This window comes from Pyrus communis, chromosome 5 (assembly GCF_963583255.1).
Source record: "Pyrus communis chromosome 5, drPyrComm1.1, whole genome shotgun sequence".
Taxonomy (NCBI): domain Eukaryota; kingdom Viridiplantae; phylum Streptophyta; class Magnoliopsida; order Rosales; family Rosaceae; genus Pyrus; species Pyrus communis.
In genome coordinates, this window is record NC_084807.1 from 12134304 (window position 1) to 12206392 (window position 72089).

The following is a 72089-nucleotide window of genomic DNA, read 5'->3' on the forward strand; positions in this document are numbered from 1 at the left end:
TATTCGACGGGCATGAAGAGGAAGCTTGATGAGCTGCAAGAGTCTGAAGGTCGGATTCACAGTGACCGTCAAAGGTTTTCGTCTTTCCTCCAGAGGCACCTTTTTCCTGGCTCATCCAGCGCTTGGCCAAGTATTGAGGCCTGGAATGCTCTTTCTTCGATGCCTCCCGCTCCGATGCCTTCCGCTCCTATGCCTTCTGTTCCTACGCCTTCTGCTCCGATGCCTTCTGTTCCTACGCCTTCCGCTCCTACGCCTTCCGCTTCAAGAGTAAAGCCACGTAGTGGGGCCTCATGCAAACACCCTTTGTGAAGCACCATCTTTCTTTGTTTAGCAGTGCCTATCAATAAATCAAACATTTTCTCAATGTTACAATCATAGACTCACACAATTAATAAACAAACAAACAATAACAACTAGACAACCTAACAAGGCAGAAACGAAATAGCAACAAAGAAAAGAAATTTTTTTTATTTTTTTATTTTTTTTTTATTTTTTTTTATTTTTATCAAATTTTCGGAGTTTTATACCAAGACACTATAAAACACACTAAAACACTCTAAAAACGCTTAAAACAGCAAGAAACAATATTCTAAGTGAAAGGTGAATAAATCCCACGAAATTCATGCAAATACAAATTGTTTACCCCCCCACACTTAAATCAAACTTTGTCCTCAATGTTTTAAGCAGAAAGTCACAACAGAGCAAGCAAATAAACAAATTCGAGAAAGAAAGCAAAGTAAAGGCAGTAAAGAAAAAGAAAGGAATAAAAATAAGTCTCGTAAAGGGGTTTCCTAGTTCTTCTCTATTCGGATGCATGGGTTGCCTCCCACGAAGCGCTTTCTTTTACGTCTTGCAGCCGGACGGTACCTCCGTTTAAGCTTGACTAGGTTCCACGGCATGGAGGGGTACCTCCTCCACGACATGCTCCTCAAACATCTCGTAATAGGGCTTCAATCGATGCCCATTCACTTTGAATTCTTGCTGCGTCCTTGAACTTTTGATTTGCACTGCACCATGAGGGAAAACATTAGTAACAACAAACGGGCCAATCCATTTAGAACGCAACTTACCAGGAAACAAACGTAGGCGAGAGTTAAAAAGTAACACTTTCTGCCCAACTGTGAAGGTCTTGGTTCGAATCATTTTATCATGGAATGCTTTGGTCTTGGCTTTGTACATCCGGGCATTCTCATAGGCTTCATTCCGAATCTCCTCAAGTTCATTCAATTGGAGCTTCCTATGAACTCCCGCTGCATCTATGTCCATGTTGAAAATCTTCACGGCCCAATGTGCCTTGTGCTCTAACTCTACGGGCAAATGACATGGCTTACCATAGACGAGCCGAAAAGGTGACATCCCAATGGGTGTTTTGTATGCCGTACGATATGCCCACAGTGCATCATCTAAACGTAAGCTCCAATCCCTCCTTGTTGGTCCAACGGTCTTCTCCAAAATTTGTTTTATTTCTCGGTTAGACACCTCGGCTTGGCCATTTGTTTGAGGATGGTAAGGTGTGGAGACCTTATGGTTGACATGGTACTTTCTTAGCAACGCCTCAATGGTCCGATTGCAAAAGTGAGACCCTCCATCACTTATGATTACTCTCGGCATTCCAAACCTAGCAAAAATGTTAGTTTTCACGAAATCTGCAACTACCTTAGAATCGTTAGTACGGGTGGCTTTTGCTTCCACCCATTTAGAAACATAATCAACGGCTAGCAAGATATAAGTGAAACCATAAGATGGAGGGAAAGGGCCCATGAAATCAATGCCCCAAACATCAAAAATTTCAACATTAAAGACAGGGGTTTGCGGCATTTGGTCCTTGGTACCTATGTTACCCATTCGTTGGCAACAATCACAAGACATACAAAAGGTTCTAGCATCCCTAAATATAGTCGGCCAATAAAAACCACACTCTAGAACCTTGAGGGCAGTGCGTTGTGTGCCAAAATGACCACCACATGCATATGTGTGACAAAAGCTTAGAATTGAGTGAAATTCAGAATCATGCACACATCTACGTACAATTTGATCTGAGCAATACTTCCACAAATAAGGGTCATCCCAAACATAGAAACGTGCATCATTTTTAAGCTTATCACATTGGTGCTTGTTTAGTTCATTTGGAATTTGTTTAGTCACCAAGTAATTCACTAAATCTGCATACCATGGTTCACTTACCTCAATGGATAGCAGCTGCTCATCGGGAAAAGTTTCAGGGATAGGCACGGCATGTTCATGCTCCTCGTGGATCATTCGGCTTAAATGGTCAGCCACTACATTCTCGCTTCCTTTCTTATCCCGGATTTCAATATCAAATTCTTGAAGAAGAAGAATCCAACGGATAAGCCTCGGCTTTGCTTCCTTTTTTGTGAGCAAGTACCTCAAAGCTGCATGATCAGAATAAACGATTACTTTAGTACCAATTAAATATGAACGGAATTTATCTAAAGCAAAAACCACAGCTAGAAGTTCTTTTTCCGTCGTGGAGTAGTTCAATTGGGCATCATTGAGAGTCCGAGAGGCATAGTATATGACATGCGGCCGCTTGTCTCTTCTTTGTCCTAGAACAGCTCCTAATGCATAGTCGGATGCATCGCACATAAGCTCGAACGGAAGGCTCCAATCTGGAGGTACAATAATGGGGGCCGAGACTAGCTTCTCCTTGAGTTGGTTAAATGCCGAATTACACTCTTCATCAAACTTGAATGGCACATCTTTTTGAAGCAATCGGCAAAGAGGGTTGGACATCTTGGAGAAGTCTTTGATAAAACGCCTATAGAACCCTGCATGGCCAAGAAACGAACGTACCTCTCTAACCGAAGTAGGAGAGGGTAAGTGACGTACAAGGTCTATTTTCGATTTATCTACTTCAATTCCTTTTTCTGAAACAATATGTCCTAAAACTATACCTTGTTTCACCATAAAGTGACATTTCTCCCAATTCAAGACAAGGTTAGTTTCAACACATCGTTTCAAAATTAAGGTCAGATTATCCAAGCAATTATCAAATGAACTCCCAAATACACTGAAATCATCCATGAAAACCTCAATGATCTTTTCAACAAAATCGGAAAATATACTTACCATACACCTTTGGAAAGTGGCCGGTGCGTTGCATAAGCCAAATGGCATGCGACGATAAGCAAATGTTCCAAAGGGACATGTGAATGTGGTCTTCTCTTGATCATCCGGGGCTATCACAATTTGGTTATATCCAGAGTATCCATCAAGAAAACAGTAAAAAGCATGACCGGCTAACCTTTCGAGCATCTGGTCGATGAATGGCAAAGGAAAGTGATCTTTCCTAGTCATGGCATTTAGCTTCCGGTAATCGATACATACACGCCATCCAGTCTGAATGCGTGTAGGCACGAGCTCATTCTCATCATTCTTGATAACAGTTACTCCGGACTTCTTGGGAACGACTTGAACTGGAGAGACCCAACGGCTATCGGAGATAGGGTAGATCACTCCGCAATCCAAAAGCTTGATTATTTCCTTCTTCACCACTTCCATCATCGGAGGGTTGAGACGGCGTTGAGCCTCTCGAGTTGGTTTAGCCCCCTCCTCAAGAAGTATACGGTGCATGCATGTGGTAGGGCTTATTCCTTTAATGTCGGCCAAAGTCCACCCTATGGCCGTTTTGTGTTCTCGCAGCACCCTCACAAGCTTCTCCTCCTCCATTGCCGTGAGACTTGATGAAATGATGACGGGCAATGTTTCGCCTTTTCCCAAAAACACATACTTTAAATGGTCTGGCAACGGCTTAAATTCAAGCGATGGTGCCTGAACAACAGAAGGTAGCATCTTAGCGGAAACTGAATTTGAAAGTGAGAGTGGAACCTTACCATATTGTTGTGGCAATGACTCAAGGGCTGCCACAACCTCAATTATTTCTTCACTAGAACCCATTGCAAAGAATTCCTCCTCCTTGTCGTGGCCTTGCATTGGCCCAAATCCTTCATTTTTGCGCTCTATGGCCTTAGTGATGGTTGTTTCCAGGGCGTCCTCGTTCAATTCTTCAAGGTATACCTGCGCCAAAGAATCGATAACATCAATGGAAAAACAAGAATGGTCATCAACGGGATATCTCATAGTTTCAGAAATATTAAAATCAATCACTTCCCCATCGAATTCCATTGTCAAGGTGCCTTTGTATACATCAATCTTCGTTCGGGCCGTCTTCATGAATGGCCTACCAAGGAGAATCGGCAAAGATGTAGAATGGGCTGAATCCTCCATGTCTAGGACGTAGAAATCAGCCGGAAAAATTAAATGGTTCACCTGCACAAGCACATCTTCCAAAACTCCTTTTGGATACGCGTTAGAACGATCGGCCAATTGTATAATTACACCATCTTGTTTTAATTCACCCAAATTCATAGATGCATAAATAGAATAAGGCATGACATTTATGGATGCACCTAAATCAAGCATGGCATGTTCAAAACGATTATGTCCAATCACACAAGGAATCGTGAAACTACCGGGGTCTTTGCACTTGGTAGGCAGTTTACGTTGCAAAACAGCGGACACATTCTCGCTTACCTTCACTACCTCTTTGTTTGCCCTTCTTCTCTTTGTATTGCATAGGTCCTTGAGGAATTTAGCATACTTTGGAACCTGTTTGATTGCATCGAGAAGCGGTATGTTCACTTGCACCTTCCGGAACGTTTCAAGAATGTCCTTCTCGCTTTCTTCCTTTTTTTCTTGCATGAACCTGCGAGGAAAAGGTACATTGGGCAGATTAGGACGTGAAGTACATGAATTTGAACTTAAATTACCTGATTTGGCCGAGTTAGGGTGATCTGCCTCAGGTTGTGTCGTCTCTTCATCTACTTTCTGGGCTGATTTGGGATTGTTTGGCTCGGTCCCAACTTCTTTTCCACCCCTTAGGGTGATGGCCTTGGCGGATTCGAATCCTCCCTTTGGATTGACTGTGGTTGAGCTAGGAAGCTTTCCTTGCTCTCTAATCTGTCCAAGGAACTCAGAAATCTGCCCTATTTGTTTCTTCATATCCATCATCTCCTTCTCGTTATTTTCTATTCGGTTGTTTTGATTTTGCAACCCCTGCGAAATAGAGGTTAGTAATTGCATAGCTTGATTACTTTCCAAAGACGTACCTGAATGAGATGATGCCGAAGGTTGTTGGGATTGTTGGGGTGCATACGGCTTGGAATAAAAACCAGGGGGGTTTGGCCTAAATCCTCCTTGTTGGGCAGCTTGTTGTGGCTCCCTCCATTTGAAGTTTGGATGGTCCCTCCATCCGGCATTGTAAGTGTTCGAGTATGGGTTGTTTTGATTTTGTCCTTGGAAACCAATTGCATTGGCAGATTCCCACCCACCATTCTCGATTAGTTGAGGGCACTTGTCGGATGGATGCCCTTGAATTGAGCACACGCCACAAACTTGGTGTTCTTGTGCTTTTGGACCAATCACAACCTGAGAAACAAGAGAAGTAAGATTAGCAAGTTGTGATTGAATTTCAGAAATAGCACTCACCTCATTTACACTTTGTTGCCGTGGGGCTTCCCTTTGGCCCACTCCTTCATATTGTTGAGCGTTGAGCGCTCGGTTGGCTATGAGAATCTTGGCATCCCTTGGTGTTTTGTCCACCAATGCTCCTCCCGCAGATGCATCAACCATTTGACGTTCGATAGGAAGGAGGCCCTCATAGAAATATTGAAGGAGAAGTTCCTCCTTCATTTGATGTTGGGGACATGAAGCTACAAGGCCCTTGAAGCGCTCATAATAAGCCGGGAACGTCTCACCATGATTCTGTTGAATACCACTAATTTTCTTCCGTAGGAAAATCACTCTCGAAGTAGGGAAGAATTTCTCCAAGAAAGCACGCTTCATACTCTCCCACGAAGTCACAGTTCCCGGGGCTAGTTCGTAGAGCCAATCTTTGGCCTTGTCCATAAGTGAAAATGGAAAGGCCTTCATCTTCAATATACTCCCATCCACATTGACGGGGGTCATGCTCGAACAAACCACCTCGAACTCCTTCAAGTGTTTGTTGGGGTCTTCCATAGACAAGCCATGGAACTTCGGAATATGGTGTAACAAACTGGATTTGAGTTCAAATTCCTCAGTCTTCCCCTCTGCAGCCGTGGGGTATTGGATACAAAGAGGCAATGCATTATCCAAACCTGAGGCCGAAAGCTCCTTGATGGTTCTATTATCTGCTGCCATGGCTTGTTCTTCTTCAAAAATCTGATCCGTGGGCTTTTCTTCTACACCTACTTCGTCTTCTTCAAGCCCAGGTTGTGGTGGAGGTTGTGGTGGCTCTTGTTGACTCCTCGTTCTCCTCAAAGTGCGTTCAAAATCACCGTCAAAGTCGGAGATGTTCTCTATAATAGGCCGAGAGCGACGAGTCATACACAGTACCTAAAAAACAAGGAAACAAACAAACTAAGAATCTAAAATAAGAATGCACGAAAAACAAAAAAAAAAATATAAAAATAAAGACAAAGGATTAGCAAAGTTGCTAATCCCCGGCAACGGCGCCAAAATTTGGTGCGAGATTTACTTGACACTCAAATTAAACCCTCGTTTGACAATTGTAGTAGAATGGATAAGTGAGGGATCGTTCTAGACCGGGGATTAGGAGGGCTTGCTAAAACCTTCTAAATTGACTTAAAAACATAAAAACAAAATTAAAATACTCTTAACAAGACTACTATGACTCAGAAAGGCTTTGAAAAACTCAAATTGTCTAAAACAATCAAATTGACTCAAATAGAAGCTAGAACTTGATTTAGACGAATTTGCAATTGTTTATGACTCCAAAAGCTTAAAGATACAAAAATAAAACAAATACGAATGATTAAGACTTAACAAAATAGGGGGGGGGGGAATTGTGGTTGGACGATATTAAATTAAAAAGACAGAATATAATTAAAGGCAAAATGTAAATATGAATGTGATAAAAATATGGATGATGGAATAGCCAAGGGGTTCTTCTCCACACATGTTACACTTGCAAACAAAATTGATTCTCAGTTGGTCTTTCGATAAGTTGTGAAACTCAATGCTCCAAGTTAATTAGATCCGCTTAGATTAACTTTCAGATTTCCCTAAATTCGTTGGATTGAATGGAATACGCATTACAACCAAATTATTCTTAATCAAAGTCCCTAACTATGGAATACGCATGATAGAGACATTCAACAAAGATCATTAAGTTCAACGGAAATCATAAACATCGACGAGGCATTCGTTACTAAGGAATACGCATGAAACTTATGCCAAGAATTCGTTTAACGCGATTGTTTATAAGCAACCTCCACTACTTGTGAATATAAGTTTATAGCGATTAGGTGAAATTCACTTATATTCTAGCGTCATATTTATGCATGAAAATTAAGCTTGCAATCTCAATGAACATACATAAATAAGTTATCAATCAAACAGTTAAACGAATTGAATCCACAACTTATGAAATTCCAACCAAACGTAATCAATTCAAATTGCAAATATAAACATAGTTTCGAATCACCCCCTAGCTAAAGGGGGTTTAGTTCCTCATAACTTTGAAATCAAAGAAACACCTAAACATTCCAACAACTCAAACGTGAATTGTATGAACGTTTAGGCACTCTTCTCTTCCCTTCTCATACGTACAAAACAAAGAGAATTAAATTTAAACTTTGAAATCAAAGAAACACCTAAACATTCCAACAACTCAAACTTGAATTGTATGAACGTTTAAGCACTCTTTTCTTCCTCGTTGTTGTAGCACAAGGTCTAAGGTGAGCTTAAGGGCTTTAGGTGTATGTGGAATGGAGTAGGGAGTGGTTGGAGATGGAAGAATGAAGAGAAAATATGCAGAAAATGAAGAGACTCACGGCTAGGGAGAAGATGGAAGTGTTTGTAACTGAAAATGTGTATGGAAGAGTGAGTGAATTTTGAGGAGTGTTGGATGCTTATTTATAGGTGAAATGGGGGAACAAAAGAGGGAATATTGCAGCTAGGAGGGGATGAATGATTATGGGTGCATGTGTTTGGAATAATGAAGGGGGAATGTATGTAATAAAACAACTAGGAAAAGTTATGGAAAGCTAGAAATGGGAGTGGGAACTCACGGCAAAGTGTTTTGGGGATGGTTCTTTGTGGTTGTGATGCATGTGATTGCATGTGTTGATTGCTAAGGTGTGTGATGATGAGTGTAAGTGGAATAAAGAATGAATGAAGGCATGTGAATTAGGTGGGAAAGAGGTGGAAATGGAATGTTATGCAATGATAATGTCTTGTAAAGATACTAATAAATAATGCATGTAGGGTTAGGAAATAAAATCATAACTTAAAGGGGGATGATTAAAGGGTGTTGAAAGGTTTTGCATGGCTTTGAAGTGATTGTGGATTGGGCTAGAGTTTAAGTACATGAAATGGACCCAAATTGCTCCCCCTTGCATGGCAAGGAATGGTGTTTGTGTTAAGCCCAAGGCAAGGTGAATGTAATTGGGTTAGGGCCATTGTTTTGTGTCTTCAAGTGCATACAAGGCCTTCAAATTCGTCCATCCTCTTGGCTCCATGGATAAGCTATCCAATCCATGCCCAAAAATGCTCCAAATGGCCTCAAAATGCACTTTCTTGCTCCCTAGGCCCTTAGAACCTAAAAACACACAAAAGAAGCATAAAGGACTAAAATAACGAGAGAAACATAACGTAAATGCACGAGAACAAGCCATTTAAGTCGCATGAATATGCTCCTATCAATAACACATATTCAAGAAGAAGTTGTGTAGTGACCACCACCATAGCCAAATAGCCTTACTTCCCATACTTCGTATATGTTGTAAGTTTTAACCCCGTTGAGCCTTGTTTAGCCTTTATTCTTTGTTTACCCACATTTTCCTCACCTAGCCTAATTTAGGACAATCCCCACCCTTGTTCTTAAAAGATAGTGAGCATGACTTAATTGAATTCCTTTTGAGTTACATTATGAAAGAAAATAAGTGTGGGGGAGAGAATGTTTAAGTGTTGATGTTTTGAGATTCAAAAGAAAAGAAAAAGAAAAGAAAAAAAAAAAAAAAAGAGAAAAGAAAGAGAGAAAGAAAAAAGAGCTTGAAAAAAAAAATAAAATGAAAGAATAAGTGATTGAAGAAAGGTTCCAAAACACCAATTCTGAGCGTAAATTGTCTAAATTCTCCCTTTTTGTTCAAAAGTTGAGTTTTCATTCAAAAGTGAATTCTAAGTTGATTCAAATGCTTTGCTCACTATTTCTTTAAGAACCTTTGTTTTCCATATCCCTTCTTTGTTATCCACATACCCCAAGCCCCGTTACAACCCTTGACTTCTATCTTGAGTGTTGTGTATATCAATTTGTGGAGTTTGAACTTGGTATGAGCATATGGTGTCACTGGTTCTCGCGTCTAAGTAGTAGCATTCCATTCATGAGATCATATCTAAACATGCTTATTAACTCCAGAAATTGCGTTCTTTGTGATACATATATGTGAGTGTTCGTTTTCATGTTACATCAATCTTCTCACATATGACTAGATTAGGGTGTGTAGTTAGAAATTCTGAGTGAAAATCGAGTGCATATCTTGTAAGGAATTGAGCAAATTCTCTAAGGCATGTTACTACATTCAAAACATGGTTTTAAATGCTTAATTGTGAAATAGTATGTGGTGACTATGATTAAGAATGTACTCAAGTGTGAAGATGACTAAAATCTATGGGACTAATGATTTTTAACTTGTCATGTGCATTGGAAATCCGTGAGACGATTGTTGGAAGGTGTAGGTTGTGTTTTGTTCGTTTTGTCTAGTTTCGTGTTCTCTTGTTGTTTTATTTTGCTCGAGGACTAGCAAAAGCTAAGTGTGGGGGTATTTGATAGGAGCATATTCATGCGACTTAAATGGCTTGTTCTCGTGCATTTACGTTATGTTTCTTTAGTTATTTTAGTACTTTAAGCTATTTTCGTGTGTTTATAGGTCCAAAGGGCTAAAGGAGCAAAAAGATGCATTTTGGAGACTTTTGGAGCACTTTTGGGCTAAGGATGGATAGCTTATGCTTGGCGCCAAAGTGTTGGACGAAATTGAAGACCTAATTGAAGACCAAAGTGTTGGAACCTTGTTCTCTTTAGTTTTAGGACATTTAAAACCTTTCCTAATCCCAATCATGCCATGCATAACACACATCCATTCTAACACATTGTCATTGCACATGCATTTCCTTCATTAGTTAATTCACATGCTCCATACTTATCATCACCACTCATTACTTATCACATATCATCACCACTTATCACTTATCATAACCACATATCATTCACCACTTATCATATCATACATTCATTTATCACTTATCATAATCATTCACTTATCACTTAACATATCATACACTTATCACTTATCACTCATAATCATCTACACATTTCAACCATTTAAACACATGTACTTCACCTACAACATCCACCTACTTCACCTACAACATCCACCTACTTCACCTACAACATCCACCTACTTCACCAACCTCACACACTTACTTCACCTACAAATGACATAGCCATATGTTCCCTCCACTACTCCTATAAATACCCTTGCATTCATTCATTCAAGGGACATCTCATTTTCATTCACATCTCACACACAACACTTCCATTCCATTGTACATACCACAACACATCCAATCTTCCCTTTGCCGTGAGTCTCCCCTATAATCCAAACACCATTTTTCCATTTCCCTATTAATCCAAACACCACTCCCCAAACCATTCACACCATCAAACTATCCTTAGACCTTGTGCTACAACAACGAGGAAGAGAAGAGTGCCTAAACGTTCATACAATTCAAGTTTGAGTTGTTGGAATGTTTAGGTGTTTCTTTGATTTCAATGTTTAAATTCAATTCTCTTTGTTTGTACGTATGAGGAATGGAAGAGAAGAGTGCCTAAACGTTCATACAATTCAAGTTTGAGTTGTTGGAATGTTTAGGTATTTCTTTGATTTCAAAGTTATAATAAACTAAACCCCCTTTAGCTAGGGGGTGATTCGAAATATATGTTTATGCTTGCATTTTGATTTGATTAATTCTAATTGCGTTTCATAAGTTGTGGTTCAATTTGTTTAACCGTTTGATTGATAACTTATTTATGAATGTTTATTAAGAATGCGCGCTTAATTTTCATGCATCAATATGACGCTAGAATATAAGTGAGTTTCACCTAATAGTTACGAACTTATATTCACAAGTAGTGGAGGTTGCTTATAAACAATCGCGTTAAATAAATTCTTGGCATAAGTTTCATGCGTATTCCATAGTAACGAATGCCTCGTCAACACTTAAAGTTTTCATGATGCTTAATGATCTTTGATTGTATCTTTATTGTGCTTTTCACGTAAAGGACTTTTGGAGAATGTTGTGAATTGCGTTGCGCTAACCCATCCAATTCATTAACTTAAGGAAAACTTGACGGTTAATTTAAGCGGACCTAATTGACCCGGGGCGTTGAGAATTAATGATTTGTTGAAATGCAATTGGAAATCGTTTTATTATGCAAGTATAACATATGTGGAGATGAACCCCGTAGCTAACTTTCCATCCATTTGTTCTTTCTTTTCTTGTTTCTGTTTTCATGTTTAATTTAACTTGTTATTCAATTATGTTAAACATGTGAAACTAATTTCTTTTTAGTTAGAGGCGAATTTGAAGCCATGGACATATGTTGGTTATGATTTGATTTACTCCAGTTATGAATTCATGAACTTTAGATGTGGGTTACTTTTCTGTTTTGATTAAGAACTTGTTTATGTATGTGGGTTGAGGGTCGACACTTAATTTGCATGCCTAAGACTTGATGCTAGGATATAAGGGAATTTCACCTAATCGTTATGAACTTATATTCATGAGTAGTAAAAATCGCTAGTCACGATTGTGTTTAGTAAACCCTAGGCTGGATTAACATGCGTATTCCATAGTTATGAATGCCTAGTCAATGTTTATGATTTCCGTTGAACTTAATGATCTTTGTTGAATGTCTCTATCATGCGTATTCCATGTGAGAGACTTTGATTAGGAATAATTTGGTTGTAATGCGCATCCCATTCAATCCAATGAATCTAGGGAAATCTGACGGTTAATTTAAGCGGACCTAATTAACTTGGAGCATTGTCATTCATCGTTTGTTGAAGTCATAACTGGGAGTCAAATTATATGCTTATGTTCATGTGTGGATAAGGAACCCTCTAACTAGTTTTTTTTCTTCATTCTATTCCATCAATTTCGTTTGTACAATCTGTTTTGTTTCCAAGTTTCTATTTTAGTTTAATTTCGTCCAAAACCAATCCCCCATTTATTTTAAAGTGTTAGATTAGTTAGAAATACATTTATTTTGTGTTTTTACGTTTTTTTTGAGTCAAATCCAAGTGATTAACAATCCCTCCTAATCCCCGGTCCAGAACGATCCCTACTTATACATATACTACAATTTGACGAAAAGAGGGTTTAATTTGTGTGCGTATAAATCACGCATCAATAACCGTAACCGTTTAATTTAAATGGGCGGGTAACCGCGATTACTCATAACCAATGAGTATTTGCCAATCCCTAATGCCGCCCATTTAGAATTTCTCGAAATGTTTTTTTTTTTTTTTTTTTTTTGGGTCAAGAATTTCTCGAAATGTTTACCGACAAGTTTGGGGGTACGTTACCTCAATGCTTAGGAAACCTGTCTTCTTCTCTTCAAATATTCCATATTGCACAAAAAAAAAAATATTAGGAAGTATCCCGAATGAGATTGTAAATTTGGCTAGCTTGGAGGTTTTGGGGATGCTGAGAACCAATTATCAGGTCACATTCCCCCTGGTGTAGGAAAGCTTCACAAGTTATATCTATTAAATTTGAGTAGGAACTCTCTCTCTTTGGCAATCTTACATCCTCTTTCGGAAATTTAAGTCAATTAAATGAGTTAAGCTTAAAAGGCAACAACTTCCAGGCAATATCCTGCCAAGTTTAATAGTGTGTCAGAATTTGAGGCTCTTATATCTTGGTGAGAACAGTTTTAGCGGTATCATATCGCAAGAAATTATTGGTCTGTTGAACTTGTATATATTTAGTTTACCTCAAGATCATTTTCTTGGCTCCCTACCAAAGGATGTAGGAATTTTAATAAATCTTGAGCATATGGATATCTTTGAAAACATGTTATTCAGTGAAATTCCAGCAAAGTGTAGTTAGTTGTATAAAATTAGAGTACCTAGACATGCATGGAAATTTCTTCCATGGGACGATTCCATCAACTTTAAGTAGCACAATAATCCTAATTCTTGTCGTGTGGCTTGTTCTTGGCAATTGACACTGAAAATCTTAAACCTAACTACCTAAGCCTACTGCAACCATGGGAGAAAGACAATATTGTCTTTTTTTTATCAAGTATCTCTCTCTGTTGATCGGGATAATTCAGGAAATTCGGGAAGAGTTTAAATTGCTTCTAGAGATCGTGACTACATGACGCATGACGAGTCTCTCTTTCATCCATGATTTATCCTCCAAAAGAGAGTGTCGTCACTGCCAATGGAACTATAATCTCAGTAACAGAGCCTGGTCCAATTGCACTCACCCCATCTTTATCCTTACACAATACCTTGCTTCCTTCAGAATTATCAAATCATCTTTTATCAGTCAGTCAAATTACCGATCGATTAGGTTATATCGTACTAATGTTTCTAGTACATTTTTTAAAAGGTACCAACCTTTGGGCTAAAACCTAAAATTTTTAGTCCAGAAACAGTTTTTCTGCTCCACTACTTCTGGCCTAAATTTTTAGTCTCAGATTATTAAATAATGAATTTAGGCTAATTTTTTTTTCTTAAAGTAACTTTTTTAAAAGAAAAAAAATTATTGATGCGAGATTTACTTGACACTCAAATTAAACCCTCGTTTGACAATTGTAGTAGAATGGATAAGTGAGGGATCGTTCTAGACCGGGGATTAGGAGGGCTTGCTAAAACCTTCTAAATTGACTTAAAAACATAAAAACTAAATTAAAATACTCTTAACAAGACTACTATGACTCAGAATGGCTTTGAAAAACTCAAATTGTCTAAAACAATCAAATTGACTCAAATAGAAGCTAGAACTTGATTTAAACGAATTTGCAATTGTTTATGACTCCAAAAGCTTAAAGATACAAAAATAAAACAAATACGAATGATTAAGACTTAACAAAATAGGGGGGGGGGAATTGTGGTTGGACGATATTAAATTAAAAAGACAGAATATAATTAAAGGCAAAATGTAAATATGAATGTGATAAAAATATGGATGATGGAATAGCCAAGGGGTTCTTCTCCACACATGTTACACTTGCAAACAAAATTGATTCTCAGTTGGTCTTTCGATAAGTTGTGAAACTCAATGCTCCAAGTTAATTAGATCCGCTTAGATTAACTTTCAGATTTCCCTAAATTCGTTGGATTGAATGGAATACGCATTACAACCAAATTATTCTTAATCAAAGTCCCTAACTATGGAATACGCATGATAGAGACATTTAACCAAGATCATTAAGTTCAACGGAAATCATAAACATCGACGAGGCATTCGTTACTATGGAATACGCATGAAACTTATGCCAAGAATTCGTTTAACGAGATTGTTTATAAGCAACCTCTACTACTTGTGAATATAAGTTCATAACGATTAGGTGAAATTCACTTATATTCTAGCGTCATATTTATGCATGAAAATTAAGCTTGCAATCTCAATGAACATACATAAATAAGTTATCAATCAAACAGTTAAACGAATTGAATCCACAACTTATGAAATTCCAACCAAACGTAATCAATTCAAAATGCAAATATAAACATAGTTTCGAATCACCCCCTAGCTAAAGGGGGGTTTAGTTCCTCATAACTTTGAAATCAAAGAAACACCTAAACATTCCAACAACTCAAACGTGAATTGTATGAACGTTTAGGCACTCTTCTCTTCCCTTCTCATACGTACAAAACAAAGAGAATTAAATTTAAACTTTGAAATCAAAGAAACACTTAAACATTCCAACAACTCAAACTTGAATTGTATGAACGTTTAAGCACTCTTTTCTTCCTCGTTGTTGTAGCACAAGGTCTAAGGTGAGCTTTGGGGATTATGTGAAGTGTTTTGGAGGGATGGGAAGTGGTTGGATAGTGGCTGCAATGAAGGAGAAAAACTGCACAGAAAATGGAAGGGGAATTGCGGCAATGGATGTGTATTTGTGTTGTGTGAAGTGTTGTGAATGGAAATATGAGATATGAATTGAATGGGTGAATGCAAGGGTATTTATAGGAGTAGTGGAGGGAACATATGGCTGTTTGTTTAAGATGCAAGTGGCTAATTAATGATGGAAAAGTATGTGATTGATTTAAAGGATGCAAAGTGAATGAATCATGAATCATTGTGGATGAAAGGTGGAAGTGCATGTGTTGATGACTAGGTTAGTGGGTGGAAATCTGAAAATGGCATATAGGAATGGGAGCTCACGGTTTGAATGTGTAAAGTGTGTGTGAATGCATGTGAAGATGCAATAAATAATGCATGTAGGGTTAGGAAATAATGAAGAAATGCATGTGAGATGTTTGGAAAGGAAATGGGAACCCACGGCAATGAAGTTGTTTTGTGTTGTGAATTATGATGAATGCATGTGAGTTAAAGAGGGAGAATGTGGTGAAATGATGAAGTAGGAAGGTGGAAATGCATGTGAGATGTTTGGAAAGGAATAAAGAATGAATGGTGGAAATGTGAGTGAATGATGTGCATGTGTGAGAATGCATGTGGAATTAAGAGGAGTATGGAAGTGAAATAAATGAATGATATGTTAAGTGATAAGTGAATGATATGTGGTGAGTGATAAGTGAATGGTTTGATAAGTGATAAATGAACTAGTTTAAAGGGCTAGGGTTTAAGTACATAGAATGGGCCTAAAATAGGTTGGTTTGTATGGCATAATGTGTTATGTGATTGGGTTAGGGCCATTGTTTTGTGTCTTCAAGTGCATACAAGGCCTTCAAATTCGTCCATCCTCTTGGCTCCATGGATAAGCTATCCAATCCATGCCCAAAAATGCTCCAAATGGCCTCAAAATGCACTTACTTGCTCCCTAGGCCCTTAGAACCTGAAAACACACAAAAGAAGCATAAAGGACTAAAATAACGAGAGAAACATAACGTAAATGCACGAGAACAAGCCATTTAAGTCGCATGAATATGCTCCTATCAAATACCCCCACACTTAGCTTTTGCTAGTCCTCGAGCAAAACAGAATAAAAACAAATAAACAAAACGACACTAAACACGTAAAACACAACCTAAACCTTCCAACAACCGTCTTAGGGATTTCCAATGCACATGACAAGTTAAAAATCATCATTCTCACAGATTTTAGTCATCTTCACATTTAAGTACATTCTTAATCATATTCACCATATACTAGTTCACAATTAAGCATTTAAAACCATGTTTTGAATGTAGTAACATGCCTTAGAGAATTTGCTCAATTCCTTTCAAGATATGCACTCAATTTTTACTCAGATTTTCTGACTACACTCCCTACACTAGGTATATGTGAGAAGATTGATGTAAACATGAAAGATTAGTATCTCACATATGTTATAACAAAGAAAGCATTTTCTGGATTTACGATAATGACATGAATATGATCTCATGAATGGAATGCTACTACTTAGAATGAGAACCAGTGATTCCATAAGCTCATATCAATTTCAAACTCCGCAAATTGAAACACATAACACTCAAGATAGAAGTTGAGGGATGTAACGGGGCTAAGGGTAATGGTTTAACAAAGAAAGGTAGAGTACACAAACGTTCTTAAAGCAATAGTGAGCAAAGTATTGAATTAGGCACTTAGAATTCCCTTTAGAACGCAGAAGTTAACTTTGAACACCCAAGGGGAAGTCGCAAAACTTAGGGCCATATTCAAACTTTTTGGGCCCTTTCATCAACAATCACACTTGTGAGTCCATTCTCACTTATTTTCACTCTTTTTCTTTCTTTTTTTTTTTTTTTTTTTTTTTTTTTTTTTCGTGCCTCCTTTAAGACTTAGGCACATACATACACACAAAAATCCCTTCCCCCACACTTATTTTCTGCAACATATTAATAAAAAGGAATTCAATTAAGTCATGCTCACTATCTTTCAAGAACAAAGGGTACGGATGGTCCTACTCTACGCTAGGTAAGGGGTGATGTGGTTAGCAAAGAAAATAGGCTAAACGAGGCTCAACGGGGTTAAAACTTACAACAAATACGAAATATGGGAAGTAAGGCTATTTGGTTATGGTGGCAACTACACAACTTCATCTTGATATATGTTATGCAATTCAATGTTATGCTTTGAATGAAACGGATATAAGTTCTGGCATTTAGTTCTATCATGATACAATTGCATCCTAAGTAGCAACCAAGCAAGGAATAATGAGATCATGCAACAACTTTAGAAAACACAGAATCACAGAAAATAACTCTCCAAAGAAGGTAATGGCTCGAGTCTCACAGGGTTGTAGCGTTTGTTTGAATTCCTTCCTTCAAGCATGTTACAAAAACGAATTTTTCTTTTATGATTGCATGTGAAGTCATACATTATAACCATAACCAAGCATATACCAAGAGTAAATCAAACTTTTCTCTATGTTAATAACTCTTTTTAACCGTCATGCAATTACAAACCAAATCCTTATCATTGTGTTGGAAGGTATCCTAAAACACACACACAAAAACAACTTTAAAACAACTCTTTTTGGGTTTTTCAAAACAATTTTTCAAATTTTTATGGGATTTTCGAATTTTTAAGACAAAATACAATAAAACAGTTTTAAAACAGTGAGAAACAACATGTGAAGTGATAGGTGAATAAATCCCACGAATTTGCATCAAATATACTTAGTTACCCCCCCACACTTAAATCAAACATTGTCCTCAATGTTTTAAGCATAGATTCACACAAAGCATAAGTAAATACACAAAAAGCACCTAAACATACTAAACATGGCATAATGTAATTAACAAAGAGAAAAGTTTAGAGACGCAAATCTGGTTATAGAGTGTAAATTCCATCTTCTCCTTGGTAATTGCATTGAGGCTTTTGATCTTTGTGATTCCACAGGCTTACTCTTGAACTGGTTTCTGCCCATCGTTGATTTTCCTTTGTGCTACTTCTTGAACTCGGCAGCAGGATGGTTCTTTTGGTCTCCCCTGAAGGTCTGAGCTTACCCCTTTGGTCTGTTTCTTTGTTCAATCTTTCCAATTCGTATTGAAAAGGGTTGGAGGATAACTCAGCCTATGTTTGTCTCCACATGCTTCAATGTATCATTTTCACTTGCCTTACTCGCTCCCCTTTGCAGAAGTGGTCCCTTCTCCGGAAGTGTATCAACCGTTGAAGATGACTACTCGAGAGCAACGCTAGGTAAGCAATCAGGAATAGATTCCAGGCAGTTGGCTCCAGATCGGAAGACTGACTCCAAGTGCCGGCTGATTGCTTCTTTTACTTTGCCATGCGAGTAAGAACAAGGACAAAGAAAAAGACAGGGAAAGAGCATGATATGAGATACTTTTGCTTTTGACCTTGATGATATGAGATACCTTTGCTTTTGAAGAAGCGGTGAATGAATCAGCACATGTATTTGTTGTGCTGCTTCCTCCTGGGTCATCTGTACTCCAGGTATCTGGTATCATCTTTGGGGAAGAAGAAAATTTTGAGTATTTCAAAAGACTTTGCTGGGAGTGCGCCCTCAGAGGTGAGAGAGAGTTGGTGGGCATTTTCTTCAAGTCTGCCTTGCCATAAGAGATGAAGGTCGACAAATATAGGGATTTTCTGAATAGCAAGTGGTGATACTATTCTTTTACCCTTTGTCGACAAACGTCTCTTCGATTTCTGAACGAACGGCTCTTCGATTTCTGCATGGCAAAAGTAGTCACGGGTGCGGCTCTTTTGACAAAGCTGCACGCGTTTTCTGAAAAGCAGAGAAAGCGTCGCCGAACTTTGCGCTTGTCGGCTAAAGACGTGTAAATGAGATGATGGCCTCCACGTGTTATTAGCTTTGTCAGATATCTTTTGACAAAGCTGAACGCTTTTCTGAAAAGCCGCGAATGCGTCGTCGAAATTTGCGGAGGAAAATCCGGATCTCTGAATCGGTGGACACGTCGCCATGGCTTTTTATGGAGCTATCGATCACCCCAACAAATACACTCTGAAGAAATCCCATTCTTGAAAAATCGACTCCGGCCCTTTGAGAATTAACTCCATCCACCCCTTCTTTCTGAACACTTTTGAAAAATGGCAAACTCATCGAACCTTAGCTTGGAATTGAGCCTTAGCAGTGATACGGGCGTGCCGCGTCAAGGTAACGTATGGCGCCCTTCTTTCTTTTCTTCTAACGGTCCTCTCACAGGTGAAGACTCCGTGATGCAGGACGCCACAACAGCTACAATAGTAGCTAGGAACCTCCTCACTCCGAAAGATAGTAGGCTGCTGTCAGGACGGTCCGATGAGCTGGCCGTTCAAGAGTCCCTCGCACTTAGTGTTCAGTATGCGAGTTCTGTGTCCAACATGGGCCAACGCCTGCTTGCCCGCTCCCGTCAGGTGGAATCATTGATGGCAGAGGTGGAAAGTCTCAAGCAGGAGATCCAGCAGCTGAAGTATGAGAATAGAAGTTTGCACGTGCTCGCAAACAACTATTCGACGGGCATGAAGAGGAAGCTTGATGAGCTGCAAGAGTCTGAAGGTCGGATTCACAGTGACCGTCAAAGGTTTTCGTCTTTCCTCCAGAGGCACCTTTTTCCTGGCTCATCCAGCGCTTGGCCAAGTATTGAGGCCTGGAGTGCTCTATCTGCTCCGATGCCTTCTGTTCCTACGCCTTCCGTTCCTACGCCTTCCGCTCCGATGCCTTCTGTTCCTACGCCTTCTGCTTCAAGAGTAAAGCCACGTGGTGGGGCCTCAAGCAAACAACCTTTGTGAAGCACCATCTTTCTTTGTTTAGCAGTGCCTATCAATAAATCAAACATTTTCTCAATGTTACAATCATAGACTCACACAATTAATAAACAAACAAACAATAACAACTAAACAACCTAACAAGGCAGAAACGAAATAGCAACAAAGAGAAGAGTTTTTTTTTTTTTTTTTTTTTTTTTTTTTTTTTTTTATTTTTAGTTAAAATTTTTATCAAATTTTCGGAGTTTTATACCAAGACACTATAAAACACACGAAAACACTCTAAAAATGCTTAAAACAGCAAGAAACAACATTCTAAGTGATAGGTGAATAAATCCCACGAAATTCATGCAAATATAAATTGTTTACCCCCCCACACTTAAATCAAACTTTGTCCTCAATGTTTTAAGCAGAAAGTCACAACAGAGCAAGCAAATAAACAAATACGAGAAAGAAAGCAAAGTAAAGGCAGTAAAGAAAAAGAAAGGAATAAAAATAAGTCTCTTTAAAGGGGTTTCCAAGTTCTTCTCTATTCGGATGCATGGGTTGCCTCCCACGAAGCGCTTTCTTTTACGTCTTGCAGCCGGACGGTACCTCCGTTTAAGCTTGACTAGGTTCCACGGCATGGAGGGGCACCTCCTCCACGACATGCTCCTCAAACATCTCGTAATAGGGCTTCAATCGATGCCCATTCACTTTGAATTCTTGCTGCGTCCTTGAACTTTTGATTTGCACTGCACCATGAGGGAAAACATTAGTAACAACAAACGGGCCAATCCATTTAGAACGCAACTTACCAGGAAACAAACGTAGGCGAGAGTTGAAAAGTAACACTTTCTGCCCAACTGTGAAGGTCTTGGTTCGAATCATTTTATCATGGAATGCTTTGGTCTTGGCTTTGTACATCCGGGCATTCTCATAGGCTTCATTTCGAATCTCCTCAAGTTCATTCAATTGGAGCTTCCTATGAACTCCCGCTGCATCTATGTCCATGTTGAAAATCTTCACGGCCCAATGTGCCTTGTGCTCTAACTCTACGGGCAAATGACATGGCTTACCATAGACGAGCCGAAAAGGTGACATCCCAATGGGTGTTTTGTATGCCGTACGATATGCCCACAGTGCATCATCTAAACGTAAGCTCCAATCCCTCCTTGTTGGTCCAACGGTCTTCTCCAAAATTTGTTTGATTTCTCGGTTAGACACCTCGGCTTGGCCATTTGTTTGAGGATGGTAAGGTGTGGAGACCTTATGGTTGACATGGTACTTTCTTAGCAACGCCTCAATGGTCCGATTGCAAAAGTGAGACCCTCCATCACTTATGATTACTCTCGGCATTCCAAACCTAGCAAAAATGTTAGTTTTTACGAAATCTGCAACCACCTTAGAATCGTTAGTACGGGTGGCTTTTGCTTCCACCCATTTAGAAACATAATCAACGGCTAGCAAGATATAAGTGAAACCATAAGATGGAGGAAAAGGGCCCATGAAATCAATGCCCCAAACATCAAAAATTTCAACATTAAAGACAGGGGTTTGCGGCATTTGGTCCTTGGTACCTATGTTACCCATTCGTTGGCAACGATCACAAGACATACAAAAGGTTCTAGCATCCCTAAATATAGTCGGCCAATAAAAACCACACTCTAGAACCTTGAGGGCAGTGCGTTGTGTGCCAAAATGACCCCCACATGCATATGTGTGACAAAAGCTTAGAATTGAGTGAAATTCAGAATCATGCACACATCTACGTACAATTTGATCTGAGCAATACTTCCACAAATAAGGGTCATCCCAAACATAGAAACGTGCATCATTTTTAAGCTTATCACGTTGGTGCTTGTTTAGTTCATTTGGAATTTGTTTAGCCACCAAGTAATTCACTAAATCTGCATACCATGGTTCACTTACCTCAATGGATAGCAGCTGCTCATCGGGAAAAGTTTCAGGGATAGGCACGGCATGTTCATGCTCCTCGTGGATCATTCGGCTTAAATGGTCAGCCACTACATTCTCGCTTCCTTTCTTATCCCGGATTTCAATATCAAATTCTTGAAGAAGAAGAATCCAACGGATAAGCCTCGGCTTTGCTTCCTTTTTCGTGAGCAAGTACCTCAAAGCTGCATGATCAGAATAAACGATTACTTTAGTACCAATTAAATATGAACGGAATTTATCTAAAGCAAAAACCACAGCTAGAAGTTCTTTTTCCGTCGTGGAGTAGTTCAATTGGGCATCATTGAGAGTCTGAGAGGCATAGTATATGACATGCGGCCGCTTGTCTCTTCTTTGTCCTAGAACAGCTCCTAATGCATAGTCGGATGCATCGCACATGAGCTCGAACGGGAGGCTCCAATCTGGAGGTACAATAATGGGGGCCGAGACTAGCTTCTCCTTGAGTTGGTTAAATGCCGAATTACACTCTTCATCAAACTTGAATGGCACATCTTTTTGAAGCAATCGGCAAAGAGGGTTGGACATCTTGGAGAAGTCCTTGATAAAACGCCTATAGAACCCTGCATGGCCAAGAAACGAACGTACCTCTCTAACCGAAGTAGGAGAGGGTAAGTGACGTACAAGGTCTATTTTCGATTTATCTACTGGAATTCCTTTTTCTGAAATAATATGTCCTAAAACTATACCTTGTTTCACCATAAAGTGACATTTCTCCCAATTCAAGACAAGGTTAGTTTCAACACATCGTTTCAAAATTAAGGTCAGATTATCCAAGCAATTATCAAATGAACTCCCAAATACACTGAAATCATCCATGAAAACCTCAATGATCTTTTCAACAAAATCGGAAAATATACTTACCATACACCTTTGGAAAGTGGCCGGTGCGTTGCATAAGCCAAATGGCATGCGACGATAAGCAAATGTTCCAAAGGGACATGTGAATGTGGTCTTCTCTTGATCATCCGGGGCTATCACAATTTGGTTATATCCAGAGTATCCATCAAGAAAACAGTAAAAAGCATGACCGGCTAACCTTTCGAGCATCTGGTCGATGAATGGCAAAGGAAAGTGATCTTTCCTAGTCATGGCATTTAGCTTCCGGTAATCGATACATACTCGCCATCCAGTCTGAATGCGTGTAGGCACGAGCTCATTCTCATCATTCTTGATAACAGTTACTCCGGACTTCTTGGGAACGACTTGAACTGGAGAGACCCAATGGCTATCGGAGATAGGGTAGATCACTCCGCAATCCAAAAGTTTGATTATTTCCTTCTTCACCACTTCCATCATTGGAGGGTTGAGACGGCGTTGAGCCTCTCGAGTTGGTTTAGCCCCCTCCTCAAGAAGTATATGGTGCATGCATGTGGTAGGGCTTATTCCTTTAATGTCGGCCAAAGTCCACCCTATGGCCATTTTGTGCTCTCGCAGCACCCTCACAAGCTTCTCCTCCTCCATTGCTGTGAGACTTGATGAAATGATGACGGGCAATGTTTCGCCTTCTCCCAAAAACACATACTTCAAATGGTCCGGCAACGGCTTAAGTTCAAGCGATGGTGCCTGAACAACAGAAGGTAGCATCTTAGTGGAAACTGAATTTGAAAGTGAGAGTGGAACCTTACCATATTGTTGTGGCAATGACTCAAGGGCTGCCACAACCTCAATTATTTCTTCTCTAGAACCCATTGCAAAGAATTCCTCCTCCTTGCCGTGGCCTTGCATTGGCCCAAATCCTTCATTTTTGCGCTCTATGGCCTTAGTGATGGTTGTTTCCAGGGCGTCCTCGTTCAATTCTTCAAGGTATACCTGCGCCAAAGAATCGATAACATCAATGGAAAAACAAGAATGGTCATCAACGGGATATCTCATAGTTTCAGAAATATTAAAATCAATCACTTCCCCATCGAATTCCATTGTCAAGGTGCCTTTGTATACATCAATCTTCGTTCGGGCCGTCTTCATGAATGGCCTACCAAGGAGAATCGGCAAAGATGTAGAATGGGCTGAATCCTCCATGTCTAGGACGTAGAAATCAGCCGGAAAAATTAAATGGTTCACCTGCACAAGCACATCCTCCAAAACTCCTTTTGGATACGCGTTAGAACGATAAGCCAATTGTATAATTACACCATCTTGTTTTAATTCACCTAAATTCATAGATGCATAAATAGAATAAGGCATGACATTTATGGATGCACCTAAATCAAGCATGGCATGTTCAAAACGATTATGTCCAATTACACAAGGAATCGTGAAACTACCGGGGTCTTTGCACTTGGTAGGCAGTTTACGTTGCAAAACAGCGGACACATTCTCGCTTACCTTCACTACCTCTTTGTTTGCCCTTCTTCTCTTTGTATTGCATAGGTCCTTGAGGAATTTAGCATACTTTGGAACCTGTTTGATTGCATCGAGAAGCGGTATGTTCACTTGCACCTTCCGGAACGTTTCAAGAATGTCCTTCTCGCTTTCTTCCTTTTTTTCTTGCATGAACCTGCGAGGAAAAGGTACATTGGGCAGATTAGGACGTGAAGTACATGAATTTGAACTTAAATTACCTGATTTGGCCGAGTTAGGGTGATCTGCCTCAGGTTGTGTCGTCTCTTCATCTACTTTCTGGGCTGATTTGGGATTGTTTGGCTCGGTCCCAACTTCTTTTCCACCCCTTAGGGTGATGGCCTTGGCGGATTCGAATCCTCCCTTTGGATTGACTGTGGTTGAGCTAGGAAGCTTTCCTTGCTCTCTAATCTGTCCAAGGAACTCAGAAATCTGCCCTATTTGTTTCTTCATATCCATCATCTCCTTCTCGTTATTTTCTATTCGGTTGTTTTGATTTTGCAACCCCTGCGAAATAGAGGTTAGTAATTGCATAGCTTGATTACTTTCCAAAGACGTACCTGAATGAGATGATGCCGAAGGTTGTTGGGATTGTTGGGGTGCATACGGCTTGGAATAAAAACCAGGGGGGTTTGGCCTAAATCCTCCTTGTTGGGCAGCTTGTTGTGGCTCCCTCCATTTGAAGTTTGGATGGTCCCTCCATCCGGCATTGTAAGTGTTCGAGTATGGGTTGTTTTGATTTTGTCCTTGGAAACCAATTGCATTGGCAGATTCCCACCCACCATTCTCGATTAGTTGAGGGCACTTGTCGGATGGATGCCCTTGAATTGAGCACACGCCACAAACTTGGTGTTCTTGTGCTTTTGGACCAATCACAACCTGAGAAACAAGAGAAGTAAGATTAGCAAGTTGTGATTGAATTTCAGAAATAGCACTCACCTCATTTACACTTTGTTGCCGTGGGGCTTCCCTTTGGCCCACTCCTTCATATTGTTGAGCGTTGAGCGCTCGGTTGGCTATGAGAATCTTGGCATCCCTTGGTGTTTTGTCCACCAATGCTCCTCCCGCTGACGCATCAACCATTTGACGTTCGATAGGAAGGAGGCCCTCATAGAAATATTGAAGGAGAAGTTCCTCCTTCATTTGATGTTGAGGACATGAAGCTACAAGGCCCTTGAAGCGCTCATAATAAGACGGGAATGTCTCACCATGATTCTGTTGAATACCACTAATTTTCTTCCGTAGGAGAATCACTCTCGAAGTAGGGAAGAATTTCTCCAAGAAAGCACGCTTCATACTCTCCCACGAAGTCACAGTTCCCGGGGCTAGTTCGTAGAGCCAATCTTTGGCCTTGTCCATAAGTGAAAATGGAAAGGCCTTCATCTTCAATATACTCCCATCCACATTGACGGGGGTCATGCTCGAACAAACCACCTCGAACTCCTTCAAGTGTTTGTTGGGGTCTTCCATAGACAAGCCATGGAACTTCGGAATATGGTGTAACAAACTGGATTTGAGTTCAAATTCCTCAGTCTTCCCCTCTGCAGCCGTGGGGTATTGGATACAAAGAGGCAATGCATTATCCAAACCTGAGGCCGAAAGCTCCTTGATGGTTCTATTATCTGCTGCCATGGCTTGTTCTTCTTCAAAAATCTGATCCGTGGGCTTTTCTTCTACACCTACTTCGTCTTCTTCAAGCCCAGGTTGTGGTGGAGGTTGTGGTGGCTCTTGTTGACTCCTCGTTCTCCTCAAAGTGCGTTCAAAATCACCGTCAAAGTCGGAGATGTTCTCTATAATAGGCCGAGAGCTACGAGTCATACACAGTACCTAAAAAAAACAAGGAAACAAACAAACTAAGAATTTGAAATAAGAATGCACGAAAAACAAAATATAAAAATAAAGACAAAGGATTAGCAAAGTTGCTAATCCCCGGCAACGGCGCCAAAATTTGATGCGAGATTTACTTGACACTCAAATTAAACCCTCGTTTGACAATTGTAGTAGAATGGATAAGTGAGGGATCGTTCTAGACCGGGGATTAGGAGGGCTTGCTAAAACCTTCTAAATTGACTTAAAAACATAAAAACTAAATTAAAATACTCTTAACAAGACTACTATGACTCAGAATGGCTTTGAAAAACTCAAATTGTCTAAAACAATCAAATTGACTCAAATAGAAGCTAGAACTTGATTTAAACGAATTTGCAATTGTTTATGACTCCAAAAGCTTAAAGATACAAAAATAAAACAAATACGAATGATTAAGACTTAACAAAATAGGGGGGGGGGAATTGTGGTTGGACGATATTAAATTAAAAAGACAGAATATAATTAAAGGCAAAATGTAAATATGAATGTGATAAAAATATGGATGATGGAATAGCCAAGGGGTTCTTCTCCACACATGTTACACTTGCAAACAAAATTGATTCTCAGTTGGTCTTTCGATAAGTTGTGAAACTCAATGCTCCAAGTTAATTAGATCCGCTTAGATTAACTTTTAGATTTCCCTAAATTCGTTGGATTGAATGGAATACGCATTACAACCAAATTATTCTTAATCAAAGTCCCTAACTATGGAATACGCATGATAGAGACATTTAACCAAGATCATTAAGTTCAACGGAAATCATAAACATCGACGAGGCATTCGTTACTATGGAATACGCATGAAACTTATGCCAAGAATTCGTTTAACGAGATTGTTTATAAGCAACCTCTACTACTTGTGAATATAAGTTCATAACGATTAGGTGAAATTCACTTATATTCTAGCGTCATATTTATGCATGAAAATTAAGCTTGCAATCTCAATGAACATACATAAATAAGTTATCAATCAAACAGTTAAACGAATTGAATCCACAACTTATGAAATTCCAACCAAACGTAATCAATTCAAAATGCAAATATAAACATAGTTTCGAATCACCCCCTAGCTAAAGGGGGGTTTAGTTCCTCATAACTTTGAAATCAAAGAAACACCTAAACATTCCAACAACTCAAACGTGAATTGTATGAACGTTTAGGCACTCTTCTCTTCCCTTCTCATACGTACAAAACAAAGAGAATTAAATTTAAACTTTGAAATCAAAGAAACACTTAAACATTCCAACAACTCAAACTTGAATTGTATGAACGTTTAAGCACTCTTTTCTTCCTCGTTGTTGTAGCACAAGGTCTAAGGTGAGCTTTGGGGATTATGTGAAGTGTTTTGGAGGGATGGGAAGTGGTTGGATAGTGGCTGCAATGAAGGAGAAAAACTGCACAGAAAATGGAAGGGGAATTGCGGCAATGGATGTGTATTTGTGTTGTGTGAAGTGTTGTGAATGGAAATATGAGATATGAATTGAATGGGTGAATGCAAGGGTATTTATAGGAGTAGTGGAGGGAACATATGGCTGTTTGTTTAAGATGCAAGTGGCTAATTAATGATGGAAAAGTATGTGATTGATTTAAAGGATGCAAAGTGAATGAATCATGAATCATTGTGGATGAAAGGTGGAAGTGCATGTGTTGATGACTAGGTTAGTGGGTGGAAATCTGAAAATGGCATATAGGAATGGGAGCTCACGGTTTGAATGTGTAAAGTGTGTGTGAATGCATGTGAAGATGCAATAAATAATGCATGTAGGGTTAGGAAATAATGAAGAAATGCATGTGAGATGTTTGGAAAGGAAATGGGAACCCACGGCAATGAAGTTGTTTTGTGTTGTGAATTATGATGAATGCATGTGAGTTAAAGAGGGAGAATGTGGTGAAATGATGAAGTAGGAAGGTGGAAATGCATGTGAGATGTTTGGAAAGGAATAAAGAATGAATGGTGGAAATGTGAGTGAATGATGTGCATGTGTGAGAATGCATGTGGAATTAAGAGGAGTATGGAAGTGAAATAAATGAATGATATGTTAAGTGATAAGTGAATGATATGTGGTGAGTGATAAGTGAATGGTTTGATAAGTGATAAATGAACTAGTTTAAAGGGCTAGGGTTTAAGTACATAGAATGGGCCTAAAATAGGTTGGTTTGTATGGCATAATGTGTTATGTGATTGGGTTAGGGCCATTGTTTTGTGTCTTCAAGTGCATACAAGGCCTTCAAATTCGTCCATCCTCTTGGCTCCATGGATAAGCTATCCAATCCATGCCCAAAAATGCTCCAAATGGCCTCAAAATGCACTTACTTGCTCCCTAGGCCCTTAGAACCTGAAAACACACAAAAGAAGCATAAAGGACTAAAATAACGAGAGAAACATAACGTAAATGCACGAGAACAAGCCATTTAAGTCGCATGAATATGCTCCTATCAATTATGTAGACTATCATAATTTAATTTTATGAACATTTTAACCTAAAAATATTTAGATTCTGATAAATATTGAAAAATCACAAATAGACACCATGAAACTCGTTAAACGCTATGAAAAAAATATGAAACACATAAAAGATTTTTTTTTAATTAATTTAGCAGTTACATTTAAATTTGAACCGTTAAATTTTTTTTACTTTTGAATTTCATCAAATTAGATCTTAACCGTTGAATTCAATGAATTTATAAATATAAAACTAAATAAAATACATATATATGGTGGGCCAGCCCCACTAATCATGGGCTAAATCTGGCTTTTGTTTAGCTTTTAGTTTTTAGCCCACACATTTAGCATGAATTGGGTTGGATTTGGGGGGAGAATAAAACCTAAAAAATAGCATTTAGCCCAGGGTTGGAGATGGTCTAAGAGAAGGGGGTTGTATTATGTCGACGATGTGGCTCCTAGCAGAGTGAATCAAGTACGCAGTGGGAATCGTGACAAGATTTAGAAGATTTAGTTAAGGCATTGGCGACTTGGGCATGCCTCGTTTGGCTATTTACGGAAGTTGGTTATGTTATTATTTACTAGTATTTCAGACTTTGATAGCCACATGTGTCTTTCTTTCCCTATACGAGTTGCTCGAAGAAACATAAAGAATTAGATTTCAGGTGGTTCAGTTGGATCTTTTTCAACCACCACAGGATGACCCATGCTTCAGGCATAAATCTTTGAATGAAGATCATGGCGAAGACTTTTTTAGCTTTTCCACACCATAACTAGCTAAAATGATTTTACAACTAGTCATAGTCAAATGGGGTGTCATGTCTTCCACATAAAGTAGTTTCTTATTCGATCTCAGCCTTGCTCATACCTAAGTTCCCATTACCTATTCTTTTGTGTATATCCTCAATCCATTCACAAGACGCAAGCATGGGCCCAATCTGGAACTAGAGGAGTGAGGACGAACATTACTTGTTGGCATAAACAAATGACACGATAATACACCAAAATTAGGAATTGTCATTATACAATACCAAAGCTAACTATTGTTTTATTGGCGTACTATCGATATGAACAGGAACGAGCAATTTTTTATTTATTCGAACACGATCATATGATGTTATAATTTCACTCAACTTATAACTCGTGAGTTTGTTTTAAGTTAAAAGAATGAATACAATAACTTCAAAAAGTGAACATTCCTAATATTAGTTCACAAAATTATATTTATATTGAATTTATTCATCAAATTAAGAAAAAAGATATATTTTTTTTGTCAGGACATCCCTCATCGAGTACGATAGCGATTGGGGTGGCTGATCCACTACGTACAGAGCACTCTGATTATGATTATAAATTGGATGCTGCTAAAGCTGCTAGACAAACAATCAATACAGCTCAACTTTTTTACAACTCCATTTCTACTTTCGCACAAAACAAATATCATCGTCATGGGGATGGGGTTTTACAACTCCATTTCTGCAGTGTTTTTGTCATCCTTTTTTATGCATGCCTTCATTCTTCACTCTTGCCTTCCTTGTTTCGCCCTTCCGGGAAATGAGACAGATAGACTCGCTTTGCTTGAAATCAAAGCTAGCATAACTCATGACCCTTTTGAAGTCCTGACTTCATGGAATGAAACCAACCACTTTTGCTCTTGGGATGGCGTTACATGTGGTCGTCGTCATAAGAGGGTCACAAGCTTGAGCCTGCGGTCCTTCAAACTTGCAGGATCTATATCGCCGCATATTGGGAACTTGAGTTTTTTGAGAGTCATTGATCTCCAGAACAACAGCTTAGGCCATGAAATTCCTCCAGAATTCAACCGCTTGCACAGATTGCAACACCTACTGTTAAACAACAATTCACTGAGTGGAGAAATTCCCACTAACTTGTCGAGTTGCTCTCAGCTCCTCGTGCTCAATGTTGGTTCCAATGAGCTGATGGGAAAGATTCCAAAGGAGCTTGGCCTCTTGTCAAAGTTGAGATTTTTTCTCATCCACATTAACCACTTTACAGGGGGAGTCCCTACTTCTTTTAGCAACTTATCATCTCTTGAAGGGTTCTCCGCAATTTATAATAATTTGAGTGGCACTGTCCCGGATATTTTTGGCCGAATGACCAATCTTAGCTTTCTTTCTTTTGGTGAAAATAGCTTTTCGGGTATGCTTCCTCCCTCAATCTTTAATCTCTCTTCTCTCACAGTCCTTTCTATGCCAGAAAATGAAATCCAAGGGAGTCTACCCTCAAACTTAGGTATGGTCTTTCCGAGTCTCCAAACATTTGCCATTTCCGCTAACCAATTCAGTGGATCTATTCCTGTTTCATTATCAAATGCCTCAAATCTATTTAGATTGGGGATCGGAGTTAACCACCTGCATGGAAAAGTCCCTCCATTGACGAATTTGCATAAGCTTGAGTGGTTAATCCTTGCTGACAACCATCTCGGAAGTGGGGGAATTGATGACTTGACCTTTCTCTGCGATTTGACCAACGCCACCCATTTAGAAATTCTCCAAATGTTTACCAACAATTTTTGGGGCACGTTACCTCAGTGCATAGGAAACCTGTCTTCTTCTCTTCAAGTCTTCGTTATAGCTCAAAATAAAATATTAGGAAGTATCCCGAATGAGATTGTAAATCTGGCTAACTTAGAGCGTTTGGGGATGGAGGAGAACCAAATTTCAGGTCACATTCCCCCTGGTCTGGGAAAGCTGCACAAGTTATATAAATTAAATTTGGGTATGAACTCGCTCTCTGGCAATCTTCCATCCTCTTTCAGAAATTTAAGTCAATTAAATCTGTTAGGCTTAGCAGGCAACAAACTTCAAGGCAATATCCCGCCGAGTTTAGCAGAGTGTCAGAATTTGAGGATCTTACATCTTGGTGCCAACAATTTCAGCGGTATCATATCGCAAGAAATCTTTGGTCTGCTGAACTTGTATGATTTGAGTTTAGGACAAAATCAGTTTATAGGCTCCCTGCCAGAGAACATAGGAATTTTAATAAATCTAGAGTATTTAGATATCTCTGATAACATGTTATTCGGTAAAATTCCGGCTAGTCTTGTTAGTTGTATAAAATTAGAGTACCTAGACATGCATGGAAATTTCTTCAATGGGACAATTCCATCAACTTTGAGTTCACTAAGAGGTCTTTCAGAATTGTATCTTTCTCACAACAACTTGTCAGGCACCATTCCAGAATTCTTAGAAGGTTTTGTATTTTTGGAATCTTTGAATCTATCTTATAACAATTTTGAGGGCATGTTGCCGATCAAAGGAGTGTTCAAGAATGCAACGGCGACATCAGTTGAAGGAAATAGCAAGCTTTGTGGGGGCATACCTGAGTTTCATTTGCCAAAGTGCAAACTCCAGCATGCAAAAAAGAAAGGATTGAGCTTAACCATGAAATTGGTTATCTCCCTCGTTTGTGGGATTCTTGGAGTCATTTTTGCACTAACCTTTTTGTACCTTTATTGCTCACGGAGGGACAAAAAGGGTCAAGCTGCAACTGATTCGGACAAATTTCCCCAGGTGTCTTACCAAAGTCTTCTAAAGGCAACAAATGGATTCTCCTCAACCAACTTGGTCGGTATGGGCAGTTTTGGGTCCGTTTATAAAGGAGTATTTGAGCAAGGTGAAACTACAGTTGCCGTCAAGGTACTCAACCTCGTTCGTCGCGGAGCTTACAAAAGTTTTATTGCTGAGTGCGAGGCTTTCAGAAATATTAGACACCGTAATCTTGTCAAGGTACTCTCAGCATGTTCTGGTTTTGATTATTGCGGTCACGACTTCAAGGCCTTAATTTATGAGTTCATGGTTAACGGGAGCTTGGAGGAATGGCTGTATCCAATTCATACAATTGGTGAGACAAACGAGAGGCCAAGGAGCTTAACAATTTCTCAGAGGTTGAATATTGTTATTGATGTTGCGACGGCATTGGATTATCTCCATCATCATTGTGAGACGCCAATAGTTCATTGCGACCTCAAACCCAACAATATTCTTCTCAATGAGGACATGGTTGCACATGTAGGTGACTTCGGGTTGGTGAGGTTCCTACCAAAAGATGCTGAAAATTCTTCGGGAAATCAATCAAGCTCTTTAGGGATCAAGGGAACTATTGGTTATGCTCCTCCAGGTAAATACACTTGGTGGTTTATTTTTCCCTAGCTAGTATTTTAAAATTGTGCAGTATTTATTTTAAAATTTTCAAACATGAAATGAGCTTTTAGCATTTCACTAGAAAATTAGAATCTAATGTTCTGAATTGTGGAATGCAGAATATGGCATGGGACATGAAGTGTGGACACAAGGTGATGTGTACAGCTTTGGCATCCTCCTGTTGGAAATATTTACAGGAAAAAGACCGACCGATGACATGTTTCAGGGAACTTCAAACCTTTATAGCTTTGTGAAGGCAGCTCTGCCTGAGCAAGTGGAAGAGGTTTTGGATCCCGTTCTTGTTCAAGAGAGCAATCATCCTAATGAGGGGAGGGCAAGGAATCGCATCCTAATCATAGAAAGTTTAATCTCTGTTTTAGAAATTGGTGTTGCTTGCTCAGCGGAGTTGCCTAGAGAAAGATTGAACATCTATGATGTTGTGGCACATATGTGTCGGATCAGAAACAAACTTCGAGCAAATGGTATATGTGAATAGAAGCTTATTGTTAATAATGTGGTATAGCATGTAATAGTATTGATGTTATGTGAAAGCGTTCTCGTATTTGTTAGGTAAAAAATGCAGTGCAAATGGCTAGTTGATCAATGCTTGCCAAACAAACTTATTTGCATCGAATTATGCTTGAAAAATGACGTTCTAGCTTTGCCAAACATTACAAGACGAACACTCTGAAAGAATTAAAATTAAAAATTAAAAAACAAAGTTGTGGAAAGTATTCATCAAATTTCAAACCTATGTTGGATTTCCTGCTCTCTGTTGAGAGGCTTATCCCTGGTTGAAAATGGGAAGCGTTCCATAGTAGTTTATTGCTTTTGTTATTTTATTTTTTTAGAAAACCTAGTCAGGAGAATATAATAACAAAAAGTAAGTTACACCTAGTCAGGAGAATATAAACCTAACTCCTCGTAATACAAGAAAAAAGAAAAAAAATACATGAAAAAGAAGGGGGATATAAACCTTACTCTTCTATAAACGAAACAATAAAGATACAAAAATACGCATTCATCAGTCATCCATTCATCAACATTTATGTGAGCATTCATCATCCATTCATCAACATTTATCTTTCGCTCACTCACTCTCATATTTCATTAAAAAATTGTTTTACATATAGTTTGGGGGTGGTCCAGGCAACACAGAGGTGGGCATTCATCAAAGCCATGTCACAGAAAATTACATGAGCATTGACGAAATTTTAGGTCTATAAATGCATGAGAGAAACATTTCACAAATCCGTATGACTTTCAGAGATATTAAACCACGCAGTGGAGGGATTTGATTTACCTTTCATTTTGTAGATCCGAGTTCTTGCAGCCATCTTTGTTGTGTGTACAGCACCTTCATTTGTGAGCCATTGCTCCTTGCATTTCCTATTCCCCGGGGCCTTACTCGGATCCCCAAGTCCACATACAGAAAACATACATGCATGAGTCAGAATTTCATTTTCATTTGAGCTTCGGTTGTGAAAACGAGAGGGAGAAATGGTTGGATGCATTTTTATTTCAGATATCGCCAAGTGGAGACCATAATCGCAGAGAGAATGAGAGATCTTTACCTCGGTTTTCGCAGAGGAATGCACGATGGTGACAATCTGGGCTAGAATCAAAGATCGCCATGGCTGGGTTCCGTTTTTGACAGAGATGGAGATGGATTCATGTTTTGACATTCTGGGTTGATGATGGAAGCTAGGGTTTCAGTTCCATGAGAAATGAAGGTAAAGAGGAAATGAAGGAGATAGCTTTCACGGCTCTGGGCTCGTGGGTACGGCGCCAGTTAGGAGAGATGAGGAAATGGGCCTCTAGTTCATGTTTCCTGTCACGGGTTCAACTCTCCAGAGCACTGAAATTTTGCTTCTTTTCCCAATATTTTCCAGCGCCTCTGTTTCTTTCTTGTCAGCAGGTCACCAATTCGAATCGCTGATGTGTCGGTTTCATTGTCTTTTCTTTTATTTCTGTTCCTGTTTCCTTTGTTATTTTATATTTTCTTTTATTGTTTCTTTCTTTTATTTTCTTTTGTCTTTGTTAGCTATTTTTCAGTTTTTAAGGTTTTAATACTTTTGTTTTCTTTCTTTATTTTTTCTGCACCTTGAGGATAATGTGTGATTTAAGTTTAGGGGTGGAAAGGTAAAATTTTTAGATTTTTAATTTTTAAGTATGCTAAAATTTTTCATTCTTTTTAAGTTAATATTCATAGATTATTTTAAACATTTGAACAAATGGACATGGTGGAAATTAATTCCACAGTAGAGTCTTTTCTATTTATTGTTGTTTTGGCACTAATTCATGAGTTATCCTTTCACAATTAGCACATTCACACCAACATGATTTGTGGGGGTGAGATTGAAGCACTTGCTTCTCATCTAAGTTAATTTTTTATATTTTTGTTCTAAAAAAAATAAAGCTTATTTATTGTTATAAATAAAGTAATAATTGTTCCACCGAGACTTTGCTTAGTAACTAGGTTAGTCATGCCTAATCAGCAGTGATCTCGCGTCAAATAGTAGAGTCTTGGCATGGGATGAGGTGGTTAGTTGGTTTCATAGCCTTTTCAGCTCGAGTTAGTAAGTCATTAGGGGCATTCTACACCTAGTGCCCCAACGCCCTTGTGGTTTGGGAGCCATTGACCTAAAACTCATTACATGGGTTGGATCGAAAGTTTAAGTGAACTAACATTGCACAACCACTTTTATTACTATCTTCTTCTTCTTCTTTTTCTTAAGCCTTTTCCCACCATGTGGGGTCGGCTGTGAGGGATGCAACACGAGGACTTTCTAGGCGGTCACCCATCCTAGTAATACTCTCGTTCAAACTCGTTTAACTTTGGAGTTCGGATGGACTAGACTCTGTGGTGGTAAGGGTTTTAGGTTAACTTCAAAATAGTTATGTTTGAAGTTAGTAAGTATTAACTAAAATGGACAAGTGGTAAGGGTTTTAGTCAAGTCTTTTTAACCATGTTGATTCATTTTATACCAAATGAAGTTCATGAGTTTTTTTTCTAATTAATTCTAAATGGCTTAGACTCTGTGGTGGTATTGGTTGGAATTTTTTAAAAGATGTTCTAATTTTAACATTTTTTATGGATTGCAACTTGAAAGTGAAAATTGTCATAGTCAATTTTTGTTAAAATTTTTAGTTTGTTAGTTTTTATTTTTTGTTTTTAAGTTTTGTTTTGCTAGAGGACAGGCAAAAAGTTTTTAGTTTGTTAATTTTTATTTTTTGTTTTTGAGTTTTGTTTTGCTAGAGGACAGGCAAAAAGCTAAGTTTGGGAGTATTTGATGAGTACATATTACACCATATATTTTACCCTATTCTTAGTTATAGTTTATTGGTTATTTTGGTAGAATTTTGATACTTTGTTATGTATTTTCAATGCAAGGCATTCGACTTCCTCTTGAGTAAAAAGTGATCAAACGGATGAATTTTAGAGATTTCAATTGAAGGATGTTCGTGAGTCTTTCAAGATGATTATCCCAAAATTTCAGATTTTTCTACCAAGTCGTTTAACCGCGGCGAAGAAAAGAAGGCACAGCGCGTAGCTTTCCCAGATTGACGTTTTTGAACATTATGGGTATTTTGGAGGTGAAGATGGAATATTTTGAGGAAGATTTGTTTTGAGGATTTGATGGGGACGATGCAGGTTTTGTAACACATTGTGCATAACTGCATTTAAAATATCTCTTACAACTTAAGGTGTGAAACATTTAAAAAGTTAAGGAATAAATAGAAATACCTGCTGCTGAAAGATTAGATTGATCCTAGGGGAGGACATCGGATCTTTTGCACTATTAGCTGGGGAACTCTTCAAACCATTATTACCCTTTTAGCCAAACCTGACGCTGAACAAATATCCAGGCGAGCATCAATCCAGGTCAGATCACCGTAGAGCTCTCCAAATTTTTCGTGTTGGAAAGTATAGCAGAGAGAGCCGAAAAAATCAATACTGAATGGACTTCTCTTCTTACTGCTCCAAGAATTTCCCTCGTCTCGGCTCATATCAACTGCCACTGGGTTGTACCCATCCTGAAACCAGGTAGTGCAGCCTCCACCTAAAATTTAATGCCACCATTGACCAGAAGAAGTGAGAATGGCATTACAAATTAATTTTGCAAACGAAAGGGAACTATATCACTAACAATGATTAATTTTGACAATTAAAGAATTTCGTACTTGGCCTTCCCTGGGGCAAACATCTGTGGGAATAACTTTGAAAATTGGAACATTTGGCTTTAAGGAAAATTATGAAATTTGGATACAGTGATCCTCAGCCACTTAGCTTCCTTGCATCAAAACTCCTTCGGCAAGTTAAATTATCACCAAAAATGTCTTGCTTGTGCATATTGGCTGAAACTTGCCATTTTTTTTAATTTGCTTCCTTCTTTTGGTTGGAATGTGCTTCCTTGTTTTGATTTTGATTTTTCTATTTGGGTATGTATTTCTCTTATAGAATTAGGAAGCAATTGACCCTTATTTATAGGACAATTGGGTGTGCATTTTTTTCACAACACACAATTCTTGCCGTGGGCTTGCTTGGAGCTTTTGCCCTGGCTTTTGCTTGTTGCTGCTGTTTGGAGCTTGTTGCAGTGAATTATTGTTTATCACGTGATTCTATGCAAAAGACTGCAATGTGTTTATGCTGTGTAGTGCCTTTTGGTCCCAGTATTCCCTTGATAGTGACGTTGTCGTGCGCATCTGTTGTTGTTGCTGTTGTTGCCATGCCTTATTTGCCGTTGTTTGGTGCGAGTTGTAGTTGCTTGAAGCTTGTTGTAGTGCGTCACTTTTACCATGTATGGTTGCGCAAAAGACTGCAGCGAGTTTATGCTGTGTAGTGTCTTTTGGTTACAGTTTTCCTCGGTGGTGATGTTGCTATGCAGTGCAAGAATCTGCTTACGAAATCGTTGCGAGGTTACGTAGTGCGATTACATGGCATTTTGGTTGTCTTTGCTACTGATAGGAGCATATTCATGCGACTTAAATGGCTTGTTCTCGTGCATTTACGTTATGTTTCTTTAGTTATTTTAGTCCTTTATGCTTCTTTTGTGTGTTTTCAGGTTCTAAGGGCAAGGTATGCAAAAGGGTGCATTTTGGTGCATTTTGGAGTAGTTTGGGGCGTTAAATGGATTGCATATACTTGAAGCCAAGTAGATGGACGAAATTGAAGACCAAAAGATTACAATCCCCTTTGGCCGTGACTTCCCCTTCACAACACACCATTCCAATCACTTAATGCCGTGCATTATTCCCCCTTCATACAAGCCATTCCACAACTTTTCCTAGCCTTTAATCACATGCATTCCCTTCAAATAAATCAGCCACATGCACTCATAATCATTCAACCAACTTTGCACATGCATTCATCATCATAACCTAGCTGTCATTCCACTTTAACCCACATGCATTTCCACCCACATGCTCTCCCATTTCAGATTGCATTCCCATTCACACACCAACAACACAAAACAGCCCATCCTTGCCGTGCATTACTCATTGCATTTCCAGCCATTGCACATGCATTTCCAACCTAGCAACATCCCTTTAATCATTCACCCATGCAGCCACACATTCACCCACATGCACCTTTAATCATCCACCACATATTCCAGCCCATTTCTTCCCCCCTTTGCCGTGCATTCATTCACTTCTCAACATAAACAATCAGCCACATTTTAATCATAAACAACCTAGCTGTTTTTCCATTCATTCCCTTTAATCATTCAAACATGCACACTCCCATTAATTAAACCATTCAGCCACATTTACACCAACAACAAGCCCATGCCGTGCACTTTCATACCCTTTTCCAGCTTTTCACAACCAATTCCAGCACATCCATTCATTCTTTAATCACTAAGCCACATGCAACTCTTCATCATTCATCCACCATCCATTTTTTCCCATCATTGCCGTGCACTCCCATCCCATTCCTAGCTATTTTTCCATCATTATTGCAGCCACATATTCTCCCATTCCCCCTATAAAAACCCATGCATTCACACACTCATTCATACACACATTTCAGTCACAAACACTTCCATTCCATTGTACATACCACAAACACTTCCCCCTTTGTGCCGTGAGTCTCCCTTACAATCCAAACACCATCCTTCCATTTCCACCACTCCTCTTCCATTCCTCCACCACTCCCCAAACCATTCACACCATCAAACTATCCTTAGACCTTGTGCTACAACGAAGAGGAAGAGAAGAGTGCCTAAACGTTCATACAATTCAAGTTTGAGTTGTTGGAATGCTTAGGTGTTTCTTTGATTTCAACGTTTAATTTCAATACTCTTTGTTTTGTACGAATGAGGAATGGAAGATAAGAGGGCCTAAACGTTCATACAATTCAAGTTTGAGTTGTTGGAATGTTTAGGTGTTTCTTTGATTCTCTTTGTTTTGTACCATGAGGAACTAAACCCCCCTTGGTTAGGGGGTAATTCGAAATATATGATTATGCTTGCATTTTGATTTGATTACTTCTAATTGCGTTTCATAAGTTGTGGATTCAATTTATTTAACCGTTTGATTGATAACTTATTTATGTATGTTTATTGAGAGTGCACACTTAATTTTCATGCATGAATATGACGCTAGAATATAAGTGAGTTTCACCTAATAGTTACGAACTTATATTCACAAGTAGTGGAGGTTGCTTATAAACAATCGCGTTAAACGAATTCTTGGCATAAGTTTCATGCGTATTCCATAGTAACGAATGCCTCGTCAACACTTATAATTTTCATGATGCTTAATGATCTTTGATTGTATCTTTATTATGTTGTTCACGTAAAGGACTTTTGGAGAATGTTGTGGATTGCGTTGCGCTAACCCATCCAATTCATTAACTTAAGGAGAACTTGACGATTAATTTAAGCGGATCTAATTAACCCAGGGTGTTGAGTTTCATGGTTTATTGAAATGCAATTGGAAATCGTTTTATTATGCAAGTATAACATATGTGGAGATGAACCCCGTAGCTAACTTTCCATCCATTCAATTTGTTCTTTCTTTTCTTGTTTCTGTTTTCATGTTTGATTTAACTTGTTGTTCAATTATGTTAAACATGTGAAACTAATTTCTTTTTAGTTAGAGGCGAATTTGAAGCCATGGACATATGTTGGTTATGATTTGATTTACTCCAGTTATGAATTCATGAACTTTAGATGTGGGTTACTTTTCTGTTTTGATTAAGAACTTGTTTATGTATGTGGGTTGAGGGTCGACACTTAATTTGCATGCCTAAACTTGATGCTAGGATATAAGGGAATTTCACCTAATCGTTATGAACTTATATTCATGAGTAGTAAAAATCGCTAGTCGCGATTGTGTTTAGTAAACCCTAGACTGGATTAACATGCGTATTCCATAGTTATGAATGCCTAGTCGATGTTTATGATTTCCGTTGAACTTAATGATCTTTGTTGAATGTCTCTATCATGCGTATTCCATGTTAGGGACTTTGATTAGGAATAATTTGGTTGTAATGCGTATCCCATTCAATCCAATGAATCTAGGGAAATCTGAAGGTTAATTTAAGCGGACCTAATTAACTTGGAGCATTATCATTCATCGTTTGTTGAAGTCATAACTGGGAGTCAAATTATATGCTTATGTTCATGTGTGGATAAGGAACCCTCTAACTAGCATTCCATCAAATTCGCTTTACAATTTGTTTTGTTTTCAATTTCATCCAAAACCAATCCCCCATTTATTTTAAAGTGTTAGATTAGTTAGAAATACATTTAGTTTGTGCTTATAAGTGTTTTGATTCATTTTGTTTCCCAAATTCGTCCAAAGTACTCAAGGTGCTCAAAACTGCCCAGAAAGTGTTTTTTAGCCAGTTTCGAGTGCTTTGGGTACTGTTTGAGTCTTTTGGTTTGTTTTAGTGTTTTAAAGTTTAGTTTTGCAATATTTGAGTCTAGTATAGTATTTTATTTTGTGTTTTTACATTTTTGAGTCAAATCCAAGTGATTAACAATCCCTCCTAATCCCCGGTCCAGAACGATCCCTACTTATACATATACTACAATTTGACGAAAAGAGGGTTTAATTTGTGTGCGTATAAATCACGCATCAGCTACTATAGCGCACTTTGAAGAACCATTATGTAGCTGCCCTCTTCGCCGTGCAGTGCAAGAAACTGCTTATGTAATCGTTGCAGGGTTGCGCAGTGCAATTGCGTGGCGTTTTGGTTTTCTTTGCTACTATAGTGTTCATTGAAGGACTGTCTTGTAGCTACCCTTTTTGCCGTTCTTGATCAAGCTTCATGGCTGATTTTCCTTCATTGTTGTGACTTCATCATTGTCATCCTTCAACACTTACGAGGTTTGTCTCGCATGTCTTTCGCCTTATTGGAGTGAATTTTCTTTCTTTGCCGCCCCACTTTCGTGCTTACGTTGCTTTGTTTGTTTTGCTACAATTTTCAAGTGTTTTAAGAATAATACCATCATCATTCTTGCGAAGGAAGGTGATTCGCAAGATAGGGCGCAAGAGAGGGGAATGACGTTGAAGCTTTGCGCGCCGTTGACTGGCACTAAGGCACTTGTTCTTTCTACAAACGACAACTTGATGCACATCAAGTTGTGGCCTTCTGAAGTGTCTTGGGAGGAGACAGTGATGTCAATTTTTGTCATAAGAAGAAGAAAGTGTTCAGTCCTCCTCAATTTGACTCGGCGAACATGGGCGTTCATTCCTATATAGAGATGCTATTTGGAGGCAATTTACCTACAGATAAAGAGATTGGGGATCTGCCTATTGCAGAGCTTGTTCCAAATCTGCCAAGTTGCCCAAGCTTGCCGTGTGCAGTTTAGGCTTGTGCAGACGAAGATCTTTATGCCATGTGCAGTTTAGGCTCATGCAAGCGAGGAGCATTATTTGTTTGGTTTAGGGATAGTAACGCTTCAAGAATCTGACATTGATAGGGTCGATCTTTAAGCTGTCTTCCGCCATGATTAAGTAAGCGACATTGGTGTAGACCTCTTGTATTATGTAAGGTCCATCCCATTTTGATATGAACTTGTTTTTTGTCTTGTGAGTTGTGATGATGGGCCTTCATAATGCCAAGACAAGATCCCCAATTTGGAAAGACCTTGGGCGAACCTTCTTGTTGAATACCTTGGATAACCGTGCTTGGTAGCATTCCAACTGTTGTTGAGCTTCAATCCTCATTTCGTTGAGCACTTCCAACTCTTGAAGTCGTAGCTTTGCATTTTCCTCTTCAGTCAAGCCTTCTTATACAGTCATCCTTTGTGAGGGGATTTGACTTTCGAGCGGCAGAAAAACTTCCACATCATATACGAGAGAATAAGACATAGCTTGGGTAGGAATCCTATGTGCCGTCCTGTATGCCCAAAGTGTTTTGGTTATTCTTTCTTGCCAGTCTCTCTTTGTTTAGCTGACCACCCTCTTCAGGAGGTTGCACAACATTTTGTTGAATGCTCCTGCAAGACCATTGGCCGAAGCATGATAAGTGGAGGACTTTTGCTGCTTGAATTTGTATTTCTCGCAAAGCTCGTCTACGAGTCAGTTGGAGAACTATTTTTCGTTGTCTGTGATGATGTAGCAAGGCACACCATATCAGTATATGATATGCTCCTTGATGAAACGGACGATAGTTTCCTTCTTTACTTCCCTTAGGGATACGGTTTCAGTCCATTTAGAGAAATAGTCTGTTGTAGCTAGGATTTAGGCCTCTCCGGCAGAAGATTTTGGTGCGATTGGTCCCACGACGTCCAATCCCCATGCATCAAAGGGACATGAAGCAACTGTATGGTGTAATGGCTCAGGTGCTCAGGTGGTTGATATATGAAGTTGGCGTGGAACTGGCGGGCTTGGCACCTTTTGGTATACTCCAGGCAATCTTTCACCATGTTGGGCTAGTAAAAGCCTATTCTTTTAGGTTGGAATTATAGCTTTGGTCCAGACTGATGTGCTCTGCATACATACACTTGAATGTGCTTCTTCTATGGCTTGATTGACTTTTTCCTCACCTAGGCATCTTAGAAGTACTCCTTCAAAAAAGCGTCGGTAAAGTGTTCATTTGTAGTAGAGGAAACAAGTTCCTCGTCGACATACTTCAGAGCGGCGTCTAGGATTGTCTCGAAGCTTTCCATGCTCCACGTAGTTAATCAACGACTGTCTCCACTCTTTAGTGTGTACTGGAAGTACTGAGATACGTTTGTATCATCTAGTAGCATTTCAGTGATGAGCAGGATCACCCATCTTTGGTAAACGGGAACGTCTGCAGCTTCGTCTTCTCTTAGCGCCATACTTGAGGCTAAGTTAGCGAAAGCGTCTGCCATTTGATTTTCTTTTCTCGGCACATGTTCTAGCTTCACGACCTTGAACTTTCGTAGCAGTTGAGTTTTTAGCTGGAAGTTTGGGACGAGATCATCTTTCCTCAATTCATATTCAGTCAAGAGTTGATTGATTATGAGCTTGGAGTCGTCATACACTTCTAGCGTTGTGATTTCCATGTTGATCACCATTTGAAGTTCAATAATTAGCACTTGGTACTTAGCAACGTTGTTAGAGCATAGCTTGCTTAGTTGGAAGGAATAGGGTAGTATTTGTCTTTGTGGTGACATGAATACTACTCCTAACCCCGCTCCATCTACTCGTGTGGATTTGTCGAAGAACATTGTCCATGTCGGGAAAATGTCGATGTAGAACACTTCCTTGTTAGGTAAGTCGTCTGAGATTTTCCAATCGGTTGGGATTGGATGATTGGTAAGAAAGTCTGCTAGCACTTGTCATTTAACAGCTTTAGCTGGAACGTAGATGATCTCGTATTGATTGAGAAACAACACCCATTTCGCTAATCCCCCTGTCAAAACTGGCTTGAACATGACATATTTGACCAAGTCAGCTTTGTCAACCAAGTGGATGGTGTAAGCATGCATGTAGTGTCTAAGCTTTTGGACAGCAAAGACTAAGTCAAGGCACATCTTCTCAATTGATGAGTAGTTAAGCTTGACACCAATGAGGGTTCTACTTAGGTAGTAGAGTGCTCTTTCCTTTTGGTCTTCATTTTCTTGTGCCAAAAGTGCTCCAATGGAACCTTCTTGTGCAACAATGTATAGGATAAGCGGTTTTCCAGGCACAGGTGTTTCTAAGATAAATGGGCCTGCCAGGTATCATTTTATGCTCTCGAAGGCATTACGGTAGGCGTCATCCTATATGAATGGAATGCCTTTCTTCATGAAGCGTCTGATGAAGGCTAGCCATCCTTGTAGTCTTTTTAGCTCGTGTAGGTTTCTTGGTTCGGGCATGCTTTAAGTGGCCTTGATCTTTGATTGGTCCACTTCAATGCCACGGTGCTTAACAATGAAGCTGAGGAACTTCCTAGAAGTAACACCAAATGCACACTTCAACGGGTTCATTTTGAGGTTGTAGTGCATAATTTGTCGAACCCCATTCATAAATCTTTCAAGTGATCAGATTTCTTTTTGCTCTTGACAACCACATTGTCTACATAACATTCTACATTTTTATGTAGCTTGTAACTGAAGATTTTCTGCATTGCGCGTTGATATGTAGCTCTAGCGTTCTTAAGACCAAATGGCATTACCTTGTAGTAGTAGATAACTTTTGGAGTGCAGAAGGCTGTTAATTCCTCATCTTCCAGAGCCATGCAAATTTGATTGTATCCAGTGGTTGCGTCCACCATGATTTCGATGATTGGCAAGGGAAAGTCATCCTTCGGGCAAGCATCGTTGAGGTCTCGAAAGTTTATGCAAACACGTATTTGTCCAGATTTTTTAAGGACAATGACGATATTGGAGATCCACTTAAGGTATTGCACCTCTTGGATGAAGCTTGCTTCAATTAGCTTGTCAATCTCAGCCTTAATTTGTGGGATGAGCTCGGATCGATAACATCTTTGAGTTTGCTTTATCAGTCGTATTCCAGGCTTGACTGCAAGACGATGCATGGCAATGGTAGGGTTAAGGTCGAGCATTTCCTTATAGGTCCAAACAAAGATGTCTTTGTACTCCAAGAGTAGTTGGAAGTACTCTTCGACCTCGATCGTACTTAACAGTGCACTTACGAAGATAGGCTTTGGTTATTCGTTTGTGCCTAAGTTGAGCTCCTTGAGATCATCAACCGTGGCTTGCCCCCCCCTCCCCCCCCCCCCCCGGGTTCTTAAGTTGAGGTAGCGCAGCAGTGACATCTTCCTTGAGGACATCATTTTCTTCGTCTTCTTGGGTAGTGATGTGGAAGATGTCTTGGACCTCCTCTTTAGTATCGTCTCTTTGGGCTTGTTGGCGTGAAGATTGGCTTGTGTGGATTATGGTGCGCCTCTTTACCTTCAGTGGTTATTTTGTGTCCACCTCTAGGGTTGCTTGGTGCTTCATCCTTGAAGGAATCGACAATTGAACATCGTCTTTTTCTGCTAGACCATCGAGTTTTTCTTCCTTCAGCGTTGTCTTTCTCTTTCAAGAAAGCTCTTTGGTTTCTTTAAGCTTTTCCAAGGCCGACCGTCGTGGAGGAGAACTAACCATGTTGTTTTGTTTCTTGGGTTTTGACAACCTTTAGAAAACAGAGCTTTGGGGTGTTAGCATGTTAAGCCTTTTGAAGACAGAGGTTCGGTCTTATCCACCAATACAATCAAGTCCCGAAACCCTAGGTTTTGAATGGTTTAGTCGATCTTTGCTTTTACTGATGATTGAGGGGCGGGTTTTGGCTCATCTTGATTTTGTTCAATACTCACGTTGATGTGTTGATCGCTAGCGCTCTTTGCTTTTATTGAGATCTTCACGAGTGTATTTGGTGTAAGGCCAAGTCCAGCTTTGTTGTTGTCAACTCCATAGCCATGCTCCTTCAACCGCTTTTGAGTCTCTTTGAGATCATGTTCTTTGTCGTTGACGGTGTTTGATTCTTTCTTTCCAAGATTTGAAGGGGAGGCGAAATTGTACCTAGCCTTTGACATAAGTTTGTAGGCGTTTGGGTCGAACCCTTCTTCGGTCCTCTTGGTGGGAAGAGAGCTTGGTTTTGTCCCTTTTGGAAAGGGTTTCATGAAGCCTTGTGGTGGTTTTGAAACTTTAGCGTCTTCTAGCTGTGTTAGAGGTAAAATTGCATTTGTCTTAAGCAACTTTACATCGTCCTTATGCAGCTGTGTGTCGGCTTTGTTTGTTCCAGTTTCAAATAGGGATTACCCATTCTTTCTTCTTGACATAGGGATGTATCAGAAGACAGGTGTGTTTGATCCTTTTGAGGGCGTCACACTCCCTTTGGTTGATGCGGGCTTAGCAGGCTCATCGTCTCTTTGCTTGAAGATGGCACGACTTCCCTTTCTTGCTCTTTGGGCACGGCTTGACATTCCTTTTTTATTGGCGTGGCTTTGCCTATAGACTTGATATCTTTTGGAAGAGCTTTAGGCACCATTTCTTCATCCATGTAGAACTTGGCGTTTGCAATGTGTGATTTAGCTTCGGTGAATGGCTTGGTGTAGCCTAGTATCATCTTCACCCCTTCTTGGTAGAACTTTAGGCATTGGTGGAGGGTGGACGACACTACTTCATTTGTGGAAGGCACGACATAAAGAGTTATTGCCTTGCTTCGGGTTGTGACACCTAAAGTGCCACCACTTGCAGCAAGGATGCCTTTGTTCTTTGTGTTGGTAACGGGAACAACTTGATCTTTTCTTGCTACCATTTGTGCTTTTTGAGGGTTTGAAGACAGTGATGAGAGGCAGAGAGGTTTCCATCGAGCGTGCCAAATTTGTAAACACGAAAATTATGTAACGAATGAAACAAGAAAACGTGTACAAAGTAGATTTGTATTGATGAATTTGTAGGTTACAATCTCTATTTACAATTTTCCTCTGATTCAATCTTCAAATTTGATGTAGATGCATAGGTTGTTGATCCAAGGGTTACGATAACTTGATCTCAGACAAGCGATTGAACGATTGCTTCAAGTTTTAAGCTTGAAATAATGCATGGATAGTCTTCACCTCAGGTTTAGGGTTGCGGCAAAGGTAGAGTTGATGTAGGACTTTGTTGATTCAAGGGTCTTAATGACTTGATCTTGAATTGGCACAAGTGCTTGTTGATTCTTCAAGGGAGTGCTTCAGCTTTGGTTGTGAGTTATTCAAAGAGAGCTTTGGCAACATATTGGTCTTCAAAGATTTGTGCAGAGGTTCTTCTCAATGTGTACTCAATGTGTAATTTTCGACCCTGATGCTTGTGGGAGGACCTCGTATTTGTAGGCTTCTCAAAGCTTGCCTTGGGTGGATTTAGCTTTGATTTGTGTCCTAATTTGTCCATGAAATAATTTCAGCCACCTTTACTCCCTTGGCTGAAATTTGTAGGCTTTGTTGCCTATTTTGTGAGTAATCTTCAATTCTTGCTTGTTATATGAAGATGCCTTACCTTTCTTTCCGATTTTAAGATCAATTTGGACCCTTTGGAGAAATTTAAAGGAGTTTTCTCCCTTTAGCCAAATTTTGGGAAGGTTTTATACTTCCTTTGCTTGATTTGTGCCACATGTCATTGATGACTTGTCCATATGTGACTCATCATATGCCACGTGGAACTTTGTGATGCATTATTTGGATACAACGAAATTTACATGTCTACAGAGTGCTTACTCATAAAGCAATATTTTATATTTCCATGAGTTCATAAGGGAATAATTTACATTTTGATGAGTGCATATGCATAAAGGAATAATTTAAATTTTTATGAGTGCATAAATGAATAATTATATTTCGATAAGTGCATATAAAGGAATATTTTATATTTCAATAAGTGCATAAAGAAATAATTTACATTTCGATAAGTGCATAGGCATAAAGGAATAGTTTACATATGATCATGGAGACAACAAGTATTTACCTTTCCGTCTCCGTCTCAGATGTTCATCACTTGCAGGAGCATTTTTATCGACCTTTCCGTTTCCGTCCAAATAGATGGCAAGTCTTCGAACTTTACCGATTGACACTTCCTTAGTTACCATGGCTGCAGACAGATTCATAATATGAATAAAGTTCCCCTATTTTGCTTTTAAATGCGCAAGTCTCACATAAGATCACGGAGACAAGTATTTACCTTCTTAGTTGAACCATGTTTTCCAACTTGAACCACACCTGCCTACCAACTCACTTACGCAACTGTATGATACATCTTCCATTGTTTATGCGCTTGCTAATGATTTAAAATCTTTTGCCATCCATAGTTGAGTCAATCATTTTACCGGTGTATCATAATCTTCAAGAAAATGGGCAAAATCGAGAAAATATAGTTTTAAGTTAAGGTAAGTTATCATAACTCAATGCCAATACTCATGATTAGGGTTGGACAAGGGTTATGGTGGGCATATAACCGCGGTTATTTACCCAAAATCGTTTAGGCACTTACCTGCATAATCATTTACTGGTTGGGTAATTGCATAAACGGTTATACCCATATCTATAACCATTTATAAACTGTTAACCATACCCATAACCGCATACACATTTAACCGTAACCGCATACCCGCTTACCCATTTATCCATTCTTTCGCTTTTTACCCATTTACCCGTCTACAAGTTTTTTTAACAACTTGAGAATTAAAAATAAAATTTGTCATAAATTTGTATTTCAATCTTTTAAATCCTTATACCATTCCAATAATTGAGACAACAGTTTATTGATGATATTTTTAGTTGTTATCAATGTTCTAAAAATCTCTACCTAGCGTCACCTAGGTGCTAGGCGGTGTGGTCACCGCCTCGATTAGTTCCTAGGCCTTTGGAAATTAAGGAAATACACCTAGACCCGCTTAGGCGTCTGCCAAGCCCTACCTAGGTGCTCACCTAGCCTATCTAAACCCGCCTGGGTCTCGACTCTCTCTTGGTAGAAATTGATAACTTTCATTTTGCATTTTAATTTTTCAATAAGATGTAAGAGACTTGTTGAATACTTGGATGAACAATCATTATATGCTTGTTCCCCATGTTTTCATTATGGTCTAACACTTTATAATATATATCTTATTTTATTTTTGTAATTTATGTATACCAATATAATTATGTGTGTTTTTTAAGTATAAATAGACACTTATTTATACAATATATAATAAACTTACTTAAATCCTTCTATGCCCCCGCCTAGTCCCCGCCTAACTACCTAGGTGCTAAGCCCCAGCTCGCCGTCCGACTTACACTTTGCGTCTTTTAGAACTTTGGCTGTTATCAATGAAGGTAATATAATATACTTTGTTAAGAATTGATTTTTTACTAACAAAATAGCTCTGTCATGCATTTTTAACATCTTTTTCCTGTTACACCCAAGCAATTCTTCAATTATAACATCTAGACCAAGAGAAAATAGATCAAACTCTATATGATTACAAAGTAAAACTTCTAAAAATATTCCAAAATATTCCAAAAGTAAACTTTCAAACACTCAACAGAAAGGAGACCGCGTGAAACTCCGTCGTGGATGTAGGTTTCAAGTGCTGCCACCATCGACGACTAAATAAAGGGCAACAAACCGACTGTTTTGTCGGAGATGAGAGAGAGAGAGAGATATGGAGTTGAGAAAGAGCGCAGTGAGGAGCTAGAGAGATGAGCAGCGAGAGTCTGGGAAAGGTCAAATATTTTTAGGGTTTTTAGTTTCTTTTTTATTTTTATTTTTAATTTTATATATATTAAAATAAATGGGTACTCATTTATAAATACGGGTAATACCCATAACCATCAACGTAAATTTGATGAATAAACGGTTATACCCATAACCGTTTATTTGTTTAAAATTGTAACCGTGATTTTTAAATGAGCTAATAAATACGATTACACCTGTTGGTATTTTGCTGATCCCTCCTCATGTAGATCTTCATATTCTTGTCCAAGGTCTTTAGATGTCCTTATATATGCATAAACATTCTTATGCACCGTCTCCCACTCGTTAATTGTGTATTTTCTTGCTAGAAGTCCTCCAGGCACAATAACGCCTAATGGCAAACCCGCGCAATATTGAAGGATATTCGCTCCTAGCTCTTTCTTTGTTTAGATTTTAGGGTCTGAAAAACAATATTGAAACCAATTTAAATAACAACTACGTTTCTCGGCCTTACCCATTGCATGGATCATCATACCCTTCCATCTTTGCTTTTCTTTTTTGGAGTAATTCTTCTTTTTTCTTTGGAAACTTTCATGAAAAGGGTTTGGGCTAAGTTTATTTTAACAAAAAATCATGCTATAACTTTATTTAATGAAAAAAAACTTAAATTTTAATGAAAAACCCTTAAATTTTAATAAAGAAAACAAAATAACTTAAAATTTTAATAAAAATGGCACAATTTTAATATAAAAAAGAATTTAAAAGAAAAAAAACCTGACGCACGTGGGTCCATTACAGACATTGTTTATGAAAGTGAACAGTACTATACTATTTATGAAACCAAATAGTACTATACTATATATGAAACTGACTGATACTACACTATTTATGAAACTAAACGGTACTATACTATTTATGAAACTAAACGGTACTACACTATTTATTGGTCCATATTCATAAATAATACCTAGTTCTTTGTTCACTTTCATAAATAGTGTTTGGTTATTGAGTCCTATTTCATAAATAGTATATAGTAGTTGGTACAGTTTCACAAATAGTGTCTCATTCTTGGTCCAGTTTCATAAATAGTGCCTAGTTCTTGGTCCACTTTCATATATAGTTCCTAGTTCTTGGTCATGCTGCATAAATAGTGTTTAGTTATTGGTCCAATTTCATAAATAATGTATAGTAATTGGTACAGTTTCATAAATAGTGTCTCTTTCTTGTCCAATTTCATAAACAGTCTCTTTCTTGGTCTAGTTCCTTTTTTTATTTTTTAGTTTTGTTTAGTTTTAGAAATAGTATCTTCTCCGGTTTCACTGCATCCTTTGATTTGTATCTCAGATTTTGGATCCGTAACTTCCAAATATCCAAATTATGCTTCTAAAACATCATACTAAGGTTTCATTACGATCACATGGTTGGATCTTCGCCAATTACAATTTCAAGTGGCGGTTAACGTTTTATTTTATGAATTTACAAATCCAATTCGGGAAGATCCGTACGTCGGATCCCCGATCCGTAAGTTCCTATGGTCCTCAAATATTACGTACTATAATGTATTAGAGTTTGGTGATGATCCAACTATCAGATCATCGATTACAATTCTAATCAAGTGGCGGACCTTAATGGAACTTCGCCAGATTCTGCAGATTTTGCAGATTGCTGGGGCAATCTTTAGAACTCTATATCTCACTTGTTTCTCAACCAAATTTGACCCATAATACACCAAATCAAAGTTAGAGAAGTTTAGAACAAATTTATACCTACTTGGAGTCCAAATAGTGGTCGGACGTGGCCATACAATGGCCTGAAAGACGGCTGTCCGCGGGAAGACTGGTAACTCGCAGGAATTTCTGGGCAACCTTTCAACATCCATAACTTTGTCAATACTCTACGGAATCAAGTGATTTAAAAACGAAAATTATAGCTTGGAACAAGAAGAACAGATTGGTACCTTCCCCGGCAGTTAACTCGCCGTTTTTTGGCCGGAAAATGGTCTGGAAGGTCAAGGATTCGTCGGAAACTAGGCAAACCTTATATCGTTATAACTTTCTCATTTTTCAACCAAAGCACACGATCCAAACATGAAAATTTATCTACTAGACGATAGGAATCGAATTATACCTGTTTTGAGTTGAAAATTGTCTGAGTCATGCCTAGAAGTCTCAGCCCAAGACCTTGTTCTTGGAACTAGTGTTTCGGGTTTGTTTTCAATGAAATAAAAATCACAACGGAGTTTATGATGGTGAGGACATGCAGATAACGGTGGTTTTCATGTTCAACAGGCCAAATTTTGGTGGTGGTGGTGGTTTGTTTCATAGGAAGAAAGGGAGAACCCATAGAGAGTGAGAGAACACTCGAGAGAAAGAGAGAACGGGAGAGAAAAGGGAGGAGAGAGAGAGAGTTCTAGAATTTTTAGGTGCCCACATGGCACACTACTCCAGATACAACATGTGTTTCAAATGGCAAATTACTAAAATACCCTCGATCTTTAAAGGTTTGTAGAATCTTCGTTACAACTCCAATGTACCCACGCATTCGTAGTGACGAGTACTACCCAAATACACCAAGAACATGATTCTTACGTGACATGATAAGGTGGTCAAACAAAATCAACGCATTTGCCTTGAAGGGCATTTTCGTACATTCACTTATTAAAATTATAAAAAAACCGTAAAATTGGGAACAGGTCGTTACATTTTCGTCTTTTTGTTTTAGCCTAAAAAATAATAGTACATAAAAAATATAAAATTTCGAAAAATCCAAATTTTGTTTTTAAACTTGTTTTTTGGTAGCTACTTCCCAATTCAGTGATGAGATTCGCTCTTCATTTTTCATAATTTTCAAGAAATTTAATCTTGACATTAGTTCTTTACAGTATCTTTGTTTTAACTTATATGCACATAGCCTTGTTGAAATGAAACTAGAGCATGATTTAAAGTTTCATATGTGAATCTAGTAAGCTTATGTAATCCTTGTGAGCTTTTGAGCCTAAAATAGATTGAACCATTATGCATCTCTAGAACTTGCTTTATACCTCTTGTTACATTCATCAATTCATGTAAAATTCTGGAAATAACATAGGCATTTTTTTTTTCTTTCATTTGAGCCTTTCTAGCCAACCCTTGTGATTATTTTCCCTAATTAGCCATTTTGAGCCTTTTTTATTTATTTATTTATTTTTTTTTTATTTTTTGCTTCTTTAACGTATCTCTACCCATCTAAAAAGCTTGTAGAGTAATTTTTTTTTTTTTTTAAAGGAGAGAATGCCAGGGCTTAAATATTATAATAGAAAGAGTTTTAATCACAAATGGTCCCTGAAATTGACCTTCACCATCAAGATAGTCACTGAAATTGAAAAATCAATGTAGTCCTTGATATATAGGAGTTGCAAATCAATGTGGTCATTCCATCACAATTCTGTTAAAATTCTATTAAGTGCTATTGTGGCACATAAATGGGCCCCATAAGTCCTTTTTTTTTTTTTTTTTTTTTTTTTTTTGCCTCACAAATGGTCCTTGAAATTGACCTTGGACATCAAAATGGTCCCTGAAATTGACCCGTGACATCAAAATGATCCTAAAAATGAAAATTGATCAATGTAGTCTCACAAGTGTCTCAAATCAATGTAGTGCTTCCATCACAATTCTGTCAAAAATTTTGTAATGTGTTGATGTGACACATAAATGGATCTCACAAGGCTAATTAGATTTAAAAAAATATATATAAATAGGCTTAATAATTTCAAAGTTAATAAAAAAATTGTCAACCCAAAACCTATTCCTGCAATCACCTTCGATCCCAGTCCGCATTTCTCCACCTCATTTGCTCTTTATTCTCTTTAAAAAAAAATTCTTAAGACACTCATCTTTACACGCTTCGAAACGGCCATAGGGTGGACTTTGGCCGACATTAAAGGAATAAGCCCTACCACATGCATGCACCGTATACTTCTTGAGGAGGGGGCTAAACCAACTCGAGAGGCTCAACGCCGTCTCAACCCTCCGATGATGGAAGTGGTGAAGAAGGAAATAATCAAGCTTTTGGATTGCGGAGTGATCTACCCTATCTCCGATAGCCGTTGGGTCTCTCCAGTTCAAGTCGTTCCCAAGAAGTCCGGAGTAACTGTTATCAAGAATGATGAGAATGAGCTCGTGCCTACACGCATTCAGACTGGATGGCGAGTATGTATCGATTACCGGAAGCTAAATGCCATGACTAGGAAAGATCACTTTCCTTTGCCATTCATCGACCAGATGCTCGAAAGGTTAGCCGGTCATGCTTTTTACTGTTTTCTTGATGGATACTCTGGATATAACCAAATTGTGATAGCCCCGGATGATCAAGAGAAGACCACATTCACATGTCCCTTTGGAACATTTGCTTATCGTCGCATGCCATTTGGCTTATGCAACGCACCGGCCACTTTCCAAAGGTGTATGGTAAGTATATTTTCCGATTTTGTTGAAAAGATCATTGAGGTTTTCATGGATGATTTCAGTGTATTTGGGAGTTCATTTGATAATTGCTTGGATAATCTGACCTTAATTTTGAAACGATGTGTTGAAACTAACCTTGTCTTGAATTGGGAGAAATGTCACTTTATGGTGAAACAAGGTATAGTTTTAGGACATATTGTTTCAGAAAAAGGAATTGAAGTAGATAAATCGAAAATAGACCTTGTACGTCACTTACCCTCTCCTACTTCGGTTAGAGAGGTACGTTCGTTTCTTGGCCATGCAGGGTTCTATAGGCGTTTTATCAAGGACTTCTCCAAGATGTCCAACCCTCTTTGCCGATTGCTTCAAAAAGATGTGCCATTCAAGTTTGATGAAGAGTGTAATTCGGCATTTAACCAACTCAAAGAGAAGCTAGTCTCGACCCCCATTATTGTACCTCCAGATTGGAGCCTTCCGTTCGAGCTCATGTGCGATGCATCCGACTATGCATTAGGAGCTGTTCTAGGACAAAGAAGAGACAAGCGGCCGCATGTCATATACTATGCCTCTCGGACTCTCAATGATGCCCAATTGAACTACTCCACGACGGAAAAAGAACTTCTAGCTGTGGTTTTTGCTTTAGATAAATTCCGTTCATATTTAATTGGTACTAAAGTAATCGTTTATTCTGATCATGCAGCTTTGAGGTACTTGCTCACGAAAAAGGAAGCAAAGCCGAGGCTTATCCGTTGGATTCTTCTTCTTCAAGAATTTGATATTGAAATCCGGGATAAGAAAGGAAGCGAGAATGTAGTGGCTGACCATTTAAGCCGAATGATCCACGAAGAGCATGAACATGCCGTGCCTATCCCTGAAACTTTTCCCGATGAGCAGCTGCTATCCATTGAGGTAAGTGAACCATGGTATGCAGATTTAGTGAATTACTTGGTGGCTAAACAAATTCCAAATGAACTAAACAAGCACCAACGTGATAAGCTTAAAAATGATGCACGTTTCTATGTTTGGGATGACCCTTATTTGTGGAAGTATTGCTCAGATCAAATTGTACGTAGATGTGTGCATGATTCTGAATTTCACTCAATTCTAAGCTTTTGTCACACATATGCATGTGGTGGCCATTTTGGCACACAACGCACTGCCCTCAAGGTTCTAGAGTGTGGTTTTTATTGGCCGACTATATTTAGGGATGCTAGAACCTTTTGTATGTCTTGTGATCGTTGCCAACGAATGGGTAACATAGGTACCAAGGACCAAATGCCGCAAACCCCTGTCTTTAATGTTGAAATTTTTGATGTTTGGGGCATTGATTTCATGGGCCCTTTCCCTCCATCTTATGGTTTCACTTATATCTTGCTAGCCGTTGATTATGTTTCTAAATGGGTGGAAGCAAAAGCCACCCGTACTAACGATTCTAAGGTGGTTGTAGATTTCGTGAAAACTAACATTCTTGCTAGCTTTGGAATGCCGAGAGTAATCATAAGTGATGGAGGGTCTCACTTTTGCAATCGGACCATTGAGGCGTTGCTAAGAAAGTACCATGTCAACCATAAGGTCTCCACACCTTACCATCCTCAAACAAATGGCCAAGCCGAGGTGTCTAACCGAGAAATCAAACAAATTTTGGAGAAGACCGTTGGACCAACAAGGAGGGATTGGAGCTTACGTTTAGATGATGCACTGTGGGCATATCGTACGGCATACAAAACACCCATTGGGATGTCACCTTTTCGGCTCGTCTATGGTAAGCCATGTCATTTGCCCGTAGAGTTAGAGCACAAGGCACATTGGGCCGTGAAGACTTTCAACATGGACATAGATGCAGCGGGAGTTCATAGGAAGCTCCAATTGAATGAACCTGAGGAGATTCGGAATGAAGCCTATGAGAATGCCCGGATGTACAAAGCCAAGACCAAAGCATTCCATGATAAAATGATTCGAACCAAGACCTTCACAGTTGGGCAGAAAGTGTTACTTTTCAACTCTCGCCTACGGTTGTTTCCTGGTAAGTTGCGTTCTAAATGGATTGGCCCGTTTGTTGTTACTAATGTTTTCCCTCATGGTGCAGTGCAAATCAAAAGTTTAAGGACGCAGCAAGAATTCAAAGTGAATGGGCATCGATTGAAGCCCTATTACGAGATGTTTGAGGAGCATGTCGTGGAGGAGGTACCCCTCCATGCCGTGGAACCTAGTCAAGCTTAAACGGAGGTACCGTCCGGCTGCAAGACGTAAAAGAAAGCGCTTCGTGGGAGGCAACCCATGCATCCGAATAGAGAAGAACTTGGAAACCCCTTTAAGAGACTTATTTTTATTCCTTTCTTTTTCTTTACTGCCAATACTTTGCTTTCTTTCTCGTATTTGTTTATTTGCTTGCTCTGTTGTGACTTTCTACTTAAAACATTGAGGACAAAGTTTGATTTAAGTGTGGGGGGGTAAACAATTTGTATTTGCATGAATTTCGTGGGATTTATTCACCTTTCACTTAGAATGTTGTTTCTTGCTGTTTTAAGCGTTTTTAGAGTGTTTTAGTGTGTTTTATAGTGTCTTGGTATAAAACTCCGAAAATTTGATAAAAAAAAAAAAAAAAAATCTTTTGAAAAACCCAAAAATATGTGTTTTTAGAGTCATTTGAGTCATTTTGGTGTTTGTTTGTTTCTTAGCGCTACTTGGGAGGCAACCCATGCATTCAACAAAGGAAGACTTAGAAAGCACTCCAGATCCAGATTTCTAAAAAACTCTTCTCTTTGTTGCTATTTCGTTTCTGCCTTGTTAGGTTGTTTAGTTGTTATTGTTTGTTTGTTTATTAATTGTGTGAGTCTATGATTGTAACATTGAGAAAATGTTTGATTTATTGATAGGCACTGCTAAACAAAGAAAGATGGTGCTTCACAAAGGTTGTTTGCTTGAGGCCCCACTACGTGGCTTTACTCTTGAAGCGGAAGGCGTAGGAACAGAAGGCATCGGAGCGGAAGGCGTAGGAACGGAAGGCATAGGAGCAGAAGGCATCGGAGCGGGAGGCATCGAAGATAGAGCACTCCAGGCCTCAATACTTGGCCAAGCGCTGGATGAGCCAGGAAAAAGGTGCCTCTGGAGGAAAGACGAAAACCTTTGACGGTCACTGTGAATCCGACCTTCAGACTCTTGCAGCTCATCAAGCTTCCTCTTCATGCCCGTCGAATAGTTGTTTGCAAGCACGTGCAAACTTCTATTCTCATACTTCAGCTGCTGGATCTCCTGCTTGAGACTTTCCACCTCTGCCATCAATGATTCCACCTGACGGGAGCGGGCAAGCAGGCGTTGGCCCATGTTGGACACAGAACTCGCACACTGAACACTAAGTACGAGGGACTCTTGAACGGCCAACTCATCGGACCGTCCTGACAGCAGCCTACTATCTTTTGGAGTGAGGAGGTTCCTAGCTACTATTGTAGCTGTTGTGGCGTCCTGCATCACGGAGTCTTCACCTGTGAGAGGACCGTTAGAAGAAAAGAAAGAAGGGCGCCATACGTTACCTTGACGCGGCACGCCCGTATCACTGCTAAGGCTCAATTCCAAGCTAAGGTTCGATGAGTTTGCCATTTTTCAAAAGTGTTCAGAAAGAAGGGGTGGATGGAGTTAATTCTCAAAGGGCCGGAGTCGATTTTTCAAGAATGGGATTTCTTCAGAGTGTATTTGTTGGGGTGATCGATAGCTCCATAAAAAGCCATGGCGACGCGTCCACCGATTCAGAGATCCGGATTTTCCTCCGCAAATTTCGACGACGCATTCACGGCTTTTCAGAAAACGCGTTCAGCTTTGTCAAAAGATATCTGACAAAGCTGATAACACGTGGAGGCCATCATCTCATTTACACGTCTTTAGCCGACAAGCGCAAAGTTCGGCGACGCTTTCTCTGCTTTTCAGAAAACGCGTGCAGCTTTGTCAAAAGAGCCGCACCCGTGACTACTTTTGCCATGCAGAAATCGAAGAGCCGTTCGTTCAGAAATCGAAGAGACGTTTGTCGACAAAGGGTAAAAGAATAGTATCACCACTTGCTATTCAGAAAATCCCTATATTTGTCGACCTTCATCTCTTATGGCAAGGCAGACTTGAAGAAAATGCCCACCAACTCTCTCTCACCTCTGAGGGCGCACTCCCAGCAAAGCCTTTTGAAATACTTAAAATTTTCTTCTTCCCCAAAGATGATACCAGATACCTGGAGTACAGATGACCCAGGAGGAAGCAGCACAACAAATACATGTGCTGATTCATTCACCGCTTCTTCAAAAGCAAAGGTATCTCATATCATCAAGGTCAAAAGCAAAAGTATCTCATATCATGCTCTTTCCCTGTCTTTTTCTTTGTCCTTGTTCTTACTCGCATGGCAAAGTAAAAGAAGCAATCAGCCGGCACTTGGAGTCAGTCTTCCGATCTGGAGCCAACTGCCTGGAATCTATTCCTGATTGCTTACCTAGCGTTGCTCTCGAGTAGTCATCTTCAACGGTTGATACACTTCCGGAGAAGGGACCACTTCTGCAAAGGGGAGCGAGTAAGGCAAGTGAAAATGATACATTGAAGCATGTGGAGACAAACATAGGTTGAGTTATCCTCCAACCCTTTTCAATACGAATTGGAAAGATTGAACAAAGAAACAGACCAAAGGGGTAAGCTCAGACCTTCAGGGGAGACCAAAAGAACCATCCTGCTGCCCAGTTCAAGAAGTAGCACAAAGGAAAATCAACGATGGGCAGAAACCAGTTCAAGAGTAAGCCTGTGGAATCACAAAGATCAAAAGCCTCAATGCAATTACCAAGGAGAAGATGGAATTTACACTCTATAACCAGATTTGCGTCTCTAAACTCTTCTCTTTGTTAATTACATTATGCCATGTTTAGTATGTTTAAGTGCTTTTTGTGTATTTACTTATGCTTTGTGTGAATCTATGCTTAAAACATTGAGGACAATGTTTGATTTAAGTGTGGGGGGGTAAACAATTTGTATTTGCATGAATTTCGTGGGATTTATTCACCTATCACTTCACATGTTGTTTCTCACTGTTTTAAAACTGTTTTAGTGTATTTTGTCTTAAAAATTCGAAAATCCCATAAAAATTTGAAAAATTGTTTTGAAAAACCCAAAAAGAGTTGTTTTAAAGTTGTTTTTGTGTGTGTGTTTTAGGATACCTTCCAACACAATGATAAGGATTTGGTTTGTAATTGCATGACGGTTAAAAAGAGTTATTAACATAGAGAAAAGTTTGATTTACTCTTGGTATATGCTTGGTTATGGTTATAATGTATGACTTCACATGCAATCATAAAAGAAAAATTCGTTTTTGTAACATGCTTGAAGGAAGGAATTCAAACAAACGCTACAACCCTGTGAGACTCGAGCCATTACCTTCTTTGGAGAGTTATTTTCTGTGATTCTGTGTTTTCTAAAGTTGTTGCATGATCTCATTATTCCTTGCTTGGTTGCTACTTAGGATGCAATTGTATCATGATAGAACTAAATGCCAGAACTTATATCCGTTTCATTCAAAGCATAACATTGAATTGCATAACATATATCAAGATGAAGTTGTGTAGTTGCCACCATAACCAAATAGCCTTACTTCCCATATTTCGTATTTGTTGTAAGTTTTAACCCCGTTGAGCCTCGTTTAGCCTATTTTCTTTGCTAACCACATCACCCCTTACCTAGCCTAGAGTAGGACCATCCGTACCCTTTGTTCTTGAAAGATAGTGAGCATGACTTAATTGAATTCCTTTTTATTAATATGTTGCAGAAAATAAGTGTGGGGGAAGGGATTTTTGTGTGTATGTATGTGCCTAAGTCTTAAAGGAGGCACGGGAAAAAGAACGATGAAAAGAAAAAAAAAAAAAAAAAAAAAAAAAAAAAAAAAAAAAAGAAAGAAAAAGAGTGAAAATAAGTGAGAATGGACTCACAAGTGTGATTGTTGATGAAAGGGCCCAAAAAGTTTGAATATGGCCCTAAGTTTTGTGACTTCCCCTTGGGTGTTCAAAGTTAACTTCTGCGTTCTAAAGGGAATTCTAAGTGCCTAATTCAATACTTTGCTCACTATTGCTTTAAGAACGTTTGTGTACTCTACCTTTCTTTGTTAAACCATTACCCTTAGCCCCGTTACATCCCTCAACTTCTATCTTGAGTGTTATGTGTTTCAATTTGCGGAGTTTGAAATTGATATGAGCTTATGGAATCACTGGTTCTCATTCTAAGTAGTAGCATTCCATTCATGAGATCATATTCATGTCATTATCGTAAATCCAGAAAATGCTTTCTTTGTTATAACATATGTGAGATACTAATCTTTCATGTTTACATCAATCTTCTCACATATACCTAGTGTAGGGAGTGTAGTCAGAAAATCTGTGTGAAAAACGAGTGCATATCTTGTAAGGATTTGAGCAAATTCTCTAAGGCATGTTACTACATTCAAAACATGGTTTTAAATGCTTAATTGTGAAATAGTATGTGGTGACTATGATTAAGAATGTACTTAAGTGTGAAGATGACTAAAATCTGTGAGAATGATGATTTTTAACATGTCATGTGCATTGGAAATCCCTAAGACAATTGTTGGAAGGTTTAGGTTTTGTTTTGTTTTTCTGTTTTGCTAGAGGACTAGCAAAAGATAAGTGTGGGGGAGTTTGATAGGAGCATATTTAGGCGACTTACTTAGCTTGTTTTCGTGCATCTTTGTTGTTAATTCATAGTTGTTTTAGTAGATTAAGCCATTTTCGTGTGTTTTTAGGTTCATATGGCTAAGGGAGCAAAAAGATGCATTTTGGAGCATTTTGGAGCAAAATTGGGCTTGGAATGGATAGCATATGATTGGAGCCAAAGTGTTGGACGAATTTGAAGACCTTGTATTCACTTTGGACATAAAACAAAGGGCCTAGCCCATTCTCTCTTAAACCAACCCCAAGGCCATGCATTTCCTTCCAATTCCAAAACCCACAATCACTTCAAAAGCCATGCAAATCCATATTCAACACCCTAAACTACAACCATGCATCATTACACCACCTTCTCCATCTTCATTCCACATGCATTTCAACTCACATGCACTCATCATCATTCAACCTAGTGTCACTCCCATACTTTTCCATTGTATAATTCATCCACATGCATCTTTAATCATTCACTCACAAGCTTTAACCAACAAACAAATCATCCAACACATGCACCCATCTTCATTGCCGTGGCTTTCCCCCTTAATTCCAGCTTCACAACCATGCACAACACATGCATTCCCACCCTTACAAGACCCTAATCATTCATCCATACAATCTTGCATAATTCACAAACACATAATCATTCACCCTAGCTTTAATTCACATGCATTCACACACTAACAACATCTCAATGCCGTGTATTCCCTTGCCTTTCCACAACTTTTCCTAGCTAATTTTCACATGCATTCACTTCATCATTACACCATCACTCATTCTTTAAAAATCCACATGCACATTCAATCATTCATTCAAGCCCCCTTGTGCCATGTTTCCCCCTTTGTTCCCACCCATCACATGCATCATCATCAAACAAACACTCAATGCCGTGGGTTCCCTTTGCTCCCCTTGTGCAATTCCAGTTTTCACATGTGTCCTAGCTGTTTTTCCATCATTCCTCCACACAAATGCTTAAACAAACAGCCATATGTTCCCTCCACTACCCCTACAAATACCCTAGCATTCATTCATCCAATTCATATCTCATATTTCCATTCACAACACTTCACACAACACAAATACACATCCATTGCCGCAATTCCCCTTCCATTTTCTGTGCAGTTTTTCTCCTTCATTGCAGCCACTATCCAACCACTTCCCATCCCTCCAAAACACTTCACATAATCCCCAAAGCTCACCTTAGACCTTGTGCTACAACAACGAGGAAGAAAAGAGTGCCTAAACGTTCATACAATTCAAGTTTGAGTTGTTGGAATGTTTAGGTGTTTCTTTGATTTCAAAGTTTAAATTTAATTCTCTTTGTTTTGTACGTATGAGAATGGAAGAGAAGAGTGCCTAAACGTTCATACAATTCACGTTTGAGTTGTTGGAATGTTTAGGTGTTTCTTTGATTTCAAAGTTATGAGGAACTAAACCCCCTTTAGCTAGGGGGTGATTCAAAATACATGTTTATGCTTGCAATATGAATTGATTACTTTTGGTTGGAATTTCATAAGTTGTGGATTCAATTTGTTTAACCGTTTGAATGAATATGACGCTAGAATATAAGTGAGTTTCACCTAATAGTTACGAACTTATATTCACAAGTAGTGGAGGTTGCTTATAAACAATCGCGTTAAACGAATTCTTGGCATAAGTTTCATGCGTATTCCATAGTAACGAATGCCTCGTCAATGTTTATGATTTCCGTTGAACTTAATGATCTTTGTTGAATGTCTCTATCATGCGTATTCCATAGTTAGGGACTTTGATTAAGAATAAATTGGTTGTAATGCGTATTCCATTCAATCCAACGAATCTAGGGAAATCTGAAAGTTAATGTAAGCGGACCTAATTAACTTGGAGCATTGAGTTTCATAATTTATCGAAAGACCAACCCAAAATCAATCTTGTATTGCAAGTGTAACATGTGTGGAGAAGAACCCCTTAGCTATTCCATCATCCATATTTTTCATCACATTCATATTTACATTTTGCCTTTAATTATATTCTGTCCATTTAATTTAATATCGTCCAACCACAATTCCCCCCCCCCTATTTTGTTAAGTCTTAATCATTCGTATTTGTTTTATTTTTGTATCTTTAAGCTTTTGGAGTCATAAACACTTGCAAATTCGTCTAAATCAAGTTCTAGCTTCTATTTGAGTCAATTTGATTGTTTTAGACAATTTGAGTTTTTCAAAGCCATTCTGAGTCATAGTAGTCTTGTTAAGAGTATTTTAATTTAGTTTTTATGTTTTTAAGTCAATTTAGAAGGTTTTAGCAAGCCCTCCTAATCCCCGGTCTAGAACGATCCCTCACTTATCCATTCTACTACAATTGTCAAACGAGGGTTTAATTTGAGTGTCAAGTAAATCTCGCATCAGTGAGCTCAATTCAATGCCCTACTTCTTGGGTATGACTTGATGGGTTATATTGATGGATCAAAACCATGTCCTGCTGCCTCCTCTGCTGTGTCCTATAATTTTTGGATTTGTCAAGATCAGCTGCTCCTACATGCTATTTTAGCCTCTGTCTCTGAACAAGTCATATCTCTCGTTGCCTCCTCCAAAACCTCGAAAAATGCTTGGGACAAGCTGATTAAGCTCTACGCCAACAAAACACGCTCTTGGGTTCTAACTCTAAAAGAGCGTCTTACGCTTATGCATCGTGATACACAACCTGTGTCTATTTTTCTACAAGCTGTCAAAGCCATCATTGATGAGCTTGCCATTATCGATGTTCCACTCTCTGACAATGATATTGTTCTACATGTTCTCAATGGTGTTGGACTCGACTTCATAGAAATCACTGCCGTTATTAGGGCTAGTGATACCTCTATCTCTTTTGAGAATTTGTATGACAAACTCACTAAACATGAAGCTTTCACCAAATGGGATACTACAACAGACATCGCTCCTATGACTGCTTTTGTTGCTCAAAATTCCTGCTTCACCTATCACGGCTCAAGATCCACACAAGCCTCCAACTAACGTCTAAATAATGCCACTATCAATTCTCATCGTGCTATCCACTACAGCAGCAACACCACTAATAATCAGCGTTCTGGCACGGGATATCGTGGTTTTTGCCAATGGTGTGGCACTCAAAGGCATAATGCCAAACGCTGCCCTCATCTTTCTTCATGCTCATCCACTCCACCTATGGTCAACCACACCACTGCTCGCTCCTCCACATCTTCTCCTTGGCTGCTATATTCGGATGCCTTTCACTATTCATTTCTGATTCCAGGAACATCCTGGATTCCACCTCCTATGATGGCCAGATGAGATTATTATTGGTAATGGAAAAGGTTTGAGTATTACACATGTTAGTTCCACATCACTCCCTTCTCCCTTTACCACACCTTTTCGATTACATGATGTCCTGTGTGTTCCTTCCATTTTGCATGATATAATTTCCATTGCTAAATTTAATAAACAAAATGCAACCTCTATTGAACTTTTCCCTGATTTCTTTCTTTTTAAGGATCTAAGCACGGGGGCGGCACTTCTTTGAGACCTGAATAAAGATGATACATATGAGTGGCCATGCTTGATGCCTATATCTCAATCTCAAATACAAGCTATGGTGGGTGTGGTGGACTCTTCCAATTTGTGGCACCGTCGGCTCGGTCACCCTAATCATCAAACTTTTCTCCAAATTTTATGTACCTCCTCCATTACAATGTCTTCAAATCCATCTATTTGCACTTCTTGTCATTGTAATTAAGAGCCATAAGATCCCGTTTGGTCATTCTTCGCTTGTTAGTAAGCTTCCCCTTGAACTAATTTATAGTGATGTTTGGGGCCATGCCCCTTCTTTATCTACTGATGGGTTTTCATACTATGTTATCTTTGTAGATCATTTCACAAAATATATTTGGTTTTATCCCATGAAACACAAATATGATGTTTTCTCAATTTTCACAACCTTGAAGGTTCTCGTTGAAAATTACATCCACACCAAAATAATCACCTTATATTCTGACGGTGGCGGAGAATATGTTAAACTCAAAAAAAATTTAGCCACCAATGACATCACTCATCTCACCACTCATCCACATACTTCTGAACACAATGGTGTTGCTGAACGCCACCACTGACATGTTGTCGAAATAGGGTTAACACTTCTCCATCAAGCATTCTTACCTCTCATTTATTGGTCATATGCTTTCAAAACTGCTATGTATCTTATTAATAGGATGCCCACTAACGTTCTTAATAATATTTCTCCTTACAAAGCTCTTTTTGGTGATCATCTTAACTACGCTAAGCTTCGGGTTTTTGGTTGCTTATGTTTCCCCTGGTTAAGACCCTACAATTCTAACAAGCTTCTTCCTCGGTCTCGTCCATGTCTCATTCTTGGTTACTCCTATACTCAAAGTGCTTATTTATGTCTTGATCTCTCTTCCCATCATCTGAATGTTTCCCATCACATCCAATTTAACGAAAACACATTTCCTTTCTCTTCTTGTGACTCCGTTGTTCCTTAAGTCTTTCCCCTAACTCATTAGCATGGTCTACTGTCACTTCCGCTGTCACCACTATTCCTGTTCAGGTTGCTGATGTACCACCACCCACTTCCACCTCTCAGTATGCTGCTACTCATATGTCATCAGAGGTCTTGGCATTGTGTCTTTCCCCCACACCATCACCACATGTTGTTGCTCACCCACTAAATTCCCCATCCCCCACCTCCTCACCAACACATCATATCAGCCCCATCTCCCCACCAACATGACTTGCCAATTTGACTACCCTACAACCCCCTAGACCCATCCCATCATCAACCCACCCTTCTTTGACTACACTACCACTGTCACCATGCACTCTACCTGTCAATCCCTGACCCCCACCCCTACCACCACCAAATAATTTAAACAATCACCCCATGACCACTTGAGCCAAAAATAATATTTTTAAACCCAAACAACTTTGCACCGCCACCAAACATCCACTTCCCTATCCCATTGAACCAACATGTGTTTCTCAGGCTATCAAAGATCCTCTTTGGCGTGCCGCCATGTTTAACGAGTTCAATGCTTTAATCCGTAATGGTACTTGGGAGCTTGTTCCTCCTCAACCCACACATAATCTTATTAGGTGCAAATAGGTATTCCGCATAAAAAGGCATTATGATGACAGTATTGATAGGTACAAAGCACGCCTTGTTGCTAAAGGCTTTCAACAGAGTCCTGGAGTAGATTTCTCGGACACATTTAGCCCGGTTGTCAAACCCACCATAATCCGTCTTGTTCTTCATTTGGCTCTCACTCATGGTTGGCCTCTTTGTCAATTAGACGTGAACAATGCTTTTGTACATGGCTCACTCTCTGAGGATGTTTATATGTCGCAACCTCCTAAGTTTGGTGACTTTAATTTTCCAAGTTATTTTTGCAAACTCTGTAAAGCTTTATATGGTCTTAAGCAGGCACCTCAATTATGGTATAAGGAGTTGAGCTCTTTTTTGCTCAATCAGGGATTTGTTAATGTTATCTCAGACGCCTCTCTCTTTATATTTCGTCGGGATGGTAATGTGTTATTATTTCTAGTTTATGTTGATGATCTTGTTATTACAGGAAATAATAAGAGACTCTTCTCTACATTCATATTCACTCTAATTGTGCAATATACAAGAATATACATTCCTTTTGTGCAATATACAAGAATATACATTCCATATTCACTCTAATTGTAAGGAGGAATCGGGTGCTTGACATTCAAGATTTTGTCTTTTGGCTCTCAACCACCTGATCAGTGGAGTCTTGTGGTGCAGCAGCACCTTCGTCATTGTTGTATCTACTTTGAGATCTGTCATAATGGCTCCGAGAGCATAAAACAGTACCTAGCAAGCCCACCTATCTTGGGAGCACCGATGCCTGGGAATTTGCTCATCCTATACATTGCCGCACAAGAAGGTTCTATTGGAGCACTCTTGGCGTAAGAAAATGAAGACCAAAAGGAAATAGCACTCTACTACCTAAGTAGAACTCTCATTGGTGCCGAACTCAACTACACACCAATCGAGAAAATGTGCCTTGCCTTAGTCTTTGCCATTCCAAAGCTTGGACACTACATGCATGCTTATACCATCCAATTGGTTGCTAAAGCCAACCCAGTCAAGTACATTATGTCCAAGTCGGTTCTGACTAGGCGACTAGCTAAATGGGCATTGCTTTTCAACCAACAAGAGATCATTTACGTCCCGGCTAAAACTGTCAAGGGACAAGTGCTAACAGACTTCCTTGTTGATCATCCAATCCTAGCTAATTGGAAAATCTTAGACGACTTGCCTGATGAGGAAGTGTTCTACATTTAAATCATCTCGACGTGAACAATGTTCTTCGATGGATCCGCATGAGTAGACGGAGTGGGGGCATGAGTAGTATTCATGTCATCACAAAGACAACTACTACTTTATTCCTTCCAATTAAGTGAGATATGCTCCAACAACGTTGCTGAGTACCAAGCGCTGATCATTAGACTCCAAATGGCGATCAACATTGAAATCACAACGCTAAAAGTGTATGGCGACTCCAAGCTCATAATCAATCAACTCTTGACTGAATATGAAGTAAGGAAAGATGATCTCGTCCCATACTTTCGGCTAGCAACTCAACTGCTACAAAAGTTTAAGGCCATGACGCTATAACATATGCCAAGAAAAGAAAATCAAATGGTGGATGCTCTTACTAACTTAGCCTCAAGTATGGTGCTAGGAGAAGATGAAGCTACAGACGTGCCAGTTTGCCAAAGATGGGTGATCCCACTCGCCACTGAGATGCTACTAGATCACATAAATATCATCTCAGTACTCCCAATCGACACTGAAGAGTGAAGATAGCCGTTGATCGACTACTTGGAGCATATAAAACTTCCAAACGATCTTAAACATCGCTTTGAAATATGTCGACGAGCGTTTCGCTTCCTCTACTACAAAGGAATACTCCACCGACGCTCTTTTGAAAGAGTACTTCTAAGATGCCTAGATAAGGAAGAAGTCAATCAAGCCATGGAAGCAGCACACTCAGGCGTATGCGGAGCGTATAATTCTGGACCAAAGCTACACTTCTAGCTCAAAAAAATGGGCTACTACTGGCCAAGCATGGTGAAGGATTGCCTGGAATACGCCAGAAGGTACCAATCCTGCCAATTCCATGTCAACTTTATACATCAACCACCTGAGCCATTACACCCTACGGTTGCTTCATGGGGATTAGATGTTGTGGGACCAATCACACCAAAGTCATATGCAGGAGAAGCCTACATTCTAGCCACAACAGACTACTTTGGGCTGAAGCTGTACCCCTAATAGAAGTTAAGAAGGAAACTATCGTTCATTTCATCAAGGAGCATATCATCCACCGATATGGTGTGCCTCGCTACATCATCATCGACAACGAAAAACAGTTCTCCAACCGACTCATGGATGAACTCTGCGAAAAATACAATTCAAGCAACACAAGTCTTCTATGTATCATGCCCTGCCAATGGTCTTGCATTCAACAAAATGTTGTGCAACCTCCTGAAGAAGGTAATCAACCTAACAAAAAAAGACAGGCACGAAATAATCAGCAAAGCACTTTGGGCATATAGGACTACACATATGACTCCTACCCAAGCTACACCTTATTCTCTTGTGTAAGGCATGGAAGCTGTTCTACCACTTGAAAGTCAAATCCCCTCACTAAGGATGGCTATACAAGAAGGCTTGACTGAAGAGGAAAACACAAAACTATGACTTTAGGTGTTGGAATCACTCAACGAAAGGAGGCTTGAAGCTCAACAACACTTAGAATGCTACCAAGCATAGCTATCCAAGGCATTCAACAAGAAGGTCTGCCCAGGGTCTTTCCAAATTAGAAATCTTATCTTGGCATTATGAAGGCCCATCATCACAACTCACAAAACAAAAGGCAAGTTCCCGTCAAAGTGGGATGGACCTTACACAATAAGAGGTCTACATCAATGACGCCTACTTAATCATAGTGGAAGACAACTTGAAGATCAACCCCATCAATGGAAGATTCTTGAAATGCTACTACCCCTAAAACAAACAAGCAAAGCTCCTCGCCTGCACGAGCTAAAATTGCACTAGGCACAACGCTCCTTGTTCGCACGAGCATAAAAGGTGACACTCAACACTTCTCGTCTGCATGAGTCTAAACTGCAAATGGCACAACGCTTATTGCCTGCATGATTTAAAACTGCAAACGGCACCAAATCTATAAACAAAGCTCGTCGCCTGCACGAGCCTATACTGCAACACAACATAATGATCTTTGTTCGCACAAGCTTAAAAGGCGACACTCAACGCTCTTGGTTCGCACGAGCTTAAAAGGTGACACCTAACGCTCTTAGCCCACAAGAGCATAAACTATGTATAGAAAAACAAAACCAAAATCATGATCAAAATCACCGTAAAAAATCCATCACTTATTTGAACTACATCATGACTTGATCCTTCCTTAACCGAGGGTATGTAGGAACTTGAAAATTCAAAACTTCAAACATAGTCACATCACCAACAAAAACACCAACACTTTGAAGAATAAAGAGCAAATTCAAAATGTGAATACTTTATTTCTTTAAGGAAGAATTCGGCTACAAAGCCTTGTTACACAAAGAGCAAAAGCAAAGAAGGCTTACAAAAAATGGAACACATTACTTGAAAGCTATGTCCCTAAAACTACGGTAACGATCTTTTAGCAAGCCTTCCAAAGTCTTCAAAGTCTCTACGTTGGTGGGAGACAAGGTGAGCACTTCCATGGCCGCACCGTACCTTTCCCTTGCTTTAGGCGTAAAATTTCCTCTTGATGCTGAGAAAGTGTAGCTTCCTGCTCCGAGAGAACACCTTGAAGTCGTGATGCTTTGAATTCCAATTGCTCTCGCTCTGGGCCAACATTTCTAGATGCACGAATGACGGAAGGATGGTGATCGTAGCTAAACAAAGATGCGTACACAACGTGATAAAGGCCCACGTTGGCAAGCACATCTAGGGATCGGCTGAAGACATCTTCAAGCCACTCCTAGTAAAACTCAACAAAAACAGCTTCTCCAGTAGCCAACAAGGTGCTATTCCAAGTCATAGCTCCGCTGCGGAGGCGATCACCAAGAAGCTCAAACGAAGCCGGTGAATTGTCGTGAACATGGTGTGAAGGATTCAAAATAAGAATCCTCGACGTACATGCCTTCTTCTTCGTAGTTGGTTGACCAAAATCCGTCACCTCTCAAGACACCTCAGAAGACCATGACTTGATATGTATCGAGTTGTCTTTTGCAGGAAGAACAAGCGCTTTGGGTCGATCAACACAAAGCTTCAACATCGTTCCCCTATCTTGAGAATCACCTTTCTTAGCAAAAATGGTGATGGTAATGCTCTTAAAGCATTTGAAAAAATACCATGGCTGCGGAAAAAAAAAATAAAATAAAATAAAAAATAAGGCCACATAAGTACAAGGAGATAGCAGGAAAAAAAAATTTGTTTCACCAAAACAAAAGACATGCGAGACAAACCTCGTGAGTGTTGAAGGATGACGATGACAAATTCACAGTGACAAGAAGAAATCAACCACGAAGCTTGATCAAGCATGGCAAATAAGGCAGCTACAAAAAGTTCCTTCAAAGCAAGCTACAATAGCAAAGAAAACCAAAACGCCACGTAATCACACTACGCAACCCCGCATCGATTACGCAAGTAGTTTCTTGCACTGCAAGGCAAATAGGGCAGCTACAAGATGGTCCTTCAAAGCGTGCTACAGTAGCAAAGAAAACCAAAATGTTATGCAATCATACCACGCAACCCCGCAGCGATTACACAAGATCATACCACGCAACCCCGCAGTGATTACGCAAGCAGTTTCTTGCACTGCATGGCAATGTCACTACCAAGGGAATACTATGGCCAAAAGGCACTACACAGCATAAACTTGCTACAATCTTTTGCACAGCACCACATGATAAACAATGACGCACTGCAACAAGCTCCAAGCAGCAACAAAAGGCACGGCAAGTAGCAACAACAAGCAAAACCCACAGCAAATGCTCCAAGCAAACCCATGGCAAGAATTGTGTGTTGTGAAAAAAATGCACATCCAATTGTCCTATAAATAGGGGTTAATTGCTTCCTAAAGCTATAAGGGAAATACATATCCAAATAGCAAAAGGAAAATCAAAAGAAGGAAATACATACCTATAAGGGAAATACATACCCAATCTGCGCAAGTAGGACGTTTTTTGTGATAAGTCAATTTTCGGGAGGAGTTTTGATGCAAGGCCAACTAGAGAAGGAAGCTAAGTGGTTGAGGATCATTGTGTCCATATTTCATAATTTTCCCTAAAGCCACATGTTCCAGTTTTCAAAGTCATTCCTGTAGAAGTTGTTTTTCCGTCAAAATTACGCAGCTGTAGGAAAGTGACGAGTTGAAGGCTTTCCCAATTTTTCCTAGTGGAGTACGACATATGCCTAGAAAAAAAAAAAAAAAAAAAAAAAGAGATAAAGCTACGTTCCCCATATTTTTTTCAAAATTTTCCAGAAGAGAAATCAACATCAAACTTGGCATGCAAGACAGATGACAAGTTTCCCAAAACAAAAAAAAAATAATGGAAAGGAAAATACCTCCTTGCTGTGGGGAATCCAAAGGGGAAAGAAAAATACCCCTCCTTGCTGTAAAAAATAAAATAAAAAACAAATCAAAACAAGAAACAAAAAATCTCTTTCCTTGTCATGGGAAAAGAAAACAAGAAACAAAAAATTCCTTCTCGCCGTGGGGAACAAGAGAAAAAGGAAAGTGAAAAATGCACATCCTACTTACCCAAGGAATCATCGAGGGCTTTCCAAAACCTTGAAGAAAATCACCAAGCTTTCCAACACTTTGAAGGAAGTCACATTTGTTACCAAAATTGAAGGGGATTCCTATCGAAGGAAGGAAAAACATTTTTTTTCCTACAACCACAAGGAAGATTTCAAAATACGCCAAATGTATTTTGACAAAAAATTATGGAAAAATCAAATACGCACAATAACTATGTGCCGATTTATCCATTTTCCATATTTCTTTCAAGATCAAGCCTCTACGGCCCTTGAAGAAAAAAAAAAAGTCATTTCTTTCAAGATCAAGCCTCTACAGCCCTTGAAGAAAAATTGTCATTTCATTCAAGATCTAGCCTCTACGGCCCTTGAAGAAATGTTTCGTCCAAGAAATACGCCTCAATGGCCCTTGACGAAATTTATCACTCCAATTCAAGACCAAGCCTCTATGGCCCTTGAAGAAATATTTCGTTCAAGAAGTACGCCTCAATGGCCCTTGATGAAATTCATCACTTCAATTCAAGAAATACGCCACTACAGCCCTTGAAGAAGCAAGCTAATTCAAGATCAAGTATCGACGACCCTTGAGTTAGAACATTCACATTGCAGAACATTGAGAACAACCTCTTTCAAATCTTTGAAGACTAATATGCTCTCAAAGCTCTCTTTGAAGAACATTTTATCAAAGCTAAAGCTTTCTGTAGACCAAAGCTAAAGTACTCCCTTGAAGAATCAACAAGCACTTGTGCCAATTCCTTCAAGACTTTGTTGCAAGCTCATAAACTTGTAACGACGTTCGTTTCAAGATCAAGTCACCAAGACTCTTAAATCAATGAAATATCACCCCTACACTACCTTTGCTG

At 39.2% G+C, this 72089-nt stretch overlaps 1 protein-coding gene across 1 annotated transcript; it reads left to right on the forward strand.

The window, feature by feature from the left end:
- Nucleotides 1-29833: 29833 nt before the first annotated feature.
- On the forward strand, nucleotides 29834-33368 carry LOC137733187 (probable LRR receptor-like serine/threonine-protein kinase At3g47570). The gene is made up of 2 exons (XM_068472345.1): nucleotides 29834-32695; nucleotides 32838-33368. The coding sequence occupies exons 1-2, from the start codon at nucleotides 29899-29901 to the stop codon at nucleotides 33212-33214; spliced, it is 3174 nt and encodes a 1057-aa protein (XP_068328446.1). The 5' UTR covers nucleotides 29834-29898; the 3' UTR covers nucleotides 33215-33368.
- Nucleotides 33369-72089: the final 38721 nt, after the last annotated feature.

Excerpts from the sequence above, each read along its gene's own strand:
- LOC137733187 (XM_068472345.1), top strand. The coding sequence starts at position 29,899 with ATGATTATAAATTGGATGCTGCTAAAGCTGCTAGACAAACAATCAATA. Across the intron at positions 32,696-32,837 it reads TATTGGTTATGCTCCTCCAG|AATATGGCATGGGACATGAA; the intron begins GTAAATACACTT and ends TGTGGAATGCAG.